The sequence below is a fragment of the Daphnia carinata genome, chromosome 1 (genome assembly GCF_022539665.2).
Source record: "Daphnia carinata strain CSIRO-1 chromosome 1, CSIRO_AGI_Dcar_HiC_V3, whole genome shotgun sequence".
Lineage (NCBI taxonomy): Eukaryota > Metazoa > Arthropoda > Branchiopoda > Diplostraca > Daphniidae > Daphnia > Daphnia carinata.
The window spans coordinates 8,221,205-8,282,152 of record NC_081331.1 but is presented as its reverse complement, the minus strand read 5'-3'; the positions used below and the strand labels follow the sequence as shown (position 1 = coordinate 8,282,152).

The 60,948-nt window shown below is 39.7% G+C and overlaps 5 protein-coding genes and 1 pseudogene across 5 annotated transcripts in view; 5 read left to right on the top strand and 1 right to left on the bottom strand.

Annotated features, from left to right (window-relative positions):
* Positions 1 to 360: 360 nt before the first annotated feature.
* On the top strand, positions 361 to 3,305 carry LOC130702723 (eukaryotic translation initiation factor 2A-like). The gene is made up of 12 exons (XM_057524336.2): positions 361 to 497; positions 564 to 705; positions 890 to 1,008; positions 1,093 to 1,192; positions 1,296 to 1,474; positions 1,569 to 1,808; positions 1,874 to 2,044; positions 2,122 to 2,296; positions 2,361 to 2,524; positions 2,617 to 2,721; positions 2,787 to 2,980; positions 3,080 to 3,305. Exons 1-12 carry the CDS (start codon positions 461 to 463, stop codon positions 3,212 to 3,214), a joined length of 1,761 nt encoding a protein of 586 aa, XP_057380319.1. The 5' UTR covers positions 361 to 460; the 3' UTR covers positions 3,215 to 3,305.
* Positions 3,306 to 3,965: 660 nt separating this feature from the next.
* On the bottom strand, positions 3,966 to 7,896 carry LOC130702722 (MFS-type transporter SLC18B1-like). The gene is made up of 11 exons (XM_057524335.2): positions 7,365 to 7,896; positions 7,256 to 7,292; positions 7,085 to 7,183; positions 6,837 to 7,021; positions 6,718 to 6,761; positions 6,634 to 6,644; positions 6,327 to 6,574; positions 6,046 to 6,233; positions 4,965 to 5,060; positions 4,807 to 4,881; positions 3,966 to 4,744 (listed from the first exon to the last, which is right to left on the bottom strand). Exons 1-11 carry the CDS (start codon positions 7,848 to 7,850, stop codon positions 4,450 to 4,452), a joined length of 1,764 nt encoding a protein of 587 aa, XP_057380318.1. The 5' UTR covers positions 7,851 to 7,896; the 3' UTR covers positions 3,966 to 4,449.
* A 4,647-nt stretch (positions 7,897 to 12,543) lies between these two features.
* On the top strand, positions 12,544 to 13,932 carry LOC130702709 (uncharacterized). The gene has a single exon (XM_057524324.1). The coding sequence runs from the start codon at positions 12,544 to 12,546 to the stop codon at positions 13,930 to 13,932; it is 1,389 nt and encodes a 462-aa protein (XP_057380307.1).
* A 10,435-nt stretch (positions 13,933 to 24,367) lies between these two features.
* LOC130702710 (uncharacterized) lies at positions 24,368 to 25,956 on the top strand (annotated as a pseudogene).
* Positions 25,957 to 41,103: 15,147 nt separating this feature from the next.
* Positions 41,104 to 53,875, top strand: LOC130702721 (uncharacterized). Its single transcript, XM_057524334.2, has 7 exons — positions 41,104 to 41,847; positions 46,920 to 47,132; positions 48,395 to 48,533; positions 49,845 to 49,971; positions 50,100 to 50,148; positions 50,262 to 50,441; positions 51,096 to 53,875. The coding sequence occupies exons 1-7, from the start codon at positions 41,489 to 41,491 to the stop codon at positions 53,500 to 53,502; spliced, it is 3,474 nt and encodes a 1,157-aa protein (XP_057380317.1). The 5' UTR covers positions 41,104 to 41,488; the 3' UTR covers positions 53,503 to 53,875.
* A 5,325-nt stretch (positions 53,876 to 59,200) lies between these two features.
* LOC130702725 (replication factor C subunit 2-like) overlaps positions 59,201 to 60,948 on the top strand; it is a 2,009-nt gene continuing 261 nt past the window's right edge. Inside the window, exons 1-10 of the mRNA XM_057524340.2 lie at positions 59,201 to 59,376; positions 59,534 to 59,645; positions 59,708 to 59,765; positions 59,826 to 59,976; positions 60,071 to 60,102; positions 60,171 to 60,250; positions 60,334 to 60,480; positions 60,567 to 60,632; positions 60,696 to 60,776; positions 60,835 to 60,948. Of these exons, the coding sequence (XP_057380323.1) occupies positions 59,300 to 59,376; positions 59,534 to 59,645; positions 59,708 to 59,765; positions 59,826 to 59,976; positions 60,071 to 60,102; positions 60,171 to 60,250; positions 60,334 to 60,480; positions 60,567 to 60,632; positions 60,696 to 60,776; positions 60,835 to 60,948 (918 nt within the window). The 5' untranslated portion in view covers positions 59,201 to 59,299. The remainder of the gene's footprint in view (positions 59,377 to 59,533; positions 59,646 to 59,707; positions 59,766 to 59,825; positions 59,977 to 60,070; positions 60,103 to 60,170; positions 60,251 to 60,333; positions 60,481 to 60,566; positions 60,633 to 60,695; positions 60,777 to 60,834) is intronic.

Here is a 60,948-nt window from a genome sequence, read left to right as displayed (position 1 = left end):
AAAAGAATAGCTCTAACGTTCACCATAGCGATGAAGTATACAGAGCACTGTAAGTCCTATTAACGACCAAATTAATGTATCCTTCAGGAACCGTGAGCCGCAAGTTTTCATTCATGGTCTTTTGTATCTCTGGGCAAAATTTTTTTTACCAGAATGTTATGGTTAATTATTGCAGTAAATTATACCATTGACTAACGTAATTTGAAAACTGGTGTTTGCGTTTGAACAGCGTAGTTATTTTTGTGAAAATTATTTTTTATTTATGTGGAAAACTTCCAACTTAAGAAGTTTAGCACCTCAAGCGCCACACGTTTTTAGCACACCATCTCCCGCATTTTACGGACTCGCAGGTATCCGTAGCAGACGAATTTTTTATCTGTCTCAAATGTGAAAAACCGAATACACGAGGCATTTCAGTGTTTAAGTACTTTGGTCAAATTTGTCTCCATTTGTTTTCACTATGACGAGCAATTCCAAATCCACCGCTTTTATTTCATGTAAGTTTATTATGTAAAATTCGGAAGTTCAGTAAATAGGTTTGCGACTAAAAACATAACTTTTAGGTCGAGGAACTCATGGGGTTCAAGTATTTGATGGGTCTCTATTTCAACCTGTTGAAGGTTTTAAACATGAATCCAGCAAAACATGCAGGCTGGCAGTGTGGAGCATGGATGGAAAATACCTAGCATGGGCTAATGGAGTGATGTAAGCCGAAAAATTTTTAGCACCACTGGGTTTCTTCATGAAGGGTTCACATATTAAATTTCCTATATTGCATATATATAGCAAGCACATATTAAATTTCTTATATTGTTCTTAAAAATCTACAAGGAACATTTTGAGTCCCTCACACAGTACTTTCATAATTAGATATTTTCATGACTTATAGGGTGAATGTTGTTGAAACCTCAACATGGAGCTTATTGGCTCAATTTGAAAAGCCTAAAACTTCAGGATTACAGTTTTCTCCAAAGGGAAATTATCTTATGACGTGGGAGCCATATCAAGGTTTCTTGAGCATTTTAATTTGCTTTGTGCTATTTTATTTTATTTTTCAATTTACTGGCCTTCAAAAATTCTGTTTTGTTTTAGTTACAAAGGATATTCCTGTCAATACGCCAAACCTGAATATTTGGAATCTTAAGACCAAGCAGTCTGTAAAATCCTATGTTCAAAAAAATCATTCTAAATGGTAAGCAGATAAAAGTTTATATCAACCAATGAGCTACTCATTTACTAATTTTTTCTTTCATTTTTTTCCGTTATTTGCTGAATTGACGCCAATGTTGGCAAAGGGAGCCATCCTGGAGCAAGGATGAAAAACTTTTAGCGCGCAATCTAAATCTTGAGCTTCAAGTATATGAAGTTGACAAAATGGATTCCATCAACCAGAGGTCGGAGTCAACGATGAAAATTGCTGACTTTTCAATGTCACCACTCTGTGCCCCTTATTTCTTCCTTTGTTACGTTCAAGGTGAGTAAAGGCAAAGGCAAATTTAAAATTGAAAAACTATTTTACATACTGGGAAGCGTCTCATTATGATTCCTTTAAATTTCTTTATTTGCAGGGACGAAAGGCCAGCCTTCATTTGCCAAGTTGTTCAAATATCCAAGTCTCAACGCAAGCGGCTTAATTGCTTCCAAGAGTTTTTTTCAAGGCGATCGAGTTGACATGAAGTGGAATAAACCAGGCAATTGCGTATTGTTGATGACTTCAACCGATGTCGACTCTACAGGTGCCTCGTACTACGGAAAACAGACCTTACACTTTCTTGATGTAAAAGGCACATCAGCAATGGTCCAGCTATGTAACAATTGCACAAAAGCATCGTCCTACTTCATATCTTTTGAACATGCAAATCTTAATCTTTAGCCAAAGACGGACCGATATATTCGGTTGAATGGAATCCGAAAGGCAACGAGTTTTGCGTCATTTACGGATTCATGCCAGCGAAAGCGACCTTATTCGATTTGAAGTGCGAGCCAAAGTTTGACTTTGGGACTGGCCCACGCAATTCAGGCTTTTTTAACCCTTTAGGAAACAATATCCTTTTTATGAATAATTTATTTAATATTTTAAAATGTGTACGTTTTGTTGCCGCCTTAACCAGTTATCTGCACTGCTTCTTCTTGGTGGTTTCGGCAATCTTCAGGGCAAGATAGAAATTTGGGACGTAGAGTCGTTTAAGCTTATAACACCCATGGATGCGCCTGACACAACCCATTTGCAATGGAGTCCAGATGGACAACACTTTATGACTTCTACAACTGCTCCAAGACTTCGGGTGAGCAACGGGTAATATTCCACAAATATGCTGCTTCGGTTATCTGAGTAAACCAATGGAATATTCGTACTACAGTTTTAAGATTTGGCACTATAGCGGTGGATTGCTATTTGAACACAACATCGAGCCACCCAATGAGCTTTGGGAAGCAATGTGGCAGCCTGTACCAGATAGTGACCTGAAAGAATTTAAGATTTCAAACAAAAAAGTTTTGGGCATTAAACCGTCCCAACCTCAAGGTCTATTATAGTTAGAGTTCTTTTTTATTAATATTGGCGTTTACACAATATTCTCGAACGCTTACTTTTCTTTATCGTCTTTTTCCTTCTAGTCTCGAAGGAACTTTACCGTCCTCCTGGTGCTCGAGGAACAAGCGCTATTCTAAAATTTTTGGAAGAAAGAGAACCTCCGTCGAACCCTAGGGCCGCGAAGCCTAGTATGGATATCTTATCACAACCTTTTGTTTTTCAAATTAAGTATTTTTTTTTTTTTTTTATTTAGTTGGAGTAGCACCGAATAAGACAAAACCAAACGTACGCCACGAACGAAAGATGAAGAAAGCAGCAGCTGCAGAAAAAGCAAAAGAGTTACCTTCCGAAAACCTCCCTGGCGTAGAAATAACAGTTAACTCAAGTGTCCACCTAGAACTCACTGGAGACGAGACAGTCGACAAAAAATTGAGGGATCTTAAAAAGGTATTTTAAATCGAACTGATACGAAGCAATGCTTTTGAAAAAAATTCAGTTATTTGTACGAACGGATGGCTTTAACACTTTAACTAATTCAACCTGTAGAAGCTCGATCAGATTGCCCAACTGAAAGCTCAGCAATCTGCTGGAAAAAAATTGGAATTGAATCAACTGGATAAAATGAAGAAAGAAAACGATTTCTTGAAGGAATTCATGGAATTATCTTTGAAGAAGAAGTAAGGTTTCATTGACGGCGTTGCGATGAAACTCGCCTAAATTTTATCATTGCAAATCTTTGTCTGTGAAATGAAGAAATTGATAATAAAATTAATTTAAAAAAAACATCTGAAATTCTTGGTTTTTGTTTTCTCGTATACTACTGCGTAGCTTTGTTCTGTCGATTCACGTCGACATTACTTTTCACCAACTATAGAAGAATAGTGACAATCAGTGGCGACAAATGTGGCATTCGTCATAATCCAGTACAGCTTGCAATGAAAAAAAAAGTAAATGCACCGGCGTTATATGGGAGTGTGTCTTGAACACAGAAGGCAAAAATAAATATGACTAATATGGGGTTTGCATGCCCCTAACTAAGCCAAAAACTAAAATTTGCTCCCGAGAATTATTAATGAAGGTCACGTACGGGCCATCAATTTAATACTATTCTGGAAGAGGAGAGGATTTTGGTTTAGTCACAGCGACGTGTAGCATTTAATCCGAATTCAACTTATCCACCATTTAGAACGCGGACGCGAAAGTACTACGCACGGTCTCCTTTACACATTGAGTTAGATAAGTTACAAGTTTGTATGTAGCAAATGAATTTTGGTATGCGTAAAAAAAAAGTATGTTCTATACAGCAAATTTTTAAAAATTTGTATTTTATTGCATTCATAAATCTTTATTTACATTTGAAACAACATTAAGTTTTTAATCATTAAGTTGATAACATTTTATTTAAAGGTTTTGCGGTAGCTTTTCAAGAGGATGCGGCCCATCAACTGGTCTACAAATTTCATTCAAAAATCATTTCAAATTGTTGTTTCGATTCGTTTGGGGTACTACCATTTCTTTTTGTTAGCGCAACCGGAATAATTTAAAGTTTTTTAGTTGCTGCCCATCGATTTAGCCCTTGGGTTCGTCATCATAGCGATTCATTAACCCGCTAGCTTTTCCCCTTCTTCTATGATGTTACCCGTTAAAGGTACAGTACCCGATGTTCTCACAATTGTTGTTCTTTGAGTTGTTCGTCTACTGTGTATTGCATCAGATGTTTGGTTGTATCTAAAAAAATCGTTTTGCTTCAAACAAAAGAAGATTGCGATTCGGGACTCACGGGACAGAATAAAAATCAACTATATGAAAGGGACTGCGCTATTCAACCAATGCAGAATATTGGTTACGCTTTCTTAGTCACGCAGACTTAGAGGTTTTTCCGACAAAGATTTCTTAAGGAAGAAACGCTTTTTACATTAGCATGCTGTGCCGTATGTCTGACTTGTATCTTTCCGGAAAATTAGCTTTTCTTCTTCATCAATGGCGATAGCGGGGTCCGCAGGTCCAACTTGCGAGATGTTGGGAGTATCGTTATTGGATAACAGAAGTTGCATATTGGACACATTTTGTTTCGACCAAATGGCCGCGCACACCTGATTGCACAGCAATAATAGTGCTACCGCCAAATTGAGTAATCCAAAAGTTGTCATAGCCATGGGAAAATCATACACGTCAACTATTATACTGCCGACGCATGGACCTAAGACCTCTCTTTCCAAATGATCACAAAAAAAGTTCAGAAATGCAAAGTAGTTGGGACATTAATTTCTTACCCCAAGGAATACATGGATGCCCATAAACCAGCAATGGCACTATACGTACTCAGTTCCGTGTTGCAGCCTACTTGTCTGGAAAAACAAAACAAAACAAACCATGAAAAATCATTTATAATGATTGTTAAAAATAAACCTCAACCATAAGCTTTAATTACATGGCATATCCGAGCAAAGCCTGGTAAGTTGGCACGTATGCCATGGCTACAAATACACCGATCAGAAAAAGGGATAAGATGTCAAGCCATAATAACCTTAAAATATGCAACCAATAAAAAAAAAGAATTCGTTAAATAGATATCAATATACAAGAATCAATCCATCGTCAATGAACTTGTGCTCGTGCTATCTCAAGGAGTATTAATTTTTTTTTTTTTTTGCAATGCATTTATGGTCAGCTACATCTGCATACAGTCCTATATTCGGTTTTCCCAATGTGTAAGAAGCTAAAAAGGAGAAGTTTCCAGTTGTTTACGCACACTGCTCTATCTCTCGAGGTTCTCTTCATCTCTTCTATTACTTTTGCTAAGCTGCAAGGGTGGGAATGATGTGAACACCAGATATTGTCGGTTTTCGAAACAAAGTTCTTACTTGCAAATGAACGAAAGACTTCGGTTATGTTTATCAGAGGTATAAACGCTAAAACTTTTTTGTAACGAAACGCGGATTCGATAAAAAAAGTTATTAAGAAAGCCATTACTAATAGCAAGCCAATGTTTCCATAAAGTAAAATACTCAACTTCATTAATTTTTGAAAACGAATGGAGTAGAACTAAAAAGGACAAAAAAAGGTGCCATTTGCATACGAAAAATGCCGTTAGTCTGTTCTAGTTTACCTTTCAAATGCGGTGTAACCCACTCAGAGCGTAAGATATTCACAATCGTATTCAACATTTATTCGAGATTGGCTTATCGAATAAGAAAAAAGCCAGAGCTCAAAACTTATTAGTTTTGATAATAGATAATGAATAGGCTGACACCAAATTTATTCAGCGAATAAAGAATTAAATATCTGGTTCTCTATTCTTATTCGAAATTTTTATTCTATAAAGATTGGATTAACAGAATGCTAAATGGGCTTAAAAAAAATGAAAGGATTAATCAGACAGCGAAACATTGCACTGCACTGCACAAAAAAAATTTTGACTTTGTGTGGGCACGTTACCATTAGTTGATTTTCGATGGATTGATGGGAAAAAAATTGGGTGAAAATATTCTATTATTGCGAGAAGAAATTACTTAGGAAGTTCCGGTAAAACAGGAGAAGGTCCCAGTAATAGCAAACTAATTGCAGTAGCCGACAAACCCACTATCATCATTAAATTTTCGTGGTCATATTTGCCAACTAGCCAGCCCCAAAACGGACTAAAAATGGCATAACTGAATGACGTGACAAGAAATAGAAGTCCAAGTCGCATAGGAGCAAGCTGAAATTCAAGCGAAGAAGCTGTACAGTTAGTTGCCAGATCATTCAGGTTGCTCTAACAAACGTAGGCCAAACAGAAACTATACGTTGTCACCTGCTCCATATGGATAACCAAAGTTGGCTCCAAAACACTCCAAGCGCTTGACGATACAACAATTACTAAACAAACAATCGAGGCAGCAGGTATTTTGAAAATTGTTAACAATTTTGTTCCGTGATGTCCATTGTTATTAATATGTCCCATTTTTGGTAGGATATGAAAAGTAAATGGTAACGTCAGAAGCATTACCGAACCCATAACGTAGAATGGAAGCTGAAAGCCTCCTAACGTGAATAGGGCTCCTTAAAGAACATATGAATTCCAATAGGTTTTTCAACAAACCAAAGCTGTCAAACCTTACCTCCGATTAGTCTAAAAAAAAAAAATTTTAATGAAATTTGGACAAAAAAGATTTAAATATAGGATATTAAACAGATGAACGCACGGTCCAATCGAAAATCCCAAGCCAATACACGTTTCCAATGTACCCTATTACAAGTTTTCATAAAGAATTTATAAGGTGCTGGGACACAACTGCTTAGATGAGACAATTCCACCCCGTACCATAATTACGCTGACTTTATCGGGGAACATGTTTGCAACGTAGGTGGCTCCAGCTGTCGAGAATGCTGCGGCTCCAACAGCTCCCAATCCTCTTATAATAAAACAGAGTACAGTAAACTGGGTGTCGTCCTGGACATATTCAAGTGTTCCAAACAGCACATTGCAACTTCCACAGAGGAAGACACCTGTTATTTGTTTTGTATTTTAACTCTATGTTACTGCTTAGTATTGCTTCTCCACACAGATACCTGAAATAAAGGTAAATTTTGGTCCAAGGGAAGGTGTGATATGACCAATAAAAGGGGATGTACAGAACACTACAGCAGGATGAATACTGAAAATCAAACCTAAATACAAAACCCAAAACCCAAGCCTGGTTTCACAACAATCAGCTATAAAATTAAAGGTGGGTTTTATACCATATGTGCTTGTGGAAATGTTATGCAAAACTGCTATCTTGAATGGGGTCAAAACAGTACAGCAAAATAGTACTTTTAACTTTTCAGTAAGAGTATCAGTCTAACTTACCTTTAGGAAGAACGGTGAAAGCATAGATATTGCAGAGTAACAGAAGAAATAGACAGCACATACAAGAGCAAGTGTCCATTTTTGGTTTTCCTCCAGCAGCCGGAAAAATCTCCTGTTTCTTAATTCAGCAAGAAGCAGGAATTTGTTTTTTAATTGTAAAATTTCTTCATCAGAGTGGCAAAGTTTCTTGTCAGTTAGATTTGATACTGATTGGGATCTGATTCCTGTTCCACTCTTCATCGCCAAGGTTTGGCAATCAGAAATAGCATATTTCGGAGCGTCAATACCACTGCAAACAATAACGTCCAAAACAGTTCGACCCGCTGCTGGCGAGACTATCAATGTGTCACTCATTGTTGTCCAGTGGTTAGGGCTAGTTCTTCCATGGTTATTTTCAAATAGAACTAAAGCTGGATCTTCTGGCAAAATATTTGATGTGGAGAAAAGCTCGTGTAAATACTCAACACTTGATTCTGAGCACGCCATTTGCGGAAGGAGGAGATTATTTTTGAAAGAGGCGTTTAGAATATAATATCACGTTATTCATACGATTTTAGATTGAAATTACTTTGAACAGTGTTGCCACTTCATGTTTTGCTGAATAAAAAATTTGGACTAGAGGCATAGTAGAGATCGATCGCATTCGGGTAAACCGATCCGTTCTATTCCAGCAATGGCCGATCTGGTTCGGCCCCCGTGAAACAGATCAATTCGGTGCTTTTCTTCGGTGCGAACTGATACGATATGCTAACATTTAAAGAAATGGCGGCTGAAAAACTATTAATGAAATTAACTACCAAACTCATGCATTTAGCACTTTTGCCGATTATAAAATTAGAACCATTAATATACAAGTCTAATATTCTTCAACTAGTTTCGTTTTTATTAATTAAAATATGTTCGGGGTACGGCAATGTTGGAACTATTGACTGTCAATTTTAAATTCTGTAGGCCCGCTAGGCTACGGGAGAAAAAAATAGTTATTTAGTAGGATCAAATAATAAAAATTAGTGTTACGAGCCGTAGCCAAACATGGATTTTAATTACAATTTTTGTTCGGCGATCTCGATTTCACTATTTCAGTTTTTCAACCCATAGATCTCAATTACGATGCCAAAACCGTCATTGTCCACTATATCTTCAATTACACTTTATTCCATTATTTTTCATCAATAAGCGAGTGTCAGACATTAAAAATCAGAAATAATCTTCCTTTAAGGTTCATCAATAATCTTTCTTTAAGGTGCGTGATGGCGTAAAATCCAAACGTAAAACGAGTCTTTGTCCGATTCTCAGATTTATCCAAAACATTGTTGGAACAACGGAGGGTGTGCTTCTCAATGGAAAGAAAAATTGCGATGATTAGACATTGCCACAAACTGTACTAATAAACTTCAATATTGACTCGTATTGCTTGTATACTGAAGTGAGTGTGCATCACGCTGACACTATTTCCGTTCCGCTTTGTACGATACAATCAAGCTGTTGCCTTCACCGATTCAAAAAATTCTTTACCAATCGACTGGAAGGAATAATTTCCGAAATCAACGAGTTATAATGGGATGATAGGCCAGTTGTTACTTCGTTGAAAGGCCGCAACGTTTCTTAGGCCGAGAAAAGAGTTCCCCGCTCCATTCATGTAAATTCCAATTTGAACAATAAATGGGAGGTGATAAGAGAGTCTTGTACATACGCCTTAAAGTACGACTATACACTAGCAACCATTGCCAACGCCGAGGTCCATTCAGTGACCACGTCTTAAACCAAAAGTTTTCTTGTTCGTTTTTTGCGTACCGATTTTAAATTCGACGTTGCTGTTAGAACACTTTGATGGAAGTAAGTAACATGCGCTCTTTACCATGTTAGAATTGAAAAATCGTGGGTTTTTTAAGCAGAGCCTTTGACTACAGGTCTGACCCGCGTGGCAGACTCATCATTCCATCGTCCACGTTCGAAACACTGTTTGTCCAGTTCGTAGTTCATCTCGTCGTTATTCATCACTCTGTTTCCTTACTGTACACCGTCATCGCCCAATCCCTTCTTCATCTTCCCGCCATCGATGAAGATGATGAAGCAAATTTCGATTGGGAAACTGCCACCGATCCAGCACGCCTCAAAAGATTCCGCACTACCGGAAAATCAACCCACACCCGATCAGGAAAGAAGTAGATGACGGCCGTTCGAGTTGGAGAAGATCGCGACACCGTCCGCGCTTTACGAGCCACGTATATTCGTGATTACGATGAATTGGAGGAGCGCCACGACCGTTTTCTACAGTTTTTCGCCCCAGATGCTTCGTCTGAGGCCATCGCTGGCGAACAACTTTGGCTGCAAGCGGTAGTGTGCGAACATCAAGCTCTGTTGACTACGTGCGACGATTATTTGGCTAGGCTTCCAGCCCGATCGTCCGCTTCAGTATCGTCCTCACACCATTCCAGCGTGTCATCCGCTCGCGCAAAAATACAAGAAGCCGAATGACCGCAGAAGGAAGCTGAATTCATACTTCAAAGCGCCCAAGACGAAGTGGTTCGTAGGGCCGCTGAAGATGTCACTTTAAGGCAAGTTGAAGACCACCAACGACAAGTCGCTGCTAATCGACAACAACGAGAACTCCGCGACCAAACTGAGCTTCAACGGCTTTCCGGCGCCATCTTGAAAAGGCAATTGAACGAACAGACTGACGGAGAACAGGATCCGCCCGAACAGACACCGATGCTACCCATCACGAGCGTATCTTCTGAGGTCACCGCTCCTTCTTCAATTTGGTCGGCATATCCACATAGCCAAACGTCGACCGTTAGGTCTACCGCAATCGGCTTACCAGCTACTCAAAGTGCCGTCCCTACGCAAACGATGATGACACCTTCAATCGGCTCCAGTATTCCGAAGTCTTTAACGCCTACTAGACTCTTCACGCCGTCAAACCCCGATCATTCCACGATCGCTATGACTTCTGTCGCCGGCGGAGTTCTCAATCAAGTCCGTGGGCTTGCAGCTAGAGCTATCAGTGTCCTCACTCCAAGCAAGCCTGCTTCCATCCCGTCCAATCAAAGAGCCTCATTGCCGACGACGGGCAGTTTCACCTACCCTTCTACTACGATGCCTACTATAGGAGCTGGTATGCTCCCATCTGTATCAACTCATGCAACGAGTACACCACAAATCAACCCCCAACGAACGCATGAAGATTAACGCCATTCATTTCCAATCTTCTTTGGAAAACACTTTCATTCCATCTTCATTGGAAAATGGTGGCACGCCACAACCAACTTCGCTCCCGTTCCCGAGCAATGTAATGGCTCCACCCTTATACTTACCGGGCCCCCAATTCCACTAGCTCCTCCGCAAGTATCTCTCGATTCATCGCGGGTTTACACGCCAGACGCCATGGTTTTACCGACGCGCTCTAAGTGAACTCCACAAACGCTACGGGAACCCTCAGATCGTTTCGCAAGCTTGAACATCATCTCTACTAAAATTGCAATCGTTCAGGGACAATGATTACAAAGCCCTGCGTGCCTTTTCGGCCGACTTTCATTTCGTTGTGGCCACGTTGAGACTTGGTGGATACGGCATGGAACTCCACAGCAACGCTACTCTTTCACAACTTGTCTCCAAACTACACCCTGCATTAAGAAGTCGACGGGGAGAAAAAAGCTGGTCTATGCAACCCCAGTTATCTACGGTAGAAGACCTGGACAAATGGCTCGATGGAATCGCCATGGCTGAGCATTCAATCAGAGCCGGATCGATCGAGAGTCACCAGAAAAAACGATCGGACCAGAAAAATGTCCAGGATCCAAATCCATACATTATCATCACCTGAAGGACTGTAGGCAGTTCAAGGCAGTCCCGGTCGAGAAGAGAGCTGCCATTGCAAAGGAATGCAATGCCTGTTCCGTTGCTTAGGCCGAGATCACCTCAGCCGAGAATGTCGATGCAACGAAAAATGCAGCCAGGCTAATTGTGACGGGGTTCATCATCCGCTGCTACATGGAGCTCCCAGAATGTTCCCGAAGTGGGATAAACCAAAGGAAGCCGGATTTTCCGGATCAGTTGCCATGGGATCGACTAGACGAATTTTGTTGCTGATCGTCCCAGTATTTGTCCGAGCTAACGGAAAGGAAGTTCGGCTATTTGCGCTCCTCGACGGTGGCAGCGAGATCTCCGTTATAAAGAAACGAATTGCGGAACTCCTCGGGTTGGAAGGTCGCGTTGAAAGACTTGTGACAACACCAGTCGACGGAATAGGTCGACCGACGGATCACAAAATAGTCGAGTTTGACATCGCTTCGTTGGATGGCCTCTACTCTTTTAACGTTGTGGGCGCGCACGTTATGGACACCTTTCAGTTAAACAGAAGGTCGATCGATCTGACCAACCTCGCAGAGAAATGGCCGCACCTCGCTCATGTGCCCATACACTCTGTGCTCGACCAAGACGTCGCCATTCTGATCGGTCAAGATCATCCGGCAGCGAACGAGATATTCGAAATCCGAAAAGTTCCGTATCACCAACGAGCCCCCTGTGCTTACCTCACTGCTTTTGGATGGTGTATTGCTGGAACAACGGCGCGTTCCGGTAACGGTAAAGGGAACTTCATGGAATCCTAGTCGACGACCGATGTGACACATTCATACAACAATTCATTGAACTCGACACCTTTGGAACGAAACCAAACGTCGCCGAACCGGTCAGCATGGAAGATGAAAGGGTGTGGAAAATCTTGAAGGAAACAACAAAACATAACGGCGAACGCTATGAATCAGGCCTACTGTCTACTGCCTACTGTGGAAGCTGGACGATCCGGCTTTACCCAACAACTTCCTTGCAGCGCAACGCCGCCTCGCTTGTTTCGAAAGGAAATTTTACAAGGATAAAAAATTGGCCGAAATTTACAAAGGAGTTATCGACACTTAAATTTTAAACATGCTCGAAAACTATCCAAAGAAGAAATTGACGCTGGTTCATCAGGGCGGACATGGTACAACCCGCATCATCCGGCGTTCAATCCGAACAAGCCTGGAAAATGTCGTGTTGTATTCGATTTAGCCGCCAAGTGCCGTGGGATATGCCTAAATGACGTTCATCTCCGAGGTCCCGATCTCCTTACGAATCTTATTGGGATACTTCTCCGCTTCCGACAGTACGTTGTACCAATCGTTGCTGACGTGGAAAAATGTTCCACCAGGTCAGGGTGTGGTCTATCGACGGGCAGGCTTTCCGCTTTCTCTGGTATGAACCTGGTTCATCACAACCACCAGACGTCTACCAGATGGATGTCCATTTTTTTGGCGCCGCCTCTTCCCCATCAGTGTGCTCGAACGCGCTACAACAGGCGGTGAAAGACTACGGTGACGACCATCTTCTCAAACAAATCACGAAACACTTCTATGTCGACAACTGGTTGGCATCCTTTTCGACGGCAGCAGAGGCCCTATCTACCGCTCACCGTTTGACCGAAACGTTGAAAGCCGGTGGATTTCCGCTCACTCAATGGGCGATGTCAAACAACGCCGTCCGCCAATCACTACCTGGACAACGGCTAGAGGGTGCAGTCGTCAATATGGATCTTGATGCCAAGCCGATTGAAAGGACGCTCGGTTTAGTGTGGATTTTCAGCCGTGATGCCTTCATCCTAGGTGCTTCCGTACTTACCGATGGCCGAACCAAGCGTGACATTATGAAGGCCATTTCCAGCATCTTCGATCCACTTGGTTTCCTGTCACCCATATTGTTCCAAGCGAAATTTCTGATACAGGATATCTGGCGCCCAAAATTCGATTGGGATTTCGAATTGGACCAAAATCTAATCGACCGTTGGATCCACTGGGCGAATTCTCTTCCACTGCTCAACGGTCTTGTCTTAGATCGCTGTATTTCACCGACAGGAAAGGATGCTTCGACAATAGAACTTCACGTTTTTGGTGACGCATCAGAGATGGGTTTCGGAGCCGTTTGCTACGCCCGCTTCGTCCACCCTAATGGTACGGCAGATATCAGCATTCTTCTTTCAAAATCACGGCTAGCACCGTTGAAGTTTATGACCATCCCGCGTCTTGAGCTAAATGCTGTCGTCTTAGCTGCTCGCCTGGCTGTTCAGGCGAAAGAAGAACACGACATCATTTTTCGTAAAACCATCTATTGGTCTGACTCGAGCACCGTCCTGAGTTGGATCAAGTCTCGTTCTTGTCGCATCAATGTTTACGTTGGTAACCGCATTGGGGAGATCCTCGAGTCCTCTTCTTCAACTGAATGGAATTATGTCCCAAGCTTCATCAACCCAGCTGATGATGCAAGTAGGGGTCTCACCGCCGCTGAATTCGACATCCGACACCGTTGGTTTTCTGGCCCGAAGTTTCTAAAAGTGTTAACCAACTGGCCTTGCCTTCCATCTCTACCGCCATTGGAAGCGGATGATCCAGAAGTTCGCGAGGCAACATGGGTCGGTCAGGTCCAATTACCAGACAACGAGATTGATCAGCTTATTGCAAGAAAATCGCGAGTTCACATCGTCATCCGTATCGTCGCTTACATGCTCCGATTTATCGCAAACGCGCGAACATAGGAAGTTGGATTGCCTCTCGGAATAAGAAATCAGCCTAGCCTGCAACGCACTATTTCCACACACACAGCGGAACGTTTATCATAATGAAATGGACGATTTATGGACCGGCCGCACAATTGAATCGAGTTCCAGCCTCATCAAGCTATCGCCATATCTGGATCGCCGTGGTATAATGTGCGTGGGCGGTCGGATCGACAAGGCGCCAGTGCCACTTGATCTTCGCCAACCCATCATCCTTCCACGTCTTGAACGTTTCACCCAGCCGATCCTCTTCCAGATGCACCGTGTTCGAGCGCATTTGTCGGCCGAACAGCTTCACCACGAAGCGCGAGGTCAATATTGGATCCCCAAAGGCAGGCTTACTGCCCAAAAGGTGTTCCGAATGTGTCACTCTTGTAAAAGGAAGAACGCAAAAGGCTTACATCCAAAAATGGCCGACCTGCCCAGCTTTCGCCTAAAGGTAGGCTATCCCGCATTCACACATACCGGCGTTGATTATTTCGGCCCGATAGAAGTGACAATTCTACGACGCACTGTCAACACTGGGGCTGCCTTTTTCCCTGCCTGACGTATCGTTGCGTCCATTTAGAGATGGGGTATTCACTCGACACCAGCTCATTTATCTCAGCATTGGACCGATTCCCAAACTGTCGCGGTGTCCCAGCTTTTTTCCATAGCGACAATGAATTGAAGTTTGTCGGAGCCCAACGAGAGCTGGCTGAATGCCTCCAAAGTCTGAACCAACACGCAATTCTTAAACACCTAGGCCGCCAACCAACCAAGTGGCACTTCAACCCGCCAGCCGCCCCGCATTTTGGTGGCGCATGGGAACGCCTGGTCCACTCTGCCAAGACCGCTTTACGATCCGTCTTGGGAAGACAACGGCTTTCCGACGAAATCCTTATCAGCGCTCTCACCCACATTGAGAACGTTCTCAACAGCCGGAAACTCACAGCCATCAGCGACGACCCAGCCGACCCAGAGAGCCTCACGCCTAATCACCTACTTCTACGGGGCGCAAATCCGAATGCCCCGCCTGACGTCTTCTCTAAAGACGACTTATCTGGCCGACAAAGGTGGCGTATCTCACAGGCCATGGCCGACCAGTTCTGACGTCGATGGATGAAAGAGATAATTCCCAGCCTCACGGAGCGTGAAAAATGGTACCAGGATCATCCGAATCTCGAAGTCGGCGATATCGTCGTGCTTATAAACTCATCAACTCCCCGTGGTATTTGGCCAACCGACCGAGTCACCCAAGTCGTCGTCGGTGGAGATGGGATTGTCCGGTCAGCATATGTCCAAACCAATGGCACGGAATACCATCGTCCCGTCCATGAGCAACTATTGATTGAATCCGTCCATGTAAGAGAAGATGCGATTGATCAAAACAATCGCAGAACCGGCGATGTTGCTAATTTGGCAACGTCAGGATCGGAGATGGGGAAATCGGGAACGAAGGACGGAGTCAGCGAACACCTTACCACTGACGATTACCGCACATAGCAGAGAACACCTGTCCGTTTACGGTCGTCTCCTCTAAACAATCGTAGTATTCTACTCGCGTGTCCATTACTTGTCCTGTGTTCCTCTTTTTATTTTTTTCGCTCAAGTACTGGCAGGCAACCAACACTTAACTAACTTGAGTTTTTCTTTGTGTTAATACTGGCTGGTACCAGTATTTCTCTTTCGTGTCGACCTGTCTATTTCGACAGACTCGCGTGGTAACCTGCTCGCAGCAAGGCACCATTACCTGTTATTTTTCTCATGTGGACTGGCAACCATACGCCAGAAATACAATTCTAGTTTCTCCCAACGTCCCCTTTTTTCTGTCTCGTCCGTGCGTAAAGGCAGCATCTTCCATGGCTATTTTCAAATAGAACTAAAGCTGGATCTCCTGGCAAAATATTTGATGTGGAGAAAAGCTCGTGTAAATATTCAGCTGTTGATTCTGAGGACTCCATTTGCGGAAGGAGGAGATTATTTTTGAAAGAGGCGCTTAGAATATAATATCACGTTATTCATACGATTTTAGATTGAAATTACTTTGAACAGTGTTGCCACTTCATGTTTTGCTGAATAAAAAATTTGGATTAGAGATACAGTAGGGATCGATCGCATTCGGGTAAACCGATCCGCTCTATTCCAGCAATGGCCGATCTGTTGCGATCTGGTTCGGCCCCCGTGAAACAGATCAATTCGGTGCTTTTCTTCGGTGCGAACTGCTACGATATACTAACATTTAAAGAAATGGCGGCTGAAAAACTATTAATGAAATTAACTACCAAACTCATGCATTTAGCACTTTTGCCGATTATAAAATTAGAACCATTTAATATACAAGCCTAATATTCTTCAACTAGTTTCGTTTTTATTAATTAAAATATGTTCGGGGTACGGCAATGTTGGAACTATTGACTGTCAATTTTAAATTCTGTAGGCCCGCTAGGCTACGGGAGAAAAAAATAGTTATTTAGTAGCATCAAATAATAAAAATTAGAGCTACGAGCCGTAGCCAAACATGGATTTTAATTACAATTTTTGTTCGGCGATCGAGATCTCGGTATTTCAGTTTTTCAACCTATAGATCTCAATTACGATGCCAAAACCGTCATTGTCCACTATATCTTCAATTACACTTTATTCCATTATTTTTCATCAATAAGCGAGTGTCAGACATTCAAAATGAGAAATAATCTTCCTTTAAGGTTCATTAATAATCTTTCTTTAAGATGCGTGATGGCGTAAAATCCAAACGTAAAACGAGTCTTTGTCCGATTCTCAGATTTATCCAAAACATTGTTGGAACAACGGAGGATGTGCTTCTCAATGGAAAGAAAAATTGCGATGATTAGACATTGCCACAAATTGTACTAATAAACTTCAATATTGACTTGTATCGCTTGTATACTGAAGTGAGTGTGCATCACGCTGACACTATTTCCTTTCCGCTTTGTACGATACAATCAAGCTGCTGCCTTCACCGATTCAAAAAATTCTTTACCAATCGACTGGAAGGAATAATTTCCGAAATCAACGAGTTATAATGGGATGATAGGCCAGTTACTTCGTCGAAAGGCCGCAACGTTTCTTAGGCCGAGAAAAGAGTTCCCCGCTCACATTCATGTAAATTCCAATTTGAACAATAAATGGGAGGTGATAAGAGAATTTTGTACATACGCCTTAAAGTACGACTATACACTAGCAACCATTACCAACGTCGAGTTCCATTTAGTGACCACGTCTTGAGCCAAAAGCTTTATTGTTCGTTTTTTGCGTACCGATTTTAAATTCGACGTTGCTGTTAGAACACTTTGATGGAAGTAAGTAACATGCGCTCTTTACCATGTTAGAATTGAATAATCGTTGGTTTTTTAGCCAGAGCCTTTGACTACAGTTCTGAAAGTACGGGCAAAGTACGAAATGTTGAGCCATTAGCCATAATAGTTGTATCTTAACAATTTCGTCAGCCTGAGCTGTGTTGTAGGCATTGTCAGTGACTATACCAACCATTGTAAGATCGTGAAATTAATCGTTTTTAGGAGAGAATCACGGAAGGAATTAAAAATTAACAATCCTTATAATACTTATAATACTAATAATATTCAATAGTAATATAGTTTATTTGTCTATTTAAGATTTTTTCCGCTACCATAATCCCGTTTCTTTATTTTAATACTAATTTCCATAGCATATTGATGAAAAAAATACGTGGTAAACGGTGATAGGCCATTTGAACTCTTCTCCGGATAGTTTTTAGCCGGTCCATTTATAAAAACTAACGGCTGGCTCTAAAAGAGAAGTATATAGATATTCTTGAAAATGAACTTCTTCCATGGGTTCGCCAAGTTCATTTTGTACAAGACAACTCCCCCATCCACATAGCCGGCAACATCACCCAATGATTTCGAGAGCATCCCCAAATGGGACTGCTGCCGTGACCTTCTGTGGGTGTGGATATGAATCCCACCGAAAACGTATGGGATGAAATAGTCAAAGATTTTGACTGCCGACATGCCACTAAAGCGGACGACGTATTTGATCATGCATATATATATATATATAACTGCTTTAGTTTTAGGTCCAGAATCTGCCCTTTTTCTTTTGTTACCATTAGCTTACACATTTTGCCACATCTCCATAACAACAGCATATAAAGATAAAAGATTCAAAATTTCACTGAAAAGGAAATGAATATCCTGCTTGTTTTCCTAAGGTCACAACAAGCTGTTCTATTTTTGAGATATTGTAGTTTCTTTTGTCAATAACGTTTTACTACATTTTAGTTCGGTTCTTCTAGCCTTCAGTGTCCCGAACCTTCGAGCAAAGTGTCTCGCAACGTCTTGCAGTAACAACTGAGTCTATGTATGTCCGCTAGAATACAACAAAATTTTAACGCCTTGGTCCGTTTCTGTCCAACAATCCATAGCAATATTTCGGGATTAATTCTTCATCCAAATATGCTTTTTAATTCTGTCACATTTTTTATTCGGTGAAAGTTTTCCAAGTTAAACGATAATTCATTGCGTGAGGAGAAATTCCATTTAAGATTTTGATGTTATACTTATTTTCCATCAAAGTAAAACCTTACTTCTTTCCGATTCACAACTTGAACTATTTTGATTTTTTAATAGTTTTCAAAGTCTTATGACTATCTTTCCTTGTTTATTTTGAAAGAACGGAGCCAATTCGTGCTGTATAATGAATGAAAAAAATAATATCAATGAAAAATATTAATAACTAATACATCTTTTACCAAGATGATGTTTTGGTAATTATCCTGTTCTTAGTCTCCAGTATTTGAAAAAATAAAACACACCTTATGTACCTATATATATAGGACGAGACTTAGCGCTATGATCCAGAGAATACTAACCCAGGTCACATGCAACCCGGGGCAGACAAACATAATACCGAATAACCTGAAGTTCCACTTCAGGTAAACAGATAAGCAACCATTCAGTAGATTCAAGGTCAAAAATCCAAATCCCGTGAGTTGAAGAAAGAAGATTGGAAGTGACAGAAATAATTTCAAATTTGCCACAATTTTCAACCCTAACTCCTTGTCTCCATTGCCTCTAGCGGTAGGCGCAATCGCCGTAGCGCACTTTTATTTTAGCGCTCTATGATCCAAAATGTTGGAATTAGGGAAAATCGGTAACTACGCTAGTTGGGAATAAAGCAAAAGTTGCCTAGAAATTAAAACTTGCCGTTTTTAAGTACAAATTATAGTGATTCTGCATATGCCGCGATATGCAAAATCACGTGTTAGATTATAAAACAAATGCTGCTCTTTTTTTCGCGCCGTAGTGCACCCTCGTAGTCCTATTATTCATTCCCCAAAAGAGAGCCAAAGTAGCCCCATTTACGTCTGGCCTTCGTGACTGTCTGGAAACTTTTTCGACACATTTGGCACAACATCTAGCGGCTAATTCCCTCCCTTCCTCATTAGCAGACGAATTCCTGCAGGTAAAAAGGCGGTTGGAGGCGAGGAGAGTCAGATAATTCGCCAGATGACAACTCATAACAAAAGTTCCGTGACTCATAGGAGGGCGATGAAAATTCGAAGAATCAAAATGGGTCGACTCTCAGAAATGGTTTTGCTTGGCATTAATTCCCAGGGTACCTGTAGCTTGTTATCGAATGTTCACCCTGTGAAATATACAACTCAGTTAAGCAAGTGGTCTTAGTCGTTCTAGACGTGTTTTTCTTCTTCTCTTTATGTAAAAATTGTTCAAATTCCTCCCACGGCCCTGTAGTACCGTCGAGTGTAATTCAAAGAGAAGTGATCGATCAGTTTCATTTCATAAGTTTCCCATTGATGATCAGCGACTCCATGTCTGGCTGAAACATTGTGCACCTGGATTTAAGCATTCAAAATCTTCCGTGTTGTGCTCAATTCACTTTGATTCCGCTTTGTTAACTTGGACTCCTCGCCGTAAATCGAATAGGTTGTCCAACAGTAAACTTAATCTGATTTAGACACACACACCGGAACTGAGCGACCCCAACACCAGCATGAAAATGAATGGGATATTGTTAGTTTGAATAGACCTGCCAAGGTTAATACGCAATGTACCAGTGAATCTGACATCGTTTCTGTTGACATGAACTTTAGCGTTGAATGCCACAACTCCACCATTATTTCTTTACCTCGTGTTCGCAGACAACTCGTCGTGGATTTTACCAGTCCCACAAAAAGACAAAGGGTAGATCATAGCTATGAAACTCCTACCAGCCCCTGTCTACCTGTAATTTACAAAGATCTAGAAAAAGAGTTTAATGAGGATGGTGCGCGTTGCCATTCTGAGCAAGTTTTATTTAATAACAATATGAGCTCTTCATCACAAAAAATATGTGTATTGACGACGTCATTAAACTCACAGAGATCAGTTGTTTAAAAAAAGAATACGCAAATCATACTCGTCAACTTGAAAAAGAAACTCGCTGGCTGCGCATAAAGTTCAAGTATGAAAATGGTTACCTCAAAAGAGTAAATTACCGTAAAAAACACTTACTGCGATGTCTCTTCGTGAGCGTCAGAATTTGAAGGACTTAAACATCAAAGTTGGCAAAATTTCAATTTTAAAGCAGCAGCTAAAAAAGTCCACAAAAGAATGCCACGATATAAAAGAAGTTAGAAAAAACGCAACAAGAAAAAGAGACCTGTCCGAAACAGCTTACCAACTCTTTTTGAATAAAAAATGGAATTTTGGAAAAAGAGCTAAAGACCGTAGGTACTCTTCATTCATCCCAGCCCTGGCAATAAATCTAAGCTATTATTCGAACGCTGCGTATGAAAAACTTAGAAGGACCTTTACTTTGCCGGTCATTCCAAGTCTTTGCCGCTACCAGTCGGTTGCTCTTCCGGGATTTTAAAGAATGCCTTAGCTCAGATAAAGACAGACATTGCTGAAGGAACACACGGCCAAGATGTAACCCTTAGTCTCGATGAAATGTCTATCAAGAAGGCGTTGTGCTACAACCCACAACTTAACAAATATATGGCATTTACCGATTTCCCAGATGACAAACCTTCCAGTCGGGAAACAGATCATCAAATTCTTGCTACAAAAGTCTTAGTGTTCTATGCTGTAGGATTAGATGGAAAATGGAGATCGTCTGTGGTTTATTGATTTATGAACCATTTAACCGGGCTAGGCCAGTCGAAAGTGCTGAACGATGACGTGACGAACGATATTACTTGTCATGAATTCAACGTAAATGTAAAAGCAGTTACTTTCGATGGGTTGTCGGCAAATCTAACGATGTTCAATGCCTTTGGAGCGAACATCAGGATTCCCCAAAAACCACCGAAATCTGTTCCTAGCCGGCGCACAAAAAACACTCCAGAGAAAATGAAAACCAACCGTATGAAATACGCTGCGATGAAAACTTTTTTCCTTCATCCTAAGACCAAAAAAGACGTTAACGTGATGATAGATACCTGCCATATGTTAAAATTGACTTGTAACTTAATAGCACAGACACCGAAAGGTATTCTTATACCTGGATTTCCGAAACCGGCAAAATGGTCGTACATTACCGAGCTCTTCGAATACCAAAACTGTCTAGGATTTCGTCTTGGTAACAAGTTAACTAAAAACCACGTCGACATTGGCACACACAAGATGAAAGTAGTTCTTGCTGCTCAAATCTTTAGTAATTCAACTGCGGATACTCTTCACCATTTACGGAATGATCTGAAACACCCAAATGTAAAGTTATATTTTCCCTATGGTATACAAATGATTTTACCTTTTAAATGTGGTGTTTTTTGCAGTTTACGAGAAGTACGAGGAATACTGCCGGAAGTCCAACAAGATTTTCGACATGCTGAACTCGTGGAATATCAAAACAAACGACAAAGAAAACAGATGACAGAGCACCACTGACACTTTCCAGCCTGTTGGAAAAAGAAAAAGAACTTAAAACGAACGAAAGGATTACAAAATTGTGTTAAATCTTTGACATTTACTTCCCGCAAGTTAGTAAGTGCCAGTAAACGGAAGGCTGTGATTTTCGGTTTCGTTTCACTACCACAATGAAATCAACAATATCGCTTGCATAGAATTAATCAAGAAAAGCCTTTGGATTTTGTATGCACGAGACTCACCAAACAGGATCCACTGGAGCCTTTCTTTAGCATAGTCCGGTTAAGGGTTGGGTTAAATAATAATCCCACATCAATTCAAGTGAAGTATGTCATAAGAAATATTCTAGTTATAAAAAATGGTGGTGTTATAGCTTCTTTGTCATCTAACTGTTCACCTCTTCCGTTTGCAATATTAAAGGACCTGAATTGTGAAATAGAAAATGATGCTATTGACACTGAGATGGAGGTAGAGGTTGAACTTTTCAGTAATGTAGTAGAGTTAAATGCTTCCATCATGAATAATACTTTTACAAACCAGTGTCTTGCCTACATTGCTGGATATTGTGTTTTAAAAGTTGAACGTCTCTTCAACTGTCTCATGTGTAGAAATGCCTTATTTGACTCCCTTGATGATCCATTGGAAGAAGCCACAGCGAACATTTCAGATTTAAAAGAGCAGATGGGTATGCATTCCTTCAAACTCTGTGTACACAATTGCATTATCATGCGAGTCTGTTTTTCAATGGATCACCCCAAGGAAAGATCTGACTTGATTGGTGTCTTGTGGTGGCGGCATTTTTGGAATAGCCTCGACCTTGGTCGACACAGGACGTCGTCTGTTCTTATCAATAACGAACGCCAAGTATGTAATCTTTGGCATCATAAAGGTGCATTTTCCCAAACGTTCTCTGAATCAAAACTTCTGTAGCCGTTTAAATACCAATTCCAGATTTTGGCTTATTCATCTTGGCTACGGGCCTTAGCGATCAGGTCGTCTAAGAAGGTGTTGACATCCAGCAGGTCCGCAATGGTTGCGTCCATCGCTTTCTAGAAAATGCGTGGGACTGATTTCACTCCAAAAGCTAACCGTTTGAAACGAAAGAGCCCTCGATGAGTGTTAATCGTTAGTAGCTCTTGGGATTCTTCTTCGACCATTAGCTGATTATAGGCATTCAAAAAGTCGATATGGGCAAACCACTCCTCTCCGTTTAGTTTTGCGAAGATTTCTTCTGCTTTCGGTAGTGGATGATGGTGTAACTGAAATTGATCATTCAAACCTGTTGAGAAATGCGCACAGAGTCTGATCTTCCCATTGGTTTTCTGTGCTACCACCACTGGTGCTGCTCAATAGCTATAATCCACCGAGTAAACTAATTTTTCCTTAACTAAGCGGTCTCCCACATAGCACAAGTCTGGCCGTGGGATGTCCGCTAGATGTCGAGGTCGGATATAAGGTACATCCTGTTGACATCCGTCGGACAGCCCGAAATCCGATTTGGATGTCCGACGGATGTTTTTTTTGTTGGTTTTGACCGCCCTAAACAGCGCCGTCAGACATCCGAAGGATATCTGACCGGACTTCTTACGGCTATAATTTGGACATGTAAGGGATATCTGCATATTCATTCGTTTTATTGATTAATAAAATAAAATCGTGAAATAGAAAAGACTGTTGTTATTTTTTGATCTTTGTATTGAAACATGACCAGATTAATGAACATGAGAAACCTTGTGTTGCACAACCATATGCAGATCAAAAACAAAAAAAGGAAAACAGATTCATAAAGAAATCATTTGTCTGACTACAAAAACAAAAACAAAACATTGCTTCAACATTATTCGGGCTGACTGTATCTGTGTGACTGTGACTGACTGTGAATATAGACGAGAAACATAAAAAAAATACAATTTTTTTCTTTGTGAATGGATGATGAATGGAATGATGATGGGACTCATAGGACAGGTACCGTGCGAGGTTTGTCTTTACAGTGTCGCAGCATGTCAATCATGGCTGATTTAACATCTGCCTCTGTAATCAATGGCGTGTTACGTACCGATGCAGCTGAAAGATCAATACGTATTATAAACGAATGAAACGGATAACATGAATATTTAAAATAAATACCAATTATCACTTTTCCGATGTTGGTATCGGCTAGCTTTTTGTTATTACGATGTCCAAACCAGCTGAAAGATTTGCCTAGTTCGTTGGTCATAAGCCGCCGGGCGATCGATCTAACAATTGTTCTTGGGGTGTTTCCCCCTATTGCGATCAGGTGGGTTTTCTAGAAAACATTTAAAAAACAAACAAACAGACAACACCTGAAGTTTAATTTAATTCAAATTTTAATAATTTAAAAAAAATTACCAAACGTTGTGACTGGGCGGGTACGGCAAGGCAGCTGGGTAGCTGGGCGGGTACGGCAAGGCAGCTGGGCAGCGCGACGAACACGTTTCACAAGTCTTTCATGCACACTTTAAAATCCAAGTTCTGCTAATTTTCAAAAAATTCACACAACACCATACAAAGCACATGACTCAAAGGCAGCTACCGAGCGAATGCCTGAATCGCTAGATCCCCATGCGAAAGAAGTCGGAACTACCATTTTTTTTGCTTTTGGTGTTCATTCCCTAAACACAGGTAAATGGTATCTTCTCAAAAAATTGCTCATCAAATAATTATTATTAATAAAACAGTTATCTTATATAAAAACACTGTTGAAATTTAAGTAGATGTTTTTACGTTACATATTAAATAGTAATTTCAAGTAAATTTAAATTTAATAAACTGCTGGAACATATCACTGCCATTTAAGTTATCTGACAATGCTGATTTAATATATAGGGGAAAAAGGCGGCCATTATTTTTCTAAATACCATGTATTATATGTGTTTTTCACAAATACGACAAGTGGATTTGCGCCTGTAACTGTCAACATGACGTGAATGAAATTATTTCGTTAACAGGTTTACTGATGTTGGGATCCATTCTGTCTTTTATATCACTTATGCTGTTGGTTATGTCATTTGCCAGGTAATCCCAACCAATTCTCTGTCAAACATTCATATGCCAATTTACCCTTTGTTTACAGTCCACATTGGCTGGTCTCTTGGCAAGACACATACAGCCCGTTCAAGAACATGGGTCTCTGGGAGTTTTGTTTTAGCAGATTCCGTTACCCAAACTACCAATTTGATGACCTCGTTGATGGTTGCCACTATGTCTTCAGCAAGACATACTTTGTGATTTGGGAATGGTTGCTGCCAGGTAAATTTAGAGTCACACTTTCCTTTGCCGGCTACTTCACAACTCTTTCATTTGCTCTCCAAAGGTTGGCTGATGGCAGTGCAGGTTTTTATGACGCTGGCCTTGATATTTTCCTGCTCTGCCCACATTGCCTCAACAATGCTTCTTGTTCGTTGGCCGCTCAACTTCACATTCCGATACCAGTGCAGATCCTGTCTGCCTGTGCACTAATGAATGGTTTGAAATCCTTTTGCCTCTTCCTGTCGGTGGCTGTCTTTGGTGGACAATGTTGGAGACGTGACTGGATGCCCTACCCAAATTTCAACTACCTCTCTTGGTCGTACGCGTTTGCCGTAATCGCCATGTTCATCGGAATGGCTGCCACAGCCAGTTTCTACTTCGTAAGTTCTCATCATGCAATTCACCATGAAATAATTCTAAACCAAGCAAACTATTCTAAAAATGACGCCAAGAGGACAGTGGAACGCAAGAAAGCCAACAGCAATCTAGTTGTTCAGATGCAATCACACGGCAGCCAGATTTACATCTGAAAATGTGTGCCTCACCCTCAAATATTTGGGCTACAAACAGTTGCAGCTGTGAATCTCTTTATCCATCATTCCGTTCCACAATGTCACCTCCGTCCATTGCTTAAATTTAAATCGTTGAGTGAGCTGTAATGTTTCTCTTTTTTTTAAATGTAAAGTAGTTTTACCAGAAACTTGTTTGGGGTCTTACCTGGAACTCTGGTAGAGCGGCAGAGGTCAAGGATGTACTCCATGGTCGTTAATTCGATGTTTCCGTCCATAATGAGCAAACGACAGTTGGCTATGTCCTCCTCGTACTGCCTCACCTTTTTTTTATTACAAGTTGACGAAAATAGATTGGATCTTTTAAATAATTCTGTTTGTGTGCCGTCACTTTCATTCAGGGTTGTGTGTTCCCTACACACTACAACAAAAAAAGGTATGTACGGTTCTAGAGTTAAATGCAACTACTTAGTAAAAATTTATTAAAAATATTTTTATTTTCAATATATTCAAAAAAATTTGTTGAAGATCTTCTTGTCTGCTCGAGGGATGTTGTTAGGACATCATTTTTGCACATCCATCGGACATCCAACCAGACTAGCCGAAGGACATCCGTGGGCCAGCCCATAGAAGACACGGACATTCGGCCATGGATCGGACATCCGACGGCTGAGATGTGCTATGTGGGCTAACTCGATATTCACTTTTGAGAGAGTGGTAAGAGGCACTGGTGTTTTTTTTCCTAAAAATGAGTTGTGCGTCAGGTTTCAATACCAACTTTGCTTCCATTTTCAGGCATCGGCCTAAACCCGATTTGAAGAATTCTTTAAACTTTTTCCGTAGGTGGTTTACTACCCCCTATGGGTGTAGTTCCATACCACTTTACAGCATATCGGATTGGCGGAGAAAAAGGCCCAGACGAAAAAGGCCCAACAAAAAGGCTCATACGAAAAAGGCCCACATGAAAAAGGCCCATTTTTTCCAAATTTAAAAGTGGGCCTTTTTCTCCATTGGACTGGGCCTTTTTCTCCGCTTAATTTCCATGTTTTTACAAACTTTAATTTGTTTCCAAAAAGTATTTCCCACCTCCTATTCCGTGGAAGTTGGAATGTACAAAGGTTGCTGAAACCGTGACCTTCTATAAGGTTTGCCGAGATGAAACAATGTTAGCGTATGTACGCTACTTAATCTTTGATTATTTATTCGGTAGCAATCTGATTTCGGATTATGTTAGTATTTATGTATTGCTAATATCCCGTTAAATAAAGTTCATTTTTCACAATTTTTGTTTATTGAAATACTTAATTCTTTAAATATAATATAAGAAATATGTTTTTCGCACTTAGCCTTGTTCTGTCCACCCTCTTTGATCATTCCCCCCAACCCCAAGTCCATCTCCCTTATAACTTCCCTCTGTCGATGCTTATGCCATAGGTAAAGACTACTGATTCGTTGTGAATATGGAAACTGAATGAGTTCCTCGGGGCTTTTGTGGTTGCTGGGAACAAAGATATGTTAACACGAAGACTAGTTTATTATTATTAACATTTGATAAATAACGTTATAGGAATAATGTTACAAACTTAAACTATCGTGTGAGGCAATGACAAAAAAAAAGAATATTATAATTCAATATTGATTCTCACACCATTTATTTCCTTATCACATTTTCAATTCTTTACACAATTACAAAGAGCCAAATAAATGTATTAAAATCATAACCTACTGCTAGAACTAGTCCAGGCGGTGACTGCTAACTGTTATCTAGGCTTGGAGAGCTTTTCACCCAAGCAATAAATAGTTCGAGCAAAACTGGAATATTCAATTTGCGTAGGAACGTCTATGAGTCAAACTAAATAGTTTATGCTTGGCTTTTGTTAAAGAGCAATCTTTTGTTAAAGATTATCCTCACCTTTAGTACGAGAGAACCATCTACGTCTCTGGTAAGAACTCGCGCTTTTCCAGCAATTATAAATGATTTTTTACGTTCTTCGCGTCCTGTTTTTCTCCTTATGCTCATTTTCTAGCAGCTATTGGCTATCTCATTACACATCACACACTGCAGTGAAATGTAAGGAAGCTTTGCACTTACAACGTGCGACGTTAAGAAAGCTAAGAACAATTACAAATCCATTGTAATTATTTTATACCATGAAGAACTTTTTTTTATGGGAGTCTGTTATTAGTGAAGACACTAAACCTTTTAAAATGAATCTAAGATTTTTTTTTCTTCAAATTTTCCACGATCATGGAAAGCATGCTAGTGTATTGTTATAAAAAATCACGACATGGCTTGCACATGAAAGAACACGAGTTTAGCTCATCCATGAGACAGCATCAGTATTTCATACGATAAATTTGCCTGTTTTTCTTTAGTTTATTCACTTTATGTTCTTTCTTTTCAGTTTTCTTTTTCTTAATGTTGGCTTTTCTCTTTTTCTGTTGTTATTCCTATATTATAAGGTCACGGTTTCAGCAACCTTTAAACATTCAAACTTCTACGGAATAGGAGGTGGGAAATATATTTTGGAAACATATTACAGTTTGTAGGAATTTGGAATTTTAGCGGAGAAAAAGTCCCAGTCCAATTGAGAAAAAGGCCCACTTTTAAATTTGGAAAAAAGTGGGCCTTTTTCGTAAAGGCCTTTTTGTCGGGCCTTTTTCGTCTGGGCCTTTTTCTCCGACCTCCGCAGATCGCCTTGAAAGTATCTCGAAAGGGTGTAATGATTGGCGGTGAAATAGGACTGAAACGAAATAGGACTGGAGAAATAGGACTGAAAATTTCCAGTCCTATTTCTAACGGAGAAATAGGACTGACTTTTTAAAACTTTTAGGACAGTCCTATTTCTCCATGCCATCAGTCCTATTTCTCCATGCCGTCGGTCCTATTTCTCCTTAGAAAAAGTCCTATTTATTTTATTTTGTTCCAATAGGAACGATATGCCTCCAATCCGGTAGGCAACATATTGCGTAAGAGCGTCGGGTCTCCCTTTGTAAAAAGCCGATGGTGTTAACTCATTACTTAAATGGTTCACCAAACATTTATCTTTTATCCTATTTTAATTTAAATTGCAGGGACCCAGAAATATGTTATATCTAATATCATATAGATATCTAAGACCATTTAATAAAATACTACTACGGCCACACCAGAAATATTTATTACATTTTTCTTACTTTTTAGTGTATAAATAAATTTTCCAGTTGCAGTCATGTTGTACTTGCTCATACAACTATCAGCAGCAATAGGCAATCAAGTCTTACCACATCGGTAGCACTCTAAGCTGTGACATGGGTAGTCCTGTGTTCGATTCCCCGTGGTTGCATTTCTTCTGAGGTTTTTAATAACATTTGCGGTTAAGTTAACTATGAATCGTTGAAGAATGTTAATGAATCTTCGCCTGTATGAAAACTAGTTCCTCACCAGGAGCAAGAAGAACTGTTGAGATACAAGAGAATGGATGAGAGAGGAGATGGTAGATGGGCGAAAAAAAAATTATTTGTAATTTAACATTTTAACAATTCCCCAACTTCTTTACCAAGAAGAGGATTCTACCACAGAAGTGGATGGCCAAGCATGACATAGCATTACTCATCAAGTGACGTATGCCAAAGGATTAAGTTAATATTTATATTGACATTGAAATAAAATTGATGAAGAAGATTTATGGGTGCCAAGGAAGTTGAAGATAGTTGCCGGCGGCGAATCGAAAGAAAAGATTTAGGAAGGTCAGAGATCTTCGGATTAAGCAGCTTAAGAATTATGGTTGCACCACATTTAATGACTACTCCATACGACGTTGTATCCCGGAAGCTGATGACGCTTGCCTGCAGCGAATTGAAAGAAAAGGTTTACGTAAATCCAGGTAATCTTCACTCATCGCAACAGCAAGAAGTGCTTCCATCCTATTTGCCGAGAGGTGTAATAGCGTTTGGCTCCTCCCCTTTTTGGCCGACTATATATATGGATACAATAATACCATACAACTTTAATAGTTCGTCTTAGACTTCGATCTAGCACTTACCATTACCATGTCTTCAGCTCGCTTTCAATGTTCGGGATGCAAATCCAGTGTTACCGGCCGGAAGCAATTCTGCGTTTGCCTAGGCTGCCATGTTCCTGTCCATCGTCTTTGTTCTGGTGTTACCTTCCATAAGGGTGTTTCGCCTTCATGGAAGGAGTTCAGCAACTTTTATCGGTGCGCCATGTGTTCTAATGGTAGTGCAGTCCAAGGTTCCACCGAAGATGTAGCAGATGTTGATGGTGCAGTAGCTGGGGGATCAAAAGGCGATGTAGCTGTTGTTGCTGTTGCTGGTGCTGAAGGTGGTCGTCCTAAGTGATTGCTGAAGCCAAGGAGCATTTTCGACCCTTCCGACGGAGGCAAGAAAAAGCCTCTAGTTCCAGCTTCTCCACGTCGTCCCACGACAGCGATCAACTCCTCGCACATCTCCTCAGACTAATTCTCCGCGTCGTCCAGCAACTCCGTCTTCTCCAACCTCCCCAATTTCTCCGTTGACAATGTCACCTTTGGTGAGTCTTGTTGTATCTCCTTTTCTTTTTATGTTGTCTCCTCTTCTTAGGTCAACTCCTCCAGTTCCACCACCAAGACGAAGACACAGGGCCCAACCTCAGCTACCAGACCTGTCTCCAGAAGCTGCAATCCCAAGGAGTTCATATGCAAGCGATGGAAGAAGAGAAGAAACATTTGCCGAACCCAGCGAATCGACAATGGAGGTATATATTTCTTCTCTATCGCAACATGTCTTAGTATTTTATTAACTAAACGTTTTTGTTAGCAATCATCGTATGAGGAACCGACGGAGCCATCCTACAAGATTCATGACGAGGGAACGAACAAGGGACTCCGTAAGCTTACTGATGGATTAGGTAATAATTCGAATATAAGTGCTAATTGAATAAGACTAAAAGAGGAATTTTTACTATAGGATTTTGCTTCAGCAAAAAAGCCATCAGTAAGAGCACATATACATGGCGCTGTACCTCCCGACCTTCTGGAAACCCATGTAAAGCTATCGTGAAACAAAAGAAAACTCCCCTTTTGGATTGTTTGCTTAATTACGATAATGCTGACTTCACCCCTGTTCCCCACGATCAAGAGAACACCCACAATCACCCACCAGACATTGGAAACCAGAAAAGGGTAAGTGTTTCTAGAAAAAATTAATTTGAGTTTCTAAATGTGTAACTTGCAATATTTATACATAGGTTGACATCTTTAGAGAATCGAAGAAAGCCTGCGTCGATCAACAGTTTACGGACCCCAGGGAGATCTTATTTGCCGAATTGAAGAAACGCAAGTCCATAGAAGGAAGACACATGCCGGATGTTGATTTGGCCACTCGTCGTTTAAGGTACAATAAAAAAATAAATTATATCATGATTATGGTTAACGATTAAAGTTTATATTCCAGTTACAAAAGAGCGAGGGTTATGCCCGCCAATCCCAGGAAAGATGACCCTTTCTTTCCTGTAGTGGAGAATTTCTTCCCACCCAACTGGTATCAGGGCGCCATCTTCGCTGGAACGGCCCAAGACCGTGCCCGGCACTTTCTGTTCTTTACCCATACCATGAAGCGAAATACTGAGGGAGGCCACAAGAAGCTGGAAAATTATGGAGGAACATGCCAATATTTTCAATTCAAGAAATTGTTGGTGATATGCTCAGGAGGGCTTTAGGTGATCTCTCCATGAAAGTAAGACTCGTGCGTTTTAAAGTATCACAAAAACATTTGACTGTTTCAAAGAAATATACAAAATCAAGTAAAATTGCTAGATAATGTAAATTTTGGGGTTTACCATTGTTTATTCAATAAATTATTAAGGCGGCTGCTTTTCACGCGAATAACGAAGACAATGTGTGAGTTGCAAAAATTAATCGCTAACGTTAATAATCTCACAAAAGCAACCTAAAGAAATAATTAAAAACACAAACAATCAAACTCTTTCAATAGGATAGAGGTTGAGCACTACAATAAGTGAAATAAGAGCTATCAGCTGACGTCACGGTGTGGATCGTATGGTACAGCAATATGATCCGAGCCAACATCGTGACGGTTTTGGAGGTTACTACCATGTCAGTCAAGTGCTTAGCGCCAACATTTTGCCTTTTTTTCTAATAACTAAATTCAAAATCTGGAAAACCGAATCCTGTAACATCGGGTCCGAATATGCGACAATTGCTTGTATACTAGAAATTTCAGGTTAAAAGTAGGAAACAGCCATTAGCGGTGGAAATACGTAGTTTACTGAAAAATGAAATTCGCTGTCATACCATTCAGTTGTAAAACGGGAAACAGATCGATTTCAATCATACCACCTAAAAAATGCCTATGGACTAACGTATTGCACCTCCTCGTAACTGGACATTTAATTTCCTGGTAATTAATAAATTATTAATGAAATACTATTAGAGCAAAATCAGAATATGTAAAAGCTGTATATTATCGATAGTAGTATGAAATAGTAAAACATTAGTGCAATTGGAAAAGTTTGTTGTGACCACAAAAAGTGCAATATAAGTAATAAATATTTCTGATTTTGCTCTGATAGTATTTTGTTAAATGAACTCTATTAAATCAAAGAAAGAATAATAGAAAAAAGTTTTGAGAACCATTTATGTAATGAGTTACGACCATCGGTTTTTTAAAAAGGGAAATGGATATAAGCCGACGCTTTACGCAATGTATTGTCTACTGGATTGGAGGCTCATCGTTCCAATTGGAACAAAGTAAAAGGAATAGAGCTATCTCTAAAGAGAAATAGGACAAATGCCGTGGAGAAACAGGACTGTCCTAAAATATTTTTAAAGTCAGTCCTATTTCTCCAAATCCTATTTCGGTTCAGTCCTATTTCACCGCGAATCCCAATTAAAGATAAGGTTTTTGAAATTGAATGTGTCAAATATTCTGTTGTCGTTTAATATTCATATTATGTTTTAATTACATCCAAATGCCATGAAGCTGATATACAGCAGCTAGGTATATCGAACACATATGTCACACAATTTTTATCACCATGGGAGGTTCTTGGTACTAGCTGAGGATGACGTAAGAGGGACTGAAGAGCCTGTCAGGCAGCTACCAGGTGACCAAAAAGAAGGTTCTAAGAGGAATTTAGGACGATTATGGAGAAGACTGAGGTGGGCAGTAGAAGGTTCTGCAGAGGTACTTAGGAGCCCGTCGTGCAGTGTGGGTTGCTCTAGCTAAAAACTTAGAATCACCGACCAGCGACGAAATACACGAATTTGAAAAAGAACTTGTTAATGCCCTTGCTGTTGCTAAATTCCATTTCGTATTTGATATTTAATTCAAAAATTTACTTGTTAATCGTAATAAAATTATTTGTATTCGAATAATAAAACGTCTGTTTTATTCGTTGTTCATTATTCGCTATTCGTATTCACTTGTACTGCTTCTTATTTTTCGTTTAGAAAATCAATAAAATATTTCATTTTTCCACAAGACTGCTGTCAAATCTACCCCTTTGTTTAGTTAGGATCTACATAAGAGTAGATAGAGCCCAACATAAACACCTGCCTCTTCTGTAAAGAAACCACACACCTATTCCTTCGTTTTAGACCCGCTCAGTGTTAAATGAATGCAGTAGAGACCGACTACTAAATTTTCATCTTCATATAAGACATTTGGAAAATATTTTCTAGTGTAGCAACCACCTGTACAGGAAGTTGCAGAAAAACGTGTCAGCTATGGCAAACAAAGCATAAGAAAAACCGTCACATTTTTCTTCAATATACTGTACAAGTATACTATTAGAAAAATTAGTTCCATTTATTTTATTTTTCTTAGTGTGATTAGCATTATTTAATTTCGTACAGATAAATACAAAGATAAATAATTTTTTGAACAACAATTCATAAAATGTGTTGGATAGGCGCCCAGTTTGTAGTAAACAGCCCCTCGTCTAATGGGTCGGTATTTCGCCGAATAAAACTTATTCAGTCTTCTCGGCCAGAACATGGCTTATTCGTATTCGTTTACAAACGAATCAAAGTTTTTTCTTATTCGACAGTACACTGCTACTGTGAAGAGAAAAACGACCACTTTAAAATTGTGTGGGTTTTTCTGTATTTTTTTTTAAGTTTAATGTAATAAAAATTTAGCTATTAAATTCCTCCTAACACAAGTAATGTCACAGTAAATTTTCAAAATTATTTTTTTTTGTAATAAAGTATTAAGTATTGCACAGTGTATTGTCGAATAAGAAAAAACTTGATTCGTTTGTAAACGAATACGAATAAGCAACGTAAACGAATACGAATAACGAATAAAATGGACGTTTTAAGCGCGAATACGAATAATTTTCGAATAACGAATAACGAATAAATTTTCGTATCAAATATCGAATAAAAATGGCATTGAACCACCTTCAGAAAAAAACAGGACAGCAATTAAAACAAGACTTCCTGTCCTACGAAAATATTACTTATTCGAAATTGTATTCGAAATGATACAATACGAATTTACAACAAATAGGAATAACGAATACGAATAAGGACATTTTTATTCGACGAATAACGAATAACATATTCGATTTTTTGCGTTATTCTATTCGAAATTTTATTCGAAAGTCTTATTCGACAGAACACTGGTATTGCAGCGCACAAAAAATACCCGTAGGGGAGACTGGGGTGATTTGGGACACCTTTTGTTTTTGTTCCATAACTCCTTCACAAATTGCTTGATTTTATTTTTGACTGGATTTATATTTTTGTTGTACCTTTCTTTACCTCCGTGTTTTTTTCCCGATTTTTATAATAAATAATTTACGTTTTACAGATTTTTAAAGTTTTGAAAAATTTGAGGGAGGAGCCTATGGTGTTGGGTGAATTGGGACACCAGGGTGGGTGATGTGGGACACCCTAAGTTTATACTCATAAAATACATTTAAAAAATTGTAATAAATCAGTAGGATACTACTAGATATACTCTTTTTTTTTAAAAAGTAAGTTAGTTAGAAATGTAACTTTTTTACTAATTAATGCAACGCTGTTTTTGTAGCTCCGCCTTTAACTCCACCCACTACTGTTCAATTTCAGGCACATTTGCTGTCCCAACTAGCCCCAAAAAAAGTCTTTTGGTAAAAATACAATTTCCCCTCAAAATAATGGTCCTAAAATTAAATTTTTTTTTGCAAACGATAGAGAAATGAATAGACTACCTGTTTGTATGTATAAAATATTAACTACTTGTAGTATTGTGAAGAAAAACACTAAATGGCGGCGAAAAATTTAAGGAAAAAAATACCGTTTTTTAAATTTTCTACATAACTTTCGTATTTTTTCACATATTCGTTTAAAACTTTTACCCTAAATAGGAAACACAAATACTAATAACATATATTTTTTTGAAATTTTAAATCAATTACTTCTATTTTTCCTCTAGCTGTCCCACTTCACCCACTGTCCCGGCTCACCCCAGTCTCCCCTATATACTGTTGCAATGGTAACGACGAATTACTATCTATTCTCAGTTTCTATTGTAAATTTCTATGAAAACACATCGTTGTTTACCTAAATCACATTCCCCATAACAAAATAAAATTTATGAAAATTAAAAAATTGTAATGCATACATAAACGTAAACAAATAACGAAAGTATTTGTGAACAAGAGATGGCGTTGATATTTTGCAACTGATAGCGTTTTGGCTGCTCAGTTTGGAAAATGGACGAGATTATCGCATGAAGGCATGTACAAGGTATAGGAGATGAGATAGAAGCAGGGATCGAGCCCGAGCCAATCGGCGTTAGCAATTTGGGGCATCGGGTGGAATGGGCATTATCTTAGAGGTACAGGGTGAACTTTGTATGCTCCCAACCCAATCAGGTTGATCGAATTGTTTTTCCCGGTTGTTCTGATATCGACCCCAATGCGCCCAATTCTGCCTGCCTATCCTGATTCTACTTGTGGTGCAAAAATATTTTTAAGGAAATACAATCTGATTTGAATACAGAATTTTTTTTACAACATAAAGCTCATTTCATTAAAAGTTTTGTCTTATTCTATCATAAAAATTATGACTTTGGAAAGTTATAATAGTCCTTGTCACTATATTCCACTGCACAGCAGGTTTTCACCTAGTTAAGTTTTTAGAATTGCAGTAGTACTCGTATCATATCTCCTATACCATTCTAAGGCAGTGAAACATTTTGTTGAAAGCCAACAAATAATGTGGTGAAGCAGTCTGCGGAAAGCCAACAACTAAATGCATAAATGCAACAGAAACTAGATATGTAACCCACACAGCACACTGCTGTCCTTTAGACGACAATTTTTGGTCCTCATTGGACCACTAGGACGTACATAAGACGCGGTGAAATTCATAAATGACGTGTTTTGGCTGCCTTCTGCACATCTAAATGTCCGGCAGAAACGGAGCCCGTGTGCGTCTTTTACCAGTCGTCCACAATAAGTTTAAGCGGTGAATTGGACCACTTTTGGACCGCTTAATAATATAATTTTAAAAGGTATGGCTGTAGCTGGTATCGAACTCGGATCTCCCGCATCACAGTCGGACGCTCTTTCCACTTGACCTTACTATACCTGTAAAACATATAATTTTCAAGCAATACAATAGAAACAGAAAAATACTTTATGCAAGTTTTTTTTCGACAACAGGTCACAAAAAAAATTTTTAAACATAAAGTTAAAGTCGAAATTAAGTTAGACCCTCGATCCTTTAAAAGTAATTATACAAATTAGGCTAAATTTTTTCAGATTTTGAAACTCAATTATGATTGGTAAATATTTTAAGAAAATGAATTATTTGAGATAATAGTCCTATCATAACTAATGCTTGTTTTGAGCATTTTTTATGCTAAATAAAATATATTTTTCTAACTCCCTCATTTCATGAAATTTACATATCAATTTACTTACTATATTAGTTGCAAAGAATAAAATTTGAACATTCTACGTTTGAATTTCATGTATGTCAAAACTGGCAACACAGGATTTGGCCAAATGTGGGACTAAAGAAGTCAGGAAAAGATGTTGTGATTTTCCTAGACAACAACGGTGGCTGAAGCACATCTATTAGCACGCCTATATCGGCCCAGTCCTGGTTGTCCTAGTGAGACGGATTTAGGATATCTTCTGGCTTACAATTGTTGTCTGGGAAACAACATAGCAATTGGAAACACCTAACCACAAAAGGTAACTAGCGATGGCAAATTTTGTTTCTTTTAAAACTATTTCATCTTATCAAATTCGTCGAGTTAGAAAAAATTTCCATTCATGTAACTATGAAAAAAATGCCTAGCTTAGCTGTAACTTATGCTTACAGTGGTCTGAAGGGCCGCCTCTCGATTTTCGGTCACCCGGCCATTTTGTAGCGAGTGGAACCTAAAAAGGCATGCATTGCTTTTTAGGTAGTAGGTAACCACAGTATTAGCATTAGCTTGTTTGTGGATTTTGGCGGTAAGGTAACGCAATATTGTTGAAAAATTGGCAAACGAAAACAAAATCATCACCAACTAGAAGAGTTTTATAAAATGCAATCATTAAAAAAAAAATGCTTTAATGCTTTACGTCCCTATTGCTTGGGACTCACTAGACTGCTGCACCAGAGCAATAGACACCCCACCAAAACCTTAGCAGGATTTTGATGGGAAAGTATGAGAAACTGCTATTTCAATGGAGCAGCGCGTAATCGTTGACTAAAAAAAAACCATTTTATTCGTATTATATTTTTTAAAAAAGGACAGTGGTGAGAATTCAAAGTGTATAGGACACTGGTTGTCCGTACCGTAACCTTTTTTTTTTTTTGCTTGTTTAGTTTTACTTTGTGTCTTTCTCTACTGCCGTTTTTATTCTTAGAGAGGAAGTCACAAGAAGATTACAAGTGATACATGCTTCCATTTCTGAGGAAAATAACGCTTAATAGTAAGTCTTTTCAATTTTTGTGAATTTTATCAAATTTCAACAAAAATATTTAGGAAGTATTATGAATAATCAAATTGCGGCGTGCGGCAGGTCCCTCATGGTTATGTTTTATTTTTATTTATTTTTTTATCTTGTGCAGAGGTGTAGTTGTGAAAATTTTCGAGTTGTATTAGTTGGTGTCACTGGTTTGTGTTTGGTGTGACAACAATGTTTGTAAAGGACAATGTATGATTAGTGATGCGGCGAAAACAAAAAAGAGTAAGACAACATTCTGGTTTTCGACGGAAAATAGCGCCACCCACGTTCGACTTCGTTATATAAAGGGTTTACAGCCACTTGTTTTAAGAAGGTATTAGTTATTTTTAAATAGTTAACACTGGCGGCGCTAGCACCCCAATAGCTATCAGCTGATAAACGGGAAAACGGAGTGATCTGTGCAATATGGAGTGAGTAGCTACGCGCCTTTTTCCAGAAAACACGAAATGGCGCGTTCCCGCAAATAATACATAAAAATGTTAAACTCATAATCAGTAGTTCCACGAGGTGTTAATTACTAGCTATCTAGCATCAAGATCTGTAATTCCGTTTTAAAGGTATAAGTAAAAAGTTCTATAACCTCAAAAAACGGGAGTGTAATAAAGGGCCTGTAAACTCCCTTAGAAAACCAAAGAGGAATAAAATTATAGCAATGAACAGAATAAAAGAAATACGTTTTTTCGTTAATTTAATCAATGTTATGGAAGTCAAGAGAAACAGAAATATGCGATTATTTTAGTGTTTAAAAAATTATCTCGAATGCTGACGAGACCTTTTTTTTTTCATTTTAAATACAGAAAGACATCAGTACTTCCATACATAGGTATGAGCCGGTAGTGCAGCTATTTAAAATAAAAGATAAAATCAGTTTCGAAAATGTCCGAGCTTCAAGTCAAGGTCAACTCCTTTGGCTGAATTCCAAATGCGAAAGCGGATAGACGCACACGGAGCGCGCTACATAGTGCTATATATGGTCTTTGCCAAGTGGCTTAAAGCTTTACCTGTTCTTATAAGGTGTGATAGCGCCTCTCCTTTCGTCCGATCTTGCGCTGATGCACGTGCAATATTGGGCTAAAGAAAGCCTTCTGTTTGCAGTGTAAAGATTCTTGGCGTCCATTAGATTTCTGTCTACAGCAATCGAGTTTTTGAAAAGGTGCCATGAATCAAACAACGTTGATTAGCAACCAAAAAATCGAAGAAATCCGGTAAGGTTGTGTGCATCACTAAAAAATAAGCGTGCAAATAAGAGAGAAACAGTTTGACTACTGTTTCACAGTATCAATGAAGTCACATTTAACAGACTAATGAACTTATTTGATGAAAAGCTTAATGAAAATGCGCACCAAAGTTCTAGCACAGCCTATTGGTCGCTATTTTTTGACCGTACAACACGTATTTGACGCCCAATAGAAAGAAGATGTCCTAACTCTGTTTAGTGGAAATTCCTTTGAAATTTTGTTCTGAATAAGGAAAATAACAATCTAGTCAAAACGAAAAGCAATTCAAGCTGCTTTGGTAATACAAAATTTGGTCGACGTACGGTGTCGTGGCGTGTTCCGCGACAGTATAGCTCAGCTCCTTCCATAAAAGGATTGGAACACCATTTTTTTGTTTAAGTAAAATAACAAATAGTTTACAAATGTCATCTCTTTGGAACGTCAATTTTCATTTTAAAATTCCGCTGGCTGCTTTTTTATATCCAATGCCAGGCAATTGTTGTCGTTTACCAACGAGGGCTAATGAATCGACCAATAGCCCAATAGCTATTTTAACAGAAGTTTTAACATCAAAATCCAGTTCAGCTAGATAAGCTTTCACCATAAATATCGCAAAAGATTTTTAGCTGCATTCTGCAGCTGGTGATTATAGGAAGTTATTCATACAGAATTGGACCTAAATCAGTTGTTAAGGTATAAAAATGGAAAAAAGGTCATGGCTATTGGTAAGGTAAGAAAACTATAATGATAAGCTTTCTCTGACAAGCGTTACCTATACTAGAGAAAGCAGTATACAAGTAAGTGGAAACCAATTGAAGACTTATTTGCTGGATTGGTCTACTTTGCGGGTGATCGTTTGTTGAGCTGGATCAACTGCTCAGTCGACTCCTGCGAGAGAGTCGATCTGGGGAGGGATTCGGCTATAAAGGCGTCCGCTATTGCCTTCGGCAAAATAGCAAGGTCGAACACAACAACCTAGTGTGGATTCCAAATTGATATGATGTACCGTACTTTCTTACTTTTCATTCTTTTAAGATATTCCTGTACTTAACCAATAAAAATGTTACTTGAGTCGCAAAGTGCGCAAATGGAAAGCATTAAGAAATAGCCTGAAACGATTTAGAGCTGATTCTCTTTTTTTTTTGCAATCCGCCAATAGTCACCTGCTCCTATGAAACTCGTCTATGTAAAGGCGGTTACCGAGAACGATTTGATTTCGTAAAACCATGCATCATGCGACATGCGTTATGTCATTAGGATACCGCTTATTTAGGATATCGTGTTATTTTATGGCAAACGGGTTTGATCAAATCATGAACCTCGCAAACAATAGCCATTAAAATATAAAGCGGTTTTGTTGGTAAGTTTATTGATCTTTTAAAGCGGGGTAGGGATAAAAATCTTCACATCCACCAGGTTAATAATTTGAATGCTATACTTTTGAAACAAGGGTAGTAAACTTCACGAGGTATTGCACAGATGTTGAAACGCTATGCAGGCAATAATTTCCGCAAAGCTTTTTGAGGCGAATAACGTGAACTGCTGCCAAACCCCGTGCAAGCTGCTATAGTGATAGTTCGGTGATTGCTTAATGAAACACGGCACACATCTTCATTCTTTTCGGAATTGGCCGTTGTCAATCTCCTGCAGGTTGAAATCATATTTTGGTCAATTAGACTAGTAAACACTTACAAATTGAGTCATTCTAATGACTGCTTAAGTTGCAGTCATTCTCGTTACAGGAAATAAATTGCATATCAATTTTCGGCAGGAAAGCCTAACATAGTTGAAAAATTCGTTTGCATGTAAAATTACAATGAACATTTTAAAGAAACTCAGTTCTATGTTATTTGTCGCACATGAACCGCGATTATATTTCTATTTAAATCAAATTCATTTCTATTGTGTGTTTTTGTTTAGCGTTAGTGGACCGTGTTCTGACTACAATAATTAAAAGTAGAGGCCCAAGCGTCGATCTTTACTGAAGTTAGCATTAACAATATTCATTACTTTCTTGTCTATGGCAAGAACATTTCTAGACGACAGCGCATGAAGGGCGTCTCGAAAAGGAGTTGCCTGAACTTGGGGCGCGAGCAGAACCTAAAAAAAATAATAAAAAGAAAGACAGAAGAAGAAAAAGAAAGAAAGAAAGAAAGAGAGAGAGAGAGAGAGAGAGAGAGAGAGAGAGAGAGAGAGAGAGAGAGAGAGAGAGAGAGAGAAAGGGAAAAAAAAAAAGGAAAAAAAAACACGAGCCCGAGGGCTTTTGAATTTTGTAACCCAAACCATTCGTAAAGACCAAGAACAGGTTGATGACGCTTCAAGAAGCAGGTTGGATTGCTGACTAACATTCAGTTGCTGGTGTGCATCTACCGTGGCTGGTCACGCATGCTGCGGTGCATGGAAAAGAAAGTATTCAGTCCCAGTTTCGTCGCTGTATGACTCGCTTTGCCATAACTGCGCTGAGTCATCAAACACGGCAGTTTGCCAGAAAACGCATTTGCTTTTGCTCTTGGTTGTGCTGAATAGTGTATGTGCCAGTTAGTGTCGTGTGGCTGTATTTGATTCGGATTAAACCAACTTCGTCTGGAAACAAAACAAAAAATTAAAAAGAAAAAAAAGAAAATAAGAAGGAAAGCATAAACACAAAATAAAATAAATTTAATAACGCATACATTCAATGTTAAAACCATATCGAACGGCCTGTGACTGGCCAGTTACGATCAAAGGATGAGGAGCCGCACCGGGTCATCCAACGGCCCTGGTGGCACTGCATCCTCCTCTTCTACATCCGGTACCAGTGTTGGGATTAACGTTAGTACATCAACGATGGAACGAAACGGAGGAGGCAGTGGAGGTGTTGGGATAGGTGGTGGCGGGGGCGGCGGTGGCCGTTCCCGGCTTCACCACAAGCGGCGGCCGGGCCACCGGCGTAACACCCAACACAGCGTGGCTACCGTTGAGCCGATCTGCGACATGCGAAAAGTGGTCAACGGCGTCGTTACCGTCGATCAGGATAAATTGAACAAACTCGTCCAGACGGACCCCATCGACATGCACTACACCGTCGAGGAAGAACCGTTCGCCAGGTTTGATTCGCTTGCATCATCGACTGCCAATATCCTGTTCGAGTTTTAATGCCACCAAAAATGGGTGGATTGAGAATTGATATTTATTTACTTTATTTTCATTTTGTTTCTGGAATGTGAACGAAACGATAGAGATAGATAGGAAAAAAGCAAAAGAAAAAAAAGGAGGAAAGGAAAAAAAAAGAAAAGTTCTTTCGTTTCTGCGAAGTTACATGCATGGCTGTGGACATAATAGTTTCTTACCTATCTTGGATGGGTTTTAGTTTTTAGACATCAAATAGTCTACGAACGAAAGAAAGATGATCGGCTCCCTTAAGCGAGCCTCATGGTCACAGTAGGAAAGTCAAGGAAAGAGGAAGAACCATTCCTTGAGTCTGAACTTGTTTGAAATAAAAAAGAATAAGAAAAACTTGTATGGCAGACTATGTGCTGTGTGTGTGTGTTTTTCCACCTTCTTTCTTCCCTTTTTCATCATCGTGTTCTCCTCTTCCATTTCCTTGGTTTATTGCCTAAATAGTTCTGGATAGCAAACCTGCTGCCTCTCGCTTGCTCGGTCGTTAGTTCAATGGCCTTCGTCCATATTTGGCCATCTTTTTTCTCTCAAAGTCTTTTTTAGCCATGCTCAGGGGCCGGCAGCATCATCGTTTGTCCCTCCGTCTCGGCTACTCTTAGCAGAGGTGAACTGCAGCTGGGCTGCGTATGGCTTGATTCTCATTCCCCTCCTTTCTCCTTTGCTTAAGAAACAAAAGACGAACCAAGGATAGCACAGCTAACCTTTTCTTGCAACTCGGCAACACGTATGCCACCTTTTGTACTTCTTTAAAAAATTCTTTTAAAAGGATTTATTTGGTTGCTTTTTTGTATCTAGTTGCATGCGAAAGTCAGTTGAAGTCTTACTTCGTTATGTAGCTAAATAAAATTATCGCATTTTGACCTGGCAACGGCCTGCGAGAGGAGCGATGACGTGTCACAGCCAGGATCGCATTCACGAGTGTTTCATCGAAAGTATGAGAAGTCATGATAAGGCTAGGTTTGAGACCAACACCGCCAGGTTTGTTGCAACGTTCATTGAAGGCCAGTCGAATGAGGCAATCTTAATACGGCGAACAGAGCTAGGCAATAACGATTGGTTAAGGTACACAAAACCTAAAGTCAAGGAGGATGCCTAACATGGTTGTTTCTTGGCGTCAGCCCCGATCAAAAAAAATTTCCGTGTTAGTTTTCATTGCTCTTTGTGCCTTCGTGGGACAACATTCAAATCTCAATTTAACAGCAGATCTTGCCAATATGCACACTTTGCATTTTTTGCGCCTATTTTCGGTTTCACGTGATCACCAATTAATTTTTTATAACACAGATAAGGACGAGGGAGATTTGGCACATTAGAACGAAAATTCTAACACCAACCGGAATGCATTATCATTACACAATATCAAAAGGGCGAAAACTCCTGAAAAAACCAGTGACGAAGGGAATGGTTAATGCGCATGTCTCTAATTATATATTTTAATCATTGACAAGAAAAGAGGGCAACATGTTTCCATGTTAGAAATGTACCTTTCAAGCTTTAAATTTGGTAATGTGGTTTGGTAATTCAGCTATAATACGATTAAATTTGACGTTGTAGCTCCATCTCATAGTTCATGCGGATAGGGCTTATCAAGACAAATCCTCAAGCTCAACTAGCTAACTTTCACAATAAGGTAGTGTAGAAAATACATGTACACATAAATATATTTAACACTGAACATAGATAAAAGAACCAAGTGGGAAAAAAAACACACAAAAAACAACGAGTTGTTGGTAGACACCGCCTTGGCGTGATAGCAAGTAGACCCAGAATGGCTAACCTTGGTTGGCAAGTCTCTTTTTTGGAAAATAAGCACGAATAGCAAATACCGAAAACGAAAAATTTAGTGCCAACCCAAATGGTTAACGTAACAGAGTTTCTCTAATTCATAAAATTCAAATAAAAAATAAGTTTTTAAAAAAGTACAAAACTAGTCCCCCAATTTCGTCAGAAGAAATTCGTTGATTTTCGCATATCAGCCATAATGTCGGCCGAAAAACGCAGATGCCCTGCGCAAAGACATCAAACAAATGAATAACCAAAACGTAAAGATATCTTTGAAACGGCGGGGACGCTAAATTTGTTTATCCTAAAGTACAAAAATACCCGCAAGGGTTCCTGGAACCGTAAGCTCATTTTCGTGTCGCTTTATGGGCAAGCACTATTTTTTCGCGCAACTTAGCACCTGTGGGTGGAAAAATTCAAATTCAAATCTATTCCTTCTCAACGTTCTCTCAGGCAAAAGAGAGATAAAAGGAAAAAAAAGACGTCGCACATCATTCTCAGCTCGTTAATACAAGTGCCAAGTTCCTGCAGATGGGATAAAACGCCAAAGTAATTTATTCTGGTCCATTCCGATCAAGGCGTCTGAGCCTATGTGTCCGTGCGCGTGGCCCCTTGATCCAATTTCTGGATGTGAAAACATCCGATGCGCCCTACATTTTCTACGTAGATTTGCAGGAGGGCCTATCCTGACCTATGTATTAACCGGCACGCTATACTGACCAGTAAAACATGTGTCTATTCAGACCCAAAAGAAAATCATACCATAGTTGAACAGATAGCTGAAGTGACTGGCTGAGTTTTCAACCAGTGAGACTCGTGCTCCGATCCACGTGATAGTCAAATAGCCGATGACGTCAGTCAGCCAAGGAAAACTTTTTGGTTGCAGGCGAGAGCAGATGGCAGGGAGTGATACAAAGCTTAGTCCGACATTTAAGTAATGATCGTAAAATACTGTGTGTATTTACTTTGTTACATTTTCTCACCGAAGAACTAAAAATTGTACACGACAATAGGCAATGTACGTGGAAACTGTGTTGAATTCCATTGGCAGCTATTAGAAACAAACTTGTTTGGGGTTTATCGAGGGTGTGGTCGAAAGGCAGTTTGAGCAGCGACAAAATTCTGGGAACGGCGATACTTCGAAACGTAAAATGGTAGATACTTTTTGAAATCGTGCACAAAATTAAGTAACGAGATGAGAGAATTATATTTAAAACCAAACCTATTGGTTTGAAGAATACTGATTCTCGTTTATTTGCATGTGTCCTTTGTCAGCCACATAAGGTGGCCGCAGGTTTAAACTTTATATTCAGGGAGATTACCACTTGTAGTAAGTGAAATGACAAATTTCACCGAATATGTCGGTGGACTTGAACGCTACGCCCTATCCGCCCATAGCCGACGCACCCAATTTTTTTAATATTCAATGGTTTCTCCTCAGGCCAAACTTGCACAGGAACTAGTTCCGAACGAAATCATTGTGGAGCTACCAACTGCCGCGATCTAAGCGAGCATCTCCAGTTTTTCAGCACTTAACAGGTCGAAACTAGAAAGGCTCGATAACGAAGAACCCATATGACGGAAGCAGTTTCAAATTATGAAAAAACCTTTTCATACAAATTGGCAAAACTAAAAAACTAAATAAATAAATAAAATGGGAAGAATTACCTTTGGGACAATTGTTTGTTGGCATGAGAGTAAAAAGGCCCTTGTCGAAGTGATCAAAATAATAAAACTAGGATTTAATTCTTGCGGAAAAACGTGGATTCTTCGCTACGTGTGACTCTTTTACCACACTGTGACTCTCTCACCTAATTATGATTCTCTCACTAATGGGGATGCCTGGTTGTCAATAAAAACTGTTTTCATTCAAAAATTTTCAGCGAAGCCGAATGGCGTGCACGCTCCGAAATTTCCTAGCCACAAAAATTACGATTTCACGTTCTGAGTCATCTTCTTGGCGTCCTAGCAAATGCGATTCCCTCGGGCTTAGGGGCGTGGGCGTGGAGAGGATGGTATTTAAAACAATAGGTTAAATGGGAGGAAAACGGAGAGTGCTATAAGCAAATTTCGGAAATTGTCTAAATCAAATTTTTTTTTTGTTTTAGAATTCTTGCGGTGTTAACTAAAACTAAATAAAAAATGTAAAAAAAAAGGAAAACAGAAAAAATAGTCAGTCGTCAAAAGGCGAGTTTGAAAACTGTGTCGAAACAAACCTCCGTAAGGTGTGTAACTTGTGACGGATTGCGTTATCATCTTGGCATGGAACCCCAAAAAATTTTCAATTGGGATTTTCATCACCATAAAATGTTTCAGAACATTTGAAAAAGGTGTGTTTGATTTGTGATTGGTGCTGGCGTTATCTGAGTATTACAACCTAGGAGTTACGCATCCTCTTCATTCATGAAATAAGCGTTAAACAAGCAGCCATAAGCTATGAATGATTATACAGCATCACAGATGACAGGAAACAGCAATTCTCAATATTCGCCGTTCCCACCCAATCCTACGACAAATCATGTCGTTATTCCTCATTCAACAATGGACGAGGAAATTATTTTGTTTTTAGAAACTTCGCCATTTGTTGGCAGCATTTTTTTTACAGTGGGTGGGGCTGATTCAAGAGAAAACTATTAACAAACTCTTTTTTTTTTTTTTTTTTTTTTTTTTTATCAATAATTCTGAGCAAGTGGTCATGTTTCTCTAAACACTTCTATTCCTCGTTCGTTTCGTTGATTGGTAATGCAACGTAATAGCACAAACGTTTTCCAATCATTCTTAAAAGTGTATGACCATCATAAGGAATTTGAAAGTAATGCGATATTGGAGGGCAGAGAGGAGACTTAAACACTCGTTGTTGTTATCGAGATCCTATTTGTCCATAATTTTAGGTGATTCTTCTTTCCCAAGGATTCACCTAATTTCTTAACAAATTTAAGCCTGAAATGACTTGGCGCTTTGCCTATGGCATCCCTGAAACTTTTATAGAAAAAAAAATTTTGCTGGAAAGTTTTCGTTGACACGACCCCATTTAGCACTGGGTGGGGACAGTGTTTCGTCGAAATCAGGATCATTCGGCATTTGGTGAACAAACGTTCAACCGAAAAACAAAAGCCATTGACCATAAAATTTAGTGCATTTTAGGTGTATCTAGATTAATAAAAAATAAAAAAATGTTCAAGATTAATATGCTTAATAATTGTTTGTTTTCTTTTAGTGGCTTATTTGCTACTGTCCGGAAATGTCGGCATCGTACCACTGGTGTAGAGTACGCGGCGAAATACGCAGCCAAGATGCGCTACGGCCAAGATTGCACAACGGAAATCTTGCACGAGATCGCTCTCATGTCCCTCTGCACCACCAATCCGCGCATCATCCACTTGATCGACGTCTTCGACACGCCTACACACATGATCCTCGTCATGGAATAGTAAGTGTCACTCAGTAGACATCATTTCGGCTATAGAGCTTCACTGTTTCCCAAGATTTTTATTTTTTTGTATTGCGCATGTTTCTTCAGACACTTAGAATTGATGTATTCAAGCGGTACACAGAGATATATTTACATTATTGCGGTATACATGGGTGCGGTCATACGGGAAATCGTCGGTGAGGTCACAACCGCTTACTATTATCAAAGAAAATGTAAATTTGAAAGCCAGAACGTGCGGAGCAAAAGCCGAAGGATTGCGTTTCTTGGGAAGGGCCGAGCATTGATTACGAAGCAAAACAATAGTTGAACAAACTCCGGATTTTACCAAAGCATAGTTTTGTTGTCTGCTTCACTTTATCTTTGATGGGCTTCATAGAAAATGTTAAAATCTGTGAGTTACATTCACCCCAATTTTACCACGTATGTTGTCTTCGTACAAAATGGAGAAAGCTCTTGGTCGAATCTCAGCACTCGCCTTTGTACGCGTATATGTATCTATTTTCGCGTCTCGTTGTCTTTTTCCTTTCGATTTCTCTGATGGTATGCCTCCTAGCGATATGCTTCAGCTCTAACTGCCTTATAATGACACATTCGAAATATTAGTAGCTGGTAGCCGTTGGCCTTTTCAAGATTCCAGTCTATCTCAGGAAGGAAAAGGAAGCGTAGAATCAAGACATGGGACTTAATTCAGTCACGTTTTATCCTTTGTCATGGGCGAAAGAACGGCGTTGGTTAACTGTTGCCACCATCGGGAAAGACGAACGCATATAACGGAAATTTTTAGAAAACTGTCGTGCGTCTGTCACTGAAGAAAGAAAAATACAAAATTGTTCAGTTTATCAATGTCTTAAACACCATTAGGAAATTTTAAGCTGTGAGACTTGAATACAGAGCCAAATGTGAAACCGGGCGCAGAAGTTCCAGAGAGGTGCAAAACTTTTTTGCCTGTATTAAAACCGATTTGTTTGACAACACGTATACAGAACTGAAATGAGCAGTTGTTTGACCAGCTGGATATAAGATGGAATTATCCTTGTCACTTGTAAATAGTGTTGCAATTACTAACTACACAGAACACTTTTACCGAGCAAATACGGAGAATGATATTGAATTAAATCTCTTTTCCTCACAATTACAAATATCGCGTTGAAAGTGTGGTACGCATTTAGCAAGTTCTTCGTTTGCCTTGGCTCAGTTGTTACAGCGTCATCATTGCAGATAAACTTGGTTATGTTTTTAATACATTTTTTTTTACACAGTGCTCCTGGTGGTGACCTTCAGACGCTCATGGACGACGACATGGTGCCTTATGAACGAGACGCCGTCAAGTTTGTCCGCCAAGTCTTGGAGGGAATCCTTTTCCTCCACGAACGAAACATGGCTCACTTGGATATCAAGGTAAAGAAAATTCTCTCAAGTCCGTTTTTCATGCCCTCACCTTCCCTCGATTTGAAAGTTGAACATGGCTGCAGAACGGATTTTCTAAGCAAATGCCACATGCAAGCTAAGAAACAAATCAGTGCTACCGAAAAGTTGCCAAACCAGCGATTTCATTTCCTTATTCCCCCTCCTAATACCGTAAAAGACATGCAGGACAAGCTATATTTGGAAACGGGAGAAGATTGACCAAAATCGGTCAATCAAGGACGACTTGCTGAGTCTGTGATGCCCTTCGTTTTGGATACCTTGAATCCTAATACTTGGTTTTCTTTTTTTTTTCTTCGCGTTTCCCCGATGTGTTTTTCCATCTTGAGCAGCAGCCCTGATTAATGTGCCAAAAACAAATGTAATAGTAGTAAACTGCTCTTTCTTTGTGCCGTTTCCGTGTTTTCGAGTAATGCCGCTAAGCTACTCTACTCGAAAACTCGTACACAACGTAATAAGGATCTTCTGTTGCGTATAACGCAAGGTATTTCCGTTGGCTAGCAGGTTACTGATTTTGTATGTAGAAGTATTACATGTAATAATTTTTGTACTTACAAATAGTCAGTTCGTTGACGTTTCACTCTACAACGTTTGTTCATTTTTATTGCTATCTTGTTGGTGCATTCATAATGCTGGTTTTTTCTGCTGGTGTACAAGAAGTAACGACGAACAATGAACATAGATTTGCTATTGACATACGTAGGTATGGATTTCGTAGCTATTAGGCCATAATACCACGCCGTACTGCACGTGTAGTGGCCAGGCTATGCTAACAGATACTGTACATATTTTTTTTCTGCTTAGTAGCATTGATTTAAAAGTAACTCAGACGAAAGCGTTTTGAGGAATCTTTCCGAGTCTTTACTTGTTTGGCAACCATTTTCGATAGCCGGAAACAGGTGATACACATTATTTTGATATTACATCAGCAGCTTCCTGTTGGAACTCGCCGATCGCCACTCAGAAGTTTCGCTCACAATCAAGTTTTCACTTTGCGCACTATTAACAGATGTGTCTATCAATACCAATCTTGTTGTTCAAGTTATCAAGTTTACCGAAAAACACGGGTATAGGTAAAATTTCGAAAATAAAACGGCGTTTGCTGCAAATCCCTTTTAATCAATTTTTGCAGTACCATTTTCATTACCTTGTTAAATGCTATACAGTCCAATGAACGAGATATAATCTCTAGTAAACACAAAATCCATAAATAAGTTTGTTGTTTGAATCCGTTTCAATATTCTCACACCAAATCGTTCTGTTTTATCTGATTTATTTGGACAGTTGCAAAACGTATTGCTCATGGGCACTTTTCCAGACTGCGACGTCAAACTATGTGATCTGGAGATCTCCAGGGTTATCGTCGCCGGACAAGAAGTTCGTGAATTACTGGGCACCCCCGACTATGTTTGTATGTTCAGCTCATTTCCAAGTCGTAAATTTATTTACTGTTTTCATCATTTATGGATATCGCTGCCACTTAATCGCATTTCTTTTTCTGTTCACTTATTTTTCTTTGCCATTCGATCATTCTACCAGCACCGGAAATTTTGCATTACGAGCCTATCAACTTGTCGGCTGATATCTGGTAAAGATTTTGCTAACACGTTTTTGTAGAGCTATTATAAAAAATGTTTGAACTCACATCGTCGGTAAACTGGAGTTGGAGTAACAAGTGTATCTTTATGTCGGTTCGCAAAGGTCTGTGGGAGTGATGGCGTATGTTTTGCTGACGGGCTTCACACCTTTCGGCGGTGATACCGATCAGGAGACGTTCCAAAACATCTGTCACGGGCAGCTGGATTTCCCTGACGAGCTTTTCGAAGACATTTCCCCCCAGGCCGAGGATTTTATTCGCAAAACATTATCCAGAGAACCGAGGTACTCTAAATTCAATATGTCTCTATAAATGCAAACTCCAAAACGACCAGGGGTTTGTGAAAACAATTCCTAAAAGCTGCGCGATACGATTGAAAAAATTGCATAGTTAGTTGACTTCCCACGGAATATCTCGTGGGCGGCGTCGGCTTAACACGCATTGATTTCGCTGGTTGCCAAGAACAACTTTTAAATTAGCGCCCATATTATTTCATAGGGTTCATGTGGTCCGTCGTCAGAGGGAAGTAAGTAGTTTGAGTTCCATGCACGTATTGGATAAACAAAATTCCTTTTAATTGCTGTGTACAAAAGTTGCTAACGCTTAAACGTTTTTGCTCAGACTGCTAGCAAAGCCTTGATCCGTGACTTGATCAGTGCAAGGCAGTTAGGTCCACTGCGTTAGCATTTCACCCGCACAGCCAAGAGTCGTAGTAAGACGTTACAAACAATCTACAGGAAATTCCAAAATTAGCTTGGAATGAGAGAGGCGCGAGTAGTCCAAGGCACTCGCAAATCTTTGTGAATCGTTCTACTATAAAATTTCATGCTCAACGCCACGCTGTAGCGAAAAGAATAAGTTTAAGCCGCTGACATGTTTTTTTTTTGTTCGTGAAAGAAAAAAGTAAGTTAAAAAATTTTGTGGAAAATTTATTTCAGCTGTCGGCCTACAGTGAAAGAATGTCTAAAGCATCCGTGGTTGACTTCGTGGAAAAACGTAGCAAGTCATCAAAGGGAGACCATTTCGTCGGAGAGTCAACGGAAAAATTCAGCGCTTCACAATGGTCCTTCAGGTGCTGCGACATTAGCGTGTCCCCGTTCGGCCACCTCAATTAACGGACACGGGTCGTCACCGTCGACAACTGCGCGTTCGCTGCTACGCGCCATGTCGAAGTCGCGTGAGGTCCTTTATGAAAGGGTGGCCGCCTCCAACTTGCGCAAGAGCACGTCGAAATCGCGCGAGCGCCTCTGCGAGATGCGCTTAAGTGTATCGCGATCGCGCGACCATCTTTGCGAAGAATTCAGATCGACTGCAGCCCAATCCAGGGAGCGCCTTCATGCTTTGCGCAACCTCTCAAAGTCACACGAGGTTCTTAGCCTCCTAACCGTGCAAAGTCCTGCCATGCCCGTGCAAGATTCTTCAGGCTACTTTGACATTCTGCCGGCAACGCAGTCGCTCGAGTGTTTCACAATTCCAACTCTGGATAAGGACGAACTTCCAAGAATTCTGCCAACTCTTGGCACGCTTTCTACCGAGCTTACGTCACCAGCAGAAGGGATCACGGTAGAGGAGATTCTAGAATTAAACAAAGTTCTGTCGGAGAGCACCGAAACGTTGTGCGACGAAAGAGAGAAAACGATCACGGCCGATTTCGTCGATGAAATCACACCGTCCAATTCCCGTTCAGAGACCCCAACGCAAGAGCTCAATTCGGCCACCCATAAAGCTGATGCCGATGCTGCTGTGTCCGACGCACCGGCCAGCTGTAACGAAACGACGACGAATGACACTTGTGACACTATCCAGCCACAGGAAGAAGTGAAACATGAGCCTGTGCTTAGTCGCGCGGACGCGGTGGCGTCATCGTTGAAGCGACTCAGCTCAAATGGCCCACCTGTCCCAAAAATAACGTCGCTCACCGAAGCTCTGTCGCCATCTTTAGGTAAATCTCCGTGGAATTGGCCCACGTCAAATGCCAACACGGCAGACGGAAACACTTCGTCAGCGGCTAGTAAATCTCCTGTCAGTCCCAATATCATTGCGGGTTATTCCGCACGTAAAAATTTTGCATTTCCTTCTTCCTTCAGTCTTAAAGACCAACCCACTTCTACTAGTCCTTTGCCAACCGATGAATCTGCGACGACGGCACTTGGGTCTGATACGGCCCCCGCTCTGCTTTCCCCTCCAAACCCGTCACCAGCAGTTATAAAACCCACTGACTCACCCACGCCTGCTAGGATGAGTGTGACATCCATTGATACCGCTTCGCTGTCCGACAGCCAACGCCAACTGCTCACGTCATGTCTGAACCGAAGACGAGCCTCTTGGGCATGCGGATCGAGGCAAGAAGACGTTTCTTCTATCATTAGCCCTTCGACCACAGGCAAACAACCCGAGATCAAGCTATCAGTTAGCGAGTTAATCACAAGTTTCAACCAATGTCAACTACCTGGCGTCACCGTGAATGCCACAGCCAAAGCTGTCGCCGAACCGGCTGTGCCTAGACCTAACAGCGTGAAGAAATTGTCGGAAGGCTTCATTCATCACCAGGAATCGACTGCGCCGCCTTCCGGGCCGGTTTCTACCGGCAAGCTTGAGAAGAAAAAAACCGTTTTCAAGCCTGTGTCGACATCTATTCAGGTTTTCGAAAGAAGCCTAGTGTCAGGGATGGCGGCAGTTCCAACCAGTTCGCCGTTGGCACCTACTACCCAAGGAATTCAACGGAATGCTGAAGTTACCATGCGGCCCAAGTCGCATCACTTGTCGTGGGACATTCGGGCTCTTCCGCGTTTACCAGAAGACGCCATTTGCAGTCCTCGAAACGAGGAACCGACTCCATTAGGAGCACCGGAAGGCGGGATGACTAAAAGATCTGAGGATAAAACAGTGGAGGAGCAGAAGGAGAAAACAATAACTGCGCCAGAAGTGGAGGAGGATTATGGACTAAGATCTGGGTCCGTCTCTAGTGATACGGGCTGCAGTTCGAGTAGCGACCTGAGTGATCGGTCCAGTGATGAAGGCCTCGAAGCAACGCGCGAGCCGCGGCGCAAGAAAACAGCGGGTGCCCGTGATTGTGGTAACGGAACTGAACCGGAAGCGGATTTGATCGAAGGAGCCCTGACCAGTCCACCAGTGAGCTGGACGGGACGGCCACGTTCTTTTAGCGTTCAGTCAGAGATATCCTTATTGGCCCAGCCATGGAATCGCGTTTGCATTGGATCGGTGGCGCGCGCTTTTGAAAAGTTTGGGACGAAAGTCGATGGTGACAATGCTGGCACTAACCCGCCATCAACAAGCAGCACATATAGGTCCCGACGCCAATCAACACCCGGCCCGTTCAAATGAGAATCCCACAAAACGTCATCCTATTCTTATTGGTTGTCAAGTCTTCTGTACCTTTCGCAACATATTTACATTAAAACAATTGAAAAAAAAAATCATTATTAAGTGTGAAAATGAAACTACCAGCTAATGGCATGTCTAACCCCACAACTTTCTCTCACAACCAACACAAGTCCCCACTAGTTTAGGAGTGGATACCAGTGGCCTCTGACTAGTGTATTTTCAAATTTTTTTTTCTTCATTTTTTTTTTATTATTATTTTTATTTTCCTCTTCCCACGTGACTGCCACTGGCTTGCTAAACCAGTTTTTGAATGTCAATGGTTAAAGTGTCGCGCGCACGTTTTTGTTGATGGTTATACACTTGTGAATAGTTATCCGTTTATCCCATATTTACTATTGACACCCATCAGCATGTGGTTTGGGGTGAATGTGTAAAAGCAAAGTAAGAAAATATCAATTTCTAAGCTTGCTTTTATCGCTCATCGAAGGAAGGAAAGGAAAGGTGGCATAAGAACTCAGTAGATAAAAATTTTTCGATAATGCAGCGTATGGTTGTCAGAAAGTAATCAAACAATAATTCTGTTGACCAGAACTGGGCGTTACATATCAGTTGACCAAAGCAGGGCCATGGTGGCGGCGAGCGCTACAGCAGGTCTGTTCGGTCCGTCCTAAAAAACTTAAAATTCACATTCTGTACCGCCGCTTGCGTTGTTCTCTCTTCTTCGAACATAGCCGAATTCAAGGGCATGCAGCTCAAGGTTCCCTATGTTTTTAAGGAAATACGGAAAACTTCGTGCTGACATTTATCTCTCTCGTCGGTGTAAACGCAGGAACATATACTGAAGTGAGGGCCACGTCGAGTAAGTTATGGACGAAGGTTAATGCTTTGACCAAAAATGGCAGCAAGGACGAAGCTGCAAGACCAAATCAAGAAAAGTTTTTGTCTTTTTTGGAGTCTGTGTGGGCAGATGTGTTTTGCATTCCTAATTAACTGCCATAGGTTTAACTCCCAAGAATAAATAATAAGCCTTTTGGTACGTCCTTTTTTAAGGTTCAATGTAATTGAAGTTAACTACGTTTCTATTAACTCCGAAAACCATGGCAAACAAAGTTCATGCAATGCTCACATTTTAGTTATAAATAGAGCATCTGCGTTTGATATATTGTCGCTTCTAAATTAAATGCCAGCATGGTTGCAAACAAAAACTCAAATCGAAATCGAGAGCTAGTTCAATGGTTTTAATGGAAGGCTCCTCTTAATGTTTCGATTCTACATCTTACTTGAGATTATTATGAATAGAACTATCAGAATACTCTATATCGCAAATTTGATCGTCAGCACCGGGTAAGAAATATGATTCGTTGCATTACAAAAACATGATTCAGATATACACGAAATGCCAACTTCCCTATAGCGCTTCCCCTATTTAGATCTCTTCCTGCGTCCTCGATATCTAGTGTTTCGAAAGACGAAAGCCTAGTTAACGAGTTTTTATGTTTTGTTGAGCTTGTTGCCTTTCAGCATCACTTGGAAAGACGATAAAGAAATAGGAGGGGCCAAAACGTGGAACATTTTTTGCGAACGTGCCTACGAACCAGCTTTCAGCATTCGATTTGACGCGATGCCAAAAAAAAAATCAGTCGATTTCAAACCGCTAACTGCGAGGAAATTAAGTGATTAAATGAAATCGTTGTCATTGGACTGCGGTGGTGACGTCCACAAAAGTGTGGATCTGAAGAATTTATTGCAATAATCTTGAATCTGACGATAAATTGTGTAGACACACAAAAAAAAATTTAAAACAAGAAATTTTCAAATTTTTTTTGGATGCATAGCACAAATCCGCGTAAGTTTTCGCTGCTACGCTCAACGATAGGTCAACATATAAAAATGTCTATGATTTCCAATTGGTAAAGTTCGTATTTGCTAATGCAAGATGGCAACGGAACGAATTGCACGAGTTGACTAATTACAGTAAGGATTTTTACTTTTTCAATCTTGCCCTTATTAAAAGAAAGTCAAGTGCCACCGAACACTGTCAAATGTAAAGTTCAAACGATGTCGCAATAAAATAAAATCCCAATTGCGCTGAAATGTCTCTGTTAATTGCATCGAAATGATTGGTTTTTTCTAGAAAAGGAAGCAGCCTTAGCCTCAAATGTGTCTATGTTTTTTATGCATCGCGCGGTTTTACTGTATAATAATCGTTCGAAATACGAATGTATGGGCTATGCCCTGTCGAACGACAACTGCGCTGGAAATAGAGATTATGCATTTCAACGTATAAAGATTGCTTTGCTGTAAGGGCGAAGTTAATGCGGACTTATATAATGGAGAGAACAGGTACAGTATGTGATGATGATCATGATCATGATGAACCGGGCTTACCAAGAAAACGTTGTATGCCATTTCAAAAAGTTCGTGCAAACTCTAGCAGATTTTAAGGAACGGACACGTTAAATTCAACAGGCCTTAACTAATCTTGGCTTCGATCGAAGCAGCGAAAATCAAAATTATCATCGACTGCAAAGAACAGATAGTCATATGCCATTGGAACGAATATTGCGAACACGCCGTTTCAGACACAGTGCAGATTCCTGCCTGTTCCAGATCAAAAATTGCCTTTAATTCGTGCATTCAATGTAGTTGAAAAGAAAATTTTAAATGACGTGATACAACAATGTCATTGCCAATGTAGAAATGTGTATTTCAGATAAGAAAATTTATGATATATTGAAAATGTCTGGGGAAATGCTAATTGAAATTTGGGCATTTAACGTTCGTGCGGACAATTAACTAACTTTACTTTGTCCTACAACTCGGAAACGGCAAGAAACGGTTAATATTTCAGAAAACCGTTGTCCCTTTTTCGAACACATATTTCTTTGGAACATTTTATGAAAACTTCAGTAGTTTTTAGTTTTGTCGACTTCTTTTGGATATTGTAGTAGGGATTTACCTGGTGCTGCCTTGCTTCTGCCTCTTCCCCATTTGATTTCGAATACAACGATCGCAGCAACTTTCCAGCAGACAACCATCCGGTATACATGCTTGCTTAACACAACGATTTTATATTCAAACATCGAGATATTGTAGCTCTGTGGGGCCTAGATTCCATCCCTAGAAAACCTTAATTAGAGAAAATATTTTGAACATTTTTCAAGCAATTATATACGTGTTTCAAAATAATGCCAGACGGAATTTCAAAGGATGAAGTCAAAGGTAACTTTTCAATGTGCATTTGGTGGTCTCAGTTACTTAGCGATTAGGAAAAAACGAACCTGAAAATTAAAAAAAAAATTTATTTTCCCTTTGAAAAGTGTTAGATTTACAACCCGGATTCGAGAGGCTATACAATCAGAAAATAGCCGTGATTCGGAGGCTATTTGTAATTTAAACAAAACAAAAATTTACATTTCAAACTTCGAAGACAGCTTACAGTAAAGGAAATCTCGAAAATGCCGTAGTTATTTACGGTCGGTTTTAGAATCAATACAAAATTCTCTGATAGAAAAACAAATTTAGTTGGCAATTAGAATTTGCGTCGAGGGTATCTTAACTTTAATTACTGGCGACAAAAGCTGAACAACCTTAATTAATTTCATTCTTAGTTTCTGTTGGGACCGAATTATCAATTTGGAAGTTGCAAACTAGGGCCTTTATTACTGTGCTAGAGTTAAGAAATTCTTTGAAATGTATTATTTTGTATGTAGGCTATAATATGTATTCTGCCGTCGGAGAGTAACTAATGTAACGATATTGTTGCTGATGTAGATAGTGTTATTTTATGGCAAAACGAACAACTTAATATTATCTCGCGAAATGCATATTAAAAAAAGGCATCATTTCTACTATCCGCAACCAAAGTGCACAATCCATGCATATACTGAATGTGAGAAAAGATTGAGAAGGTCGCGAAATTTTTAGCTCTAATTGTATGCACAAACTAAAAAGGAGTTCATTTTGGTAGGTTAGGTTACCAAAGGAAATGGTGGCTTGCAACAGGAAACTAATCTACAACTGAATGCATACATGCCGTTAAGGTATTATGCATACAAACATATGCCACCTATCCTATAACAGTACCTTATCGAGGAGTGTTCAGAATTATTATTTTTTGTTTTGTTTTTGTACTTAAATTGTTGTGACGAGTAATTCGATATAAAAGAAAAATCGCTCCATAGACGCAATGTAAAAGGTGGGGAATGAGTAAAATGTAAATTTTTTCGACAGGATACATAGATATTATGTATTTCATGCTATTTTATATGAGGTCTGTTTCCAGAAACGCAACTAGTGGGTGGTCAGGGAAAGTAGAAGATTGAAGTAGAAGGGTACCATTCTTATATTGTTATCTTTTGAATAAAGTTTTTTCTATGCTAGTGTAAAAGGTTTGACTCCACCCTCTTTGGGAAGGTGGACTTCTTACCAAATTAATAAAAAAATTAAAAAGGGAAGTGAAGGCGTTTTGTCAACAATGCCGATATATTTTGGGGTAAGTCTAAGGTTGATATAATTAAAAAATTAACGACTAACATACCAAATTAGGAGATGAGACAAAAAGAGAAGTAGAGAAAAGTGGAAATAGCAAGAAAACTCCATTGAGAACGTAGAAGAAAGGAGCACTAGATTTGAGGTGATTACGCTAAGAAGGCAACTGATAGACTGGGAGCAACTGATTGATTTCGAAACAGCTACTTGATTACCTTTTTCCGATTTTTAGATTTACGCAGAAACTTCGCATTTCCTGGATTGATGCGTCGTGGCTGTGGGTCATCACTGCGTCACATTCGCGAATCATTCCAAATTCAGGGAAACGGACGATGCGATAATTTGAGATGCCCTAGTCATCATTTGTCACAGAACTATATTGCAGATGTTTAATCATGAATTAAAGTTGACAGTTTGTAGTTAGTTGATCTCGTTACATTAAAGAATGAGTAAATGGAACAAAAATCAGAAAGTGAAAAATATAGTAGTGCAAATAGGAAAACCCCGTTCCTGCCGTTCACTCTTCTATATTCATAAAGCCTCCTACTCCGCACCACGTCCATTGTGTCTTAATCATGAACAGATGCAGATTATCAGAGAAACAAAGTTCTGTTGATTATGGTAATGTATAGTCATCAGCCTATTGTAGAACCACCAACTCACGCATTGAAAAATGTGCATCCCTTTCCTATTTTTGGAATTTGAACTTTGTATTCAATACCCAAGTAAATCGCGTAGAAGTCGGGGCAAACGAAACAGAAAGCGGTGCAATCGGGGTTTGAAATCGGGTTTTTGTACCCGGTTTATTTTTTTCAGGCATTAGCTTGGACTACGAAACAATCCAATTGCTTACGGACAGGAAACGCCCCGAAACCCAAAAGAATGCATGATCCACGAACCAATCGATAAGCTAAAAAGCTACCCGATGGACAAGGGGCGAACCCTACCCGTTTATCGAATTGATTTAAATTAGCGAAAGTTTCAAGTCGACGAACTTCTATGAAAGTTGGAGCCTTAAAACAATGTTACAAATTTACAACAGTTATAGTTCCGAAACGACGAAGAAGAAAAAACAAACAAACAGATATTTATGAAGGAAAAAAACTATCCTGGCCATGTTGCATAAAGTAAGCCGCGGTTCCCGCCACTAAGCTTTGTTATTCTCCAACGTTGTTTTCCTCTCTCAAGCAGCTGCAACTCTCACTGTTCTCTTACCAGTGACTAATTTTCTTCTGTAGGTTCTGTAGTTGAATTTGAATGTTTATGGACATTGAAGGTGTGGACATACTCCTTAAGCTTGCACGAAATGGAAATAGACGTTAAAGAAAACTCCCTGTCAGTCGATCCAACGAAAATTAGTGGGAAGAAAGACAATATGCCATGGTAATCAAAATTAATAAGATAAGAAAAGTTGGCTAGTGTTTTGTTAAATTGGCATGACTAAAGCCAATTAAAGGGTTCAGGATGAACCAAAGAGTTTTTGTGGCTTTATTTTTATTTCTATATTTATATTACTACAGTAAATTTATTTTTGTAACAGGGTAGAAAAGTATCGCCCAGTAACTTTCAAAGAAATTGTTGGCAATGAAGATGCAGTTGGCAGATTGGAAGTTTTTGCAAGAGAAGGGAATACTCCGAATATCATAATTGCTGTATGAGCGATGAGCTAGCATTTTTTATCTAATCTATAACTAGGCAAATGTTGACTTAATAGGGGCCTCCTGGTGTGGGGAAAACAACCACAATTCTTTGCCTAGCTCGCACCCTGCTTGGTATTTTATTTTCTAAAATACTTTCATTGTTTTTTTCGTAATGTTTGTTGTCTCCTCCAGGACAAAACTACAAAGATGCTGTATTAGAACTTAATGCATCAAATGAAAGAGGAATTGATATTGTGAGGAACAAAATCAAAATGTTTGCCCAACAAAAAGTTACTTTACCAAAAGGCAGACAAAAAATAATTATATTGGATGAAGCAGACAGGTTCACATTCATACGTATAATGTTTGTTAGTAAAATGTAATCACACTTTTTTTTCCTTTCTTTTTTTTTTTTTTTTTATCTTTAAAAATGAAAGCATGACTGAAGGTGCCCAACAGGCTCTCCGACGTAAAAATAAAACTCATAAGTATAACTTTAATAGGAAAAAAACTTCTAATACCTTCATAACAATATAGGTACCATGGAACTGTATAGTAAAACAACGCGGTTTGCATTGGCCTGTAATACTAGTGATAAAATTATAGAGCCGATTCAGGTACTAACTAACAATTAATTGCGTTGCACATCACTTTGGAAGTGTACAGGAAAAATCCACGTTATATTATATGTTATATGTAGAGTCGATGCGCCATGATTAGATATGGAAAATTAAGTGATGCGCAAATTCTTGCGAAGATGATAGAAGTTTGTCAACTAGAACATGTCAGTCACACCGATGATGGACTAGAAGCAATTGTCTTTACGGCACAAGGGGACTTACGACAGGTATGTTTGGAAACCAGGAAATTTTACATTGCTCTTCCTCTTCTTTTGCATTCATTATTAAACAAAAATAATACCAAAAATGCCAGGCATTAAACAATCTGCAGGCAACAGTACAAGGCTTTGGTCACGTAAACAGTGAAAATGTTTTTAAGGTGAAAAATTGACTTTTATTGTAAATTTGTGAATCAGGTATCCTATAGTTTCTGTTTCGTTAGGTATGCGATGAACCTCATCCCATGTTAATCAAAGACATGATTGACCACTGCGTAAAAGGAAATATCGACGATGCCTATACGGTATACCAGTTATGGTGTCGATTAACATAAAAGTTTCATTGTTCAGTGATTGATGCAGATTATGGCGCATTTGTACGAATTGGGATATGCAGCTGAAGACATCATATCCAGCGTGTTTCGAGTGTGCCGAAATCACACCCTTCCAGAATACATTATGCTTGAGTTTATCCAG

Bases quoted from the DNA above. Each gene is read 5' to 3' on its own strand.
- LOC130702722 (XM_057524335.2), bottom strand. From the start codon at position 7,850: ATGGCGTGCTCAGAATCAAGTGTTGAGTATTTACACGAGCTTTTCTCC. The intron at 6,762-6,836 runs GTACGGGGTGGA...AACTTGTAATAG, and splicing joins ATAAAGTCAGCGTAATTATG to GGTACATTGGAAACGTGTAT. The intron at 4,882-4,964 runs GTAATTAAAGCT...TTGTTTTTCCAG, and splicing joins GCTTTGCTCGGATATGCCAT to ACAAGTAGGCTGCAACACGG.
- LOC130702709 (XM_057524324.1), top strand. From the start codon at position 12,544: ATGTTCCACCAGGTCAGGGTGTGGTCTATCGACGGGCAGGCTTTCCGC.
- LOC130702721 (XM_057524334.2), top strand. From the start codon at position 41,489: ATGAGGAGCCGCACCGGGTCATCCAACGGCCCTGGTGGCACTGCATCC. The intron at 47,133-48,394 runs GTAAGTGTCACT...TTTTTTACACAG, and splicing joins ATGATCCTCGTCATGGAATA to TGCTCCTGGTGGTGACCTTC. The intron at 49,972-50,099 runs GTATGTTCAGCT...TCATTCTACCAG, and splicing joins GGGCACCCCCGACTATGTTT to CACCGGAAATTTTGCATTAC.
- LOC130702723 (XM_057524336.2), top strand. From the start codon at position 461: ATGACGAGCAATTCCAAATCCACCGCTTTTATTTCAT. The intron at 2,045-2,121 runs ATATCCTTTTTA...AGTTATCTGCAC, and splicing joins TTTTAACCCTTTAGGAAACA to TGCTTCTTCTTGGTGGTTTC. The intron at 2,525-2,616 runs GTCTATTATAGT...TTTTCCTTCTAG, and splicing joins TAAACCGTCCCAACCTCAAG to TCTCGAAGGAACTTTACCGT.